General features: G+C 40.3%; 2 protein-coding genes across 2 annotated transcripts; both read left to right on the top strand.

Annotated features, from left to right (window-relative positions):
• The first annotated feature begins 49,862 nt into the window (after nt 1-49,862).
• On the top strand, nt 49,863-50,579 carry LOC145036330 (uncharacterized). The gene has a single exon (XM_078984776.1). The coding sequence runs from the start codon at nt 49,863-49,865 to the stop codon at nt 50,577-50,579; it is 717 nt and encodes a 238-aa protein (XP_078840902.1).
• A 2,040-nt stretch (nt 50,580-52,619) lies between these two features.
• LOC145036328 (uncharacterized) lies at nt 52,620-54,010 on the top strand. The gene is made up of 3 exons (XM_078984775.1): nt 52,620-53,006; nt 53,109-53,297; nt 53,945-54,010. The coding sequence occupies exons 1-3, from the start codon at nt 52,620-52,622 to the stop codon at nt 54,008-54,010; spliced, it is 642 nt and encodes a 213-aa protein (XP_078840901.1).
• The last annotated feature ends 18,079 nt before the right edge of the window (nt 54,011-72,089 follow it).

Raw genomic sequence — 72,089 nt, 5'->3', positions numbered from 1 at the left:
TAATATAAGTATTAACCGTAGGCATCTGTAGATGTTCATCAACCTCTGTAGCGGACAGTAGGCCCAAGGAATGGTTACTCCCATCAAGGTACTCCTAGTATAAGTAATAACCGTAGGCATCCATAGATGTTCATCAACCACTGGTGCTAATCAGCTGGGATTCGGAATCGTTAGTCCTGTCTACATATCCCGTTGAACTGGGATAAGCACGACAATTTACACAGAAGGTACTAATAAATCATCCTCGTGAATCGAGATACAAGTATTCATGTAAGGTATTCATGTATCATGTAAGCATATGTAAACGTACTCATGTATCATGTAAGCATATGTAAACGTACTCATGTATCATGTAAGCATATGTAAATGTACTCATGTATCATGTAATGTACTGGTATAGACTCATGAATGAACTAACTCTTGTGTGATTCCTTGTAATAGGAATAATGTTTTGTATCTTCTAACTATCCCTATGATAATTAATTCGATCGTAATTGGTTTTTCAAGTTGGTTAATACACCCTTGCTACACAAGAGTGTGGGAAACTAAATGAAGGATGAAAACTATAACCTCAATACATATATAAGAACATATGTGTATAAGTATAGTTTTATTCAAGAAGGTAAAAATGGTTTTGTAAGACATCTAAGAGTTTTGAACAATAATAAGGAGTGACTTGATGTCATTTTAAATAAACATTTCAAAATTAATACATTTGATAACAAAGTAGTTTTAAGAAAAAAAAACCATTTCATGCATCACATTTTGTAGTATGTGAAATCTATTGGATGGAAACACAGTTATAAAATACATATGAGTGATTTAATAACATGTTGTTTTCTACTTTATTCCCCCCTATTAAAGCATTTAAAATCATTTAAAACATTGATTAAGGGGTATGAACTTACCTGTAGATGGTGGATTGGATGTACTGAACGGTATCGGATTGTTAGGTGTCAAGTGAGGACTTGTACACACACTATGATCCTAATGAACATATAATCACACATATATGCACCCAATTAGTCTTAAACTACTAATTGTAAATGTTAAGACATATTAGAACATAATAAACACTTTATATAAGTGTTATAAGTCTTAAGGATTGCATCTAAGTTGTTGTGGGACAAGGCAATTGGATTTAGGGTTCCAAAGGACCCTATACATGAGTTTACTCGTCATTAAACATCACACAAGGAGTTTACGATTGTAAACCCTTGAGTTTATGGCCATGAACTACCAAGCTTGGTGTTATTTTGTGTTTTGAGGTTCTAAATGATCCCTAGAAGTATTCCAACTTGGTGGATTAATTCATGGAATGATTTAGGGCACTAATAACCTCCTTTGAGGACTTTATGACCCCAAGGCCAATTCCTTTGGAGTTTACTTCCGTAAACTCACATCGAAGGGGTGTTTTTATGCTTTCAAGTCCCAAGCTCATGTAGGATAGGTTCTAGACAATTACATAAGGCTAATGAAGGCCTTAGGCACACTTTGGTGCCCTTGTTTGATGTTCACGGCCCAAGAACCATATTAGGGATGTAATCTCACTTTGGGAGGGGTTTTTAATGTTTTAAAGAGCTTAAATTAACTAGGAGTAAATATAGGTAATTGTCCAAGGCTTTAGGAGTGTTAAAAGTACTCTTTGGTCCTTGTTTTTGGAGTTCACGGTCCAAGAACTTCTTGGGCCGTGAAATCTTAAACTTTAGTGTTCTTGGGGTGATTTCAATTCATATACACACTAGCATACAAGCCTAAGGTAGTTACAAATCACGGGGGAAGGACTAGTCATATTTTTAGGAGTTTACTCCCCAAGGTGTTCTTGGGCGGTAAACTCCCAAATCTAGTTGTTTTGTTATGAAATTGATGTTATTAAGCACATTATAATCCATATAATACAACTAGAGAAAGGTACTCACGATTTAGGATGAAACCCCGAAGATCCGTGAGAGAGAAATGGATTTTCTCTAGTTGGAAATGCAACAAATGAATGATTATCGCTCAAAATTCTATATATAGTCCTGAGATTTGTGGAAGAAAATATTTCATTCCCGTAATGAACTCTAATGTAATAGAGTTTTAGAATAACAGAGTTGCACAAAACCGTAGTGCATCCACTCTGCTGATATCTCATTAGGTGTAAACCCTGAAATACTGAAACTTATACGGAAAAGTCTGAAAATTTACCGTGACTGTTATAAGTTCTATTGACTTGATAATGTTCGTACATAATGGAAATTCCAGGTTGTCACATCATCCCCCCGTTAGAAGGAATTTCATCCTGAAATTAGAATTTAAGAAAATAAGAAGTTACGAAATAATTATGCGAAAAGATGAGGGTATTTTAGTTTCATCTGATCCTCTCGTTCCTAAGTGAATTCAAGTCCTCGCTTGGCGTTCCAGCGAACCTTCACTATCGGGATACGGCTCTGCTTTGTTTACTTGACCTCTTGGTCCATGATCTCTACTGGTTCATCCATGAAGTTGAGGCTCTCATGGATCTCGATCTCGTCGAGTGGAATAACAAGAGTCTCTTCGGACAGACACTTTTTCAAGTTCGAGACGTGGAAGGTAGGATGTACGTTATTGAGTTCGCGCGGTAGATTGAGTTTGTAAGCTACAGGGCCGATTCTCGCGAGAATGTCAAAAGGCCCTATGTATCTTGGATTTAGCTTCCCATGCTTTTCGAAGCGTATCAAGCCCTTCCAGGGTGAGAAATTCTATAGAACTCAGTCGCCCACCTGGAATTCCAACGGTTTCCTTCGCTTGTCAGCATAGCTTTTCTGTCGGTCTCTAGAGGCTTTCAATCGTTCACGAATTTGAACGATCTTCTCTGTCGTTTCCCAAATGATCTTCGGACCCATGAGAGTGCTTTCGGGAACTCGTCCCTTAGCTAACTGGGTATCACCCACCTCAGCCCAACACAGAGGGGATCTACACTTTCGGCCATAGAGGGCCTCGAATGTAGCTGCCTTTATGCTCATGTGATAGTTGTTGTTGTAGGAAAATTCGACAATGGGTAAATGGGTATCGCAGGCTTTCCGAAAGTCAATCACACAGGCTCGTAACATATCTTCTTATGTCTGGATAGGTCTCTCACTTTGTCCGCCGGTCTGCGGTTGGTAGGTTGTACTCATGTCCAGCCTAGTTCCTTGGGAACTTTGTAATGACTGCCAGAACCTCAAAGTGAACCTACTATATCTGTATGAGATAATAGATAAGGGAAAACTGTGCAGTCTTACAATGTCCCTAATGTAATTTCTTGTAAGTTTCTCCATCTTTTCTGTTTCTTTGATTGGCAAGAAGTGTGCAGACTTGGTCAGTCTATCAACGATGACCCATATGGAATCAAGTCCACCCATCATCTTGGGAAACTTGGTTATGAAGTCCATAGTAATCCGCTCCCACTTCCATTCTGGTATCTCTGGTTGCTGTAGAAGGTCGGAGGGTTTCTGGTATTCGATCTTGACCTTTGCGCAAGTAAGGCATTTACTCACGAAGGTAGCAATATCTGCTTTCATGTTAGGCCACCAGTATAACTTTTTAAGATCCAGATACATCTTATCTGAACCTGGGTGGATGGAATAATGAGTGGTGTGAGCTTCGGTCATGACCAAGTCTCTAAAGCCACCGTGTTTCGGTGTCCAAATCTGATCCATAAGATATAAGGCTCCGCCACCCTTGACTTCCAAGTTCTTATCCATCCCTCTAAGGGATACACCTACCACGTTTTCAGGTTTCAAAGCGTCAAGCTGAGCCTCCTTAATTTGCGTGTACAAGTGTGAATAGATAGTTAGAGTCAAAGATTTGACTCTACGACCAGCATATTCTTTCCGACTTAGGGCGTTGGCTACTACATTGGCTTTACCCGTATAATAACAAATTTCACACTCGTAATCACTGAGTAGCTTAACCCACCGTCGTTCTCTCATGTTGAGCTCTTTCTGGTCGAAAATGTGTTGTAGACTCTTGTGGTCTGTAAATATCGTGTTTTTTGTACCATATAGGTAGTGTCTCCAGATCTTCAGAGCAAACACAACTGCTTCTAGCTCAAGATCATAGGTGGTGTAGTTAACCTCATGTGTTTTCAGCTGTCTCGAGGCATAGGCGATGACTTTACCTCGTTGCATCAGAACAAATCCGAGTCCTTGATTTGATGCATCGCAATAGACTACGACGTCTTCTATTCCTTCGGGAAAGGATAGTATTGGTGCAGTGCACAAGTCTCGTTTGAGCGTTTGGAACACTCTTTCTTGTTTTTCCTCCCAGTCAAAGGCCACGCCTTTCTGGGTCAGGGTGGTAAGAGGTTTCGCTATGCTGGAGAACTTGTGAATGAACCTGCGATAGTAGCCAGCAAGACCTAGAAATTGACGAATTTATGTAGGTGTCTTCGGTGCTAACCAGTTCTCAATGGCCTTGATTTTCGAAGGGTCCACGTGTATTCCTTCTTCGCTAACAACATGGCCCAAAAATTCGACTCGTCGGATCCAAAATTCGCACTTGGAGAACTTCGCATAGAGCTTCTCCGCTCGCAATGTTTCTAAGACTCTACGGAGATGTTGAGTATGTTCCTCCTTACTTCGAGAGTAGATGAGTATGTCATCTATGAAGACGATGACGAATTGATCCAAGTAAGGAGGACACACCCTATTCATCAGATCCATGAATACTGTGGGCGCGTTAGTTAATCCAAACGGCATCACTACAAACTCGTAGTGTCCATAACGAGTTCGGAAGGCTATCTTGGGAACATCCTCCTCTAACACTCGTAGCTGGTGATATCCGGATGTTAGATCTATCTTCGAGAAGTAGTTGGCTCCTCGAAGTTGATCAAATAAATCGTCAATGCGGGGAAAATGATAATGATTTTTAATGGTAAGCTTGTTGAGTTCTCTATAGTCGATGCACATTCGAAAAGATCCATCTTTCTTCTTGAAGAACAAGACCGGTGCTCCCTATGGTGAGAAGCTCGTCCTAATGAATCCCTTCTTGAGAAGTTCGTTAAGCTGACTGGAAATTTCCTGCATTTCAGTCAGTTCCAGACAATAAGGAGATTTGGCTACTGGAGTAGCTCCTGGCACTAAGTAAATTCTGAATTCGACTTGGCGTTGTGGTGGTAAACTGGGAAGTTCTTCTGGGAAGATGTCAGGAAAGTCGTGTACTTTAGGGATTTTCTGAATGTCTTTCATTTCTTGACTCTTATCGACTATGTGTGCGAGGAATGCATGATATTCCTTTCGCAAGCACTTCTAGGCTTGAATGCATGAAATGATGCAAAGACTCATACTAGGTTTGTCTCCGTAGATAACTAACGTTTCATTGTTAGGAAGGTTTAGACGAACTGCTTTTTCAAAGCACATGATGTCGGCGCGAAGAAGACTTAACAATTCCATGTCGGTGATAACGTTGAAACATTTAGTTGGGACCGACATGAGGTCTATCTTGAAAGTATGGTCATCTAAAGTTAAGGTACAACCTACGTATATGAAGTCAGTACTCTCTGTTTTCCCGTTAGCCATTTCCACCGTGAATGTGTTATCTAATGTGCATGGTTTTTGTTTAAGTAGGTATGCAAATTTGTGACTTATGAAACTTTTCTCTGCTCCACTGTCTAAAAGTATGCAAGCATATGAGTTATCGAGGAGAAACGTACCAGTAACTATCGTAGGATCAGCTACCGCTTCCTCGTGGCCTAGGGCCATAACTCTTCCTACTCCTCCAGCCATCCCCGCTTTAGGGCAGTTTCTCTTGTAGTGTCCCACTTTGCCACAACCATAGTAAGCTTCGCCCATACCGGCGTTAGGAACCTGAGCGGCCGAAGTTGTTGGCGTCCTGCAGAAATGGATTGTGTGCCCCTTCCTGTTGCAGTTAGAGCACTACATCTCCTTGCATGGTCCATGGTGGTGGAAGCTACACTTGGTGCACTTCAGGAGAGTTCCAGCATAAGTTTTTGATGGTAAGGGGTTCGCAGGGACAACGGGAGTTACCGTGGCGGCATTAATTGCCACGAGTTGTTGTCTCTTGGAGGATTCCTGCAAAGCCCCTCTTTTCCTCTTGTTCCACCCCTTCTTATCATTGTCGGGGTTGGACTTTTGTGGTACGGGTGTAGGGAATGTTGGGTTCTGAGGTTTCCTATGATCTATAAGAGATTGTGCCAGCTCCTTGGCACTATCAAAAGTGACAGGCTTGGAAGCTAACACACTTGACTGGATCTAGGGAGACAGTCCCCAGATATATCTCTCTATCTTCTTGCTTTCAAGAGCAACCATATCAGGGCATGGGATTTCCAGATCACAGAACCTATTCGTGTAGGTTCCTATGTCGGATCCAACCATTTGCAGGCTCCAGAGTTCCTGCTCGAGTTTTTGTATTTCTCCTCGAGGACAGTACTCTCTCATCAGCATGTCCTTCAAGTGTTCCCAGCTGATGGAATATGCTACGACCAAAGTCAGATATTTAACATGGTCATTCCACCATGATAGTCCTCTTTCAGAGAAGGTACAAGATGCAAACTTGACCTTGTTTCCCTCCTCGCAAGCGCAGATTTCGAAGACGGATTCCATCTTTTCAATCCATTTTCTCAACACCATAACACCCCCAGTTCCATTGAAGTTGCGGGGTTTGGCGTTCGTGAAGTCCTTGTAGGTACATTCCCGAGGGTGTCCATGGCTTTCGTTGTGGTTTGAGGGAAGTGCACCTGTTCCCGATCCACTAGGGACAGGAGTATTGATTGCTGACACAGCAGCTGCTACTGCTGCTGTGAAGGCTGCCTGGAACATAGTGGCATTGAAAGGAAAAGGTGGTTGAGGTGGTGGTCGAGGTGGTAGTATCGGTGTTTTGTTGTTTGGGTTACGCCTGGGATTCCTGCGTGGCGCCATCTTTAACTATACGTTTAAAATATGATGACAGGGTTAAGAATAAATGAAAAATGAGTGTGTCTCATGGACTAACTCTCCATAGTCCAACAACAAAATGAATAGTATGACTAAATGAAGATGACAGCATTTGGATATTAATTTCCATATGATTAGATATCTGTTAATAATACTGGGATTACAGATGTAACAAGTTCAGGAAAATGGCCTACAAGTAGGCCTTACATCTACCAATATAGGAAAATTTTGATAGAACTATGACTAAATCAAGACCTAACAGGTCTAAGATTTACAAAGATAGGAAATTAGACCAAAGTTTTTAGATAAACTAGGTTATATTCAAAAGATGAGTCGACGAGATTCTATCGGCGACAAGAATTGCTAGCATGAGTCCTTGATCCTAATAGTAGACATTCCATGTCCTTCATACGCCTGTCAGCTCCTGCTTGTTGAGCTCGAAGCTCCCTAACTTCAGCTTGAGTTTCAACAATTTCCCTCTGTAGAGCTACATTGCGGACCAGAGTCCTTTCGTGGGCAGACTCTAGTTGGCGAATGCAAACTGTGTTAACGCCAAAGTTGGCATCAATCTCCAAGACACTATTGATTGTTCACTGACCCAGTATTGTATTCCTAGAAATTCTACGAACCATGATGGGTGGGACCCTGTCCGCAGAACCTCCTTCAGTGAGGTTGTAGAAACTTCTGTCTCCATTGTAGGGGATAGGTTGACCCTGTTCTTGACTCCATGTATTCAAGTTTGTGGCCCACAGAGGTGTGGGTCCTTGAAATGCGGGACGGGGGTTCATGTTTGGGTTTTGAGCCGCTAGGGGTAGATTGTTGACATCAGGCTCCGAGTAAGAACTATCGGAAAAACCCTCAGCACGGTGATCATCCAAAGCGATTGGGTGATCATCTTCTGGTTCTTCCTCTAGCCATCCAGCGTTGCCTTTGTTTGAGAAGTACGGGTTGATATGGTGAAATCCATCTATTTTAATCTATGCGAGAAAAGGGATATAAGAAATAGCTAAATAGGCAAACTAATTAAGATAATTATAGTAAGACCAAATATCCCTATGGTATTTCTTTCTGGTTGTGTTGGTATGTTTTTAAACTTGTTGCCACATCACAACCATTCTTGGGCATATGCTAATCACTCCTTGGACCAGCATAGTTGATCAGGCTATGATATTCCCAAGCTTGACCATCTATCCCCAGGCTTACTTGTGATATTCAACAATCGTAATACTTTTGTTCTTGTCGTTGTGACACTAATTTTAGTATGAATGCAGGCACGTATACTTACTTAAATATTTTATTATTTACAAGTATAACTTGTAGACAGAGTATTTCAATCCCAATGTATTTATAGTTAGTATATCTTTTATGGGTTGATATACTATATTCACTATAAACAATGCTCTAATACAAATCTGTCACACCCCAAAACCAAGAACGGCGGAAACGTTCCAGGGTGGAGGACATCATGTACAATATCAAAACATTGTAAAAGAAGTAAACAAGCAACAACATCATCCATTGCATTAAAAGTGAAGTTTTAATACATACATGTTCTTTGATTGTAATAAGACACCAAAATATACAATCAAAATAAAAGACGAGTCTTGTCTGTGCTCCGTCTTCTCAAAACCTGGCCATCGTACCTGTCTATTGGTGACCTGAGAATACAAGTTATTTTCAAAGCGACTATCAGCCTAAAGTTGGTGAATTCATAAGTATCTAAATGCCATTGTCTTCTTTTGGAAATCTATTATGTATGCTATGTAAATATTTGAATGAAACAGTTGATATAAGTATGAAAACCCTAGAAAATCCATTATTTCCTACTAGTATGAAATGTAGTCTTCTATCAAGACCTGAATGGTTTGTAAGTAAAATGATAGTTTTTCCTTTCTATTGACTAGTACTAAAAGTACTTAGTCTAACTCTTCGTTTATGTGACTGAATCACAAAATAAAGTAAATAGGAACATATACTAATGTAAGTGTTATCCTTTAGTACTGGGACTAACACAATATCGCGGTAAGAGAAATGTATAACCTAATGAACATACGAACATTGTCCAATTGACCTCTATAGCAGCAGTAGGGAGTAGGAAGGGTTAGTCCCGTAATCGATTTGCTAATATAAGTATTAACCATAGGCATCCGTAGATCTTCATCAACCTCTATAGCGAACAGTAGGCCCAAGGAATGGTTAGTCCCGTCAAGGTACTGGTATAGACTCATGAATGAACTGACTCTTGTGTGATTCCCTGTAATAGGAATAATGTTTTGTATCTTCTAACTATCCCTATGATAATTAATTGGAAGGTAATTGGTTGTTCAAGTTGGTTAATACACCTTTGCTACACAAGAGTGTGGGAAACTAAATGAAGGATGAAAACTATAACCTCAATACATATATAAGAACATATGTGTATAAGTGTAGTTTTATTGAAGAAAGTAAAAATGGTTTTGTAAGACATCTAAGAGTTTTGAACAATAATAAGGAGTGACTTGATGTCATTTTAAATAAACATTTCAAAAGTAATACATTTGATAACAAAGTATTTTTAAGATAGAAAACCATTTCATGCATCACATTTTGTAGTATGTGAAATCTGCTGGATGGAAACACGGTTATAAAATACATATGAGTGATTTAATAACATGTTGTTTTCTACTTGTATCCCCCCCCCCCATTAAAGCATTTAAAATCATTTAAAACATTGATTAAGGGGTATGAACTCACCTGTATATGGTGGTTTGGATGTACTGAACGGTGTCGGATTGTTAGGTGTCAAGTGAGGACTTGTACACACACTATGATCCTAATGAACATACAATCACACATATATACACCCAATTAGTCTTAAACTACTAATTGTAAATGTTAAGACATCTTAGAACATAATAAACACTTTATATAAGTGTTATAATGTTGGAATAGTGTCTAAGGCTGCAACTATATTAGGCAAGTACCTGACCCGGTTGTGCATGGTCCTTTTGGGTTGACATCACCAAAGCAACTTGACTGGAGAAATAAATAGAGAAAGAGGTTATTATGATTTATTAATATGTTATAAGAATAATATATTAAAGGAGAAATCATATTTGTTTAATTAATATTGGTCAATAATTAATTAGGAATTAATTTTGTGATCAAGTGTAATTAATTAAACTAGAGGGCTTAATTGTAATTATGTGATAGTTGCGAAATAGGGCAACGGTTATCCTTGTTTAAGGATGGGCGAATTCAAGGATAAGGATATCCTTAAAATTGTCCAAGGTCCAAGAGATAAGGGTTTTTCGAGGCTTATCTTGTGGTTGCTTGGTGGGCAAGTAACTGGATAAGGATAAGGACTGAAACCCTAATCTAAACCCTGTATAAAGACCCCTAGGCCTTGGGAATTCGTGTACATGCTTCTAATAAGTCCCATGGACGATTTCCACCTCCTCCCTTCTCTCTTTATAGCCTCTCCAATTTCTCGTGGTGTTTGTGAGCCATTAGAGGCACTACACTTGTGGTGCTTTCCTTCAAGACTTAGGGTTTGAAGATTTAAGTTGTTATTGCAATATAACAACAGGTATGTAATCTAACCTTGTATATTAATTTCAAAAATAGCATTGTTCTTTAGGGTTTTATTCTTGTGTTCATAATGTTGTGTATCTAATAGCAAAACATAGATCCAAAATTAGGGTTGCATGCACACATAGGATTGTTTGTATAAAACCCATCAGTGGTATCATAGACATTGGTTAACTTGTTTTCAATTAGTATTATTCAATTGTATGAACTTAACAAATTAGGGTTAATATCCAATAAACCCTAGGAGGCCATAGATTTCGAGATTAGGGTTTCCTAACCCTAATTTGCGAAAATCTTGAAAGGGTTTTTGAATCCTTTCCTTTTAATCCAAGATTCCGAAATCTAGGGTTTGCAAACCCTTAGATTTCGAGATTTAACTCCTTCCCAAGATAAGATTCTAAATTTTAGGGATTTTGATAATCTCATATCTTGTAATTATCTTTTAATGGTTAAATATGGTAATTAAAGATTTTGAATTATCCCATCCCATTAGTTTCGAAATTTAGACGGATAAAAGGGATTAGGATAAGTTAATTGTTTAAATGGTAATTATCCTTATGATTTAGATAATCCCTTATGATTTAATAATTTAAATTGATAGTTTAACTTGTGATAATTATTAAATCAAGAGTTTTAATATTTAAAGTTTTAATTTAAATGGTAATAAATTTCTAAAATTTTAAATTGGAAATTAAAAACCTAGTAGTTTTGAAATGTTTAAAATACACCCTATACTATTATATTATTACAAGTTTAATATATATATATATATATATATATATATATATATATATATATATATATATATATAATTAATATGTTAGTCTTACCGTTATTAGGCCTCATTCATGAAGTCGGTCTATAAGGTGGGTATAAGGTTGTTGCCTATAAAATGGCGCTTAATGGGTGTACACTCACACCCACTGCTTGCTTGATCGGTGGAGGGTCATTAGCCGAACGGGTAGGATAGGGAAACCCCATCCTCTCATTAAAAGTATAATAGGAAATACAAAGTAACTACATGGATTTCAAAATTTCCCAATCCTAGTTACTTTAGGAAAAGTGAATTGATGCAATCCCATGCAATTACACTTTGCACCTTGCTAAGAAGTTAGTGGAGCGTGTGTGGTTTACCAGCACACTAATTGGTTCAAAGCGAAGGTGGCAAAGGGTGATTCATTGTTTATCATAGTTCGATGGAGCGTATGTGGTTTACCGGCACATCGAATAGGTGATCGTTACATTGATGGCACCATGTGAATTTGCATGGTAATTGACACCCGCTTTGTGATCCTCGGTATCCCAGTCACAAACAAGTGGGGCATATCGAGATTTAAACATGCCATTGAAAAGTTTCAATGAATCTCATCCAAACCTAGGAATTCTCAATACATTTAGAACTTAGAGTTATGTTTTTCATGGTGGAGAATTAGTGAATCGTCATTCACTTACCTTCAAATTGTTTGCATATTAAATTACGGCATCCCTTTTCTAATGTGTAAATATTTTTGTTGGATCCTAGCCCTAATTTTCTTATGGGGTGATAATTAGGGATCCAAATTCTAATCTATTTTTGTCCTTTCTATTTGTAGATGTCGAACGCAAACAACGTTGCTGCAAGCTCGTTCACATTGATGAGCCTTTTTCAAAAGGTGACATTCGATGGAACGAACTTTAGCGAATGGATCAGATACATTCGCACGATTGCTCGCTACGAGGACAAGGAGTATGTCCTCGATGAGAAGCTCGAGAAAATCAATCCTGAAATCGCTACTCCGACTGAAATCACCGCTTTTGAAATTCATGAGCGTGATGCAACGAAGGTTAATTGCATCATGATAGCCACTATGAACTCCGAATTCCAAAAGTCCTACGAGGACATGTATGCGTACGAAATTCACCAAGACTTGTTAGAGAGATACCATCAAAATGCAAGACAAGAGCGTTACGAGATTTTCACTAACATGATTTCCGCCAAAATGGGTCATGGAGAATCTCTAACCGTGCACCTGCAAAAGATGCAAAGGTATGTCGATCGTCTTTGTAGGTTAAATGTTGACTTTGGGGAAGACTTGGTAATCGACATGGTGCTTCACTCTTTGCCTCCAAGTTACAATAAATTTAGGATGACCTACCACATGAACAAAGAAGAGGTCACCCTAAGCAAACTCCAAGGTCTCTTGAGGGTCGCTGAAAGCAACTTCAAGGACAAGTCTGTTGCACCAACTCCCAATCTACCTGTTGCTCCTGTTTTGGCTATTGGGCAAGGAAGAGGCAAGAAGAAGAAGGCTCCGTCTAAGAGCCACCGCAAGGGAAAGTCCCGAGATGGTTCCTCTTCTAGTGGGACAAAAGTTGATCCCACTAAGCCTACTTCTAACCCAACGGAGGCAGAGTGCCACCATTGCCACAAAATAGGGCATTGGAAGAGAAGCTGCCCAGAGTACCTACAAGCTATCAAGGAAGGAAAGATCAAGTCATCTATTGCAGGTATATATATACAATTAAATCTAGTGATTCATCTCATGCTATTTCTTGGGTCCTCGATACGAGGTGTGGTTACCACATTTGTTCTGAATTGCAGGGACTAAGAAGAAATAGGGATGTGGAGCATGGAAGAATAAATCTAATCATGGGGAATAGAAGATCATTGCCTGTGACAAAGATTGGAGTGTATTCTCTAGTGCTTAGGAATGGTTTATCTTTAGATTTGAACAATTGTTGCTATTCGCTAGAAATTGCAAGAAACATCATTTCATTTCATGGTTTGTTTAGACAAGGTTTTAGATTTTCTTTTAATAATGAGAATGGTTCTATTTTGGCTTATCTAAATGGTGTCTTTTATTTTGAAGCAATACCGTGTAATGGAATTAATGAAACTGTTATGATTGTAGATAACTTTGGAAATGATCTTTTATGCATGGATTCTTCCAATAGTATGGATAAGGCATCCTTGTGGCATTTTCGTCTTGGACATGTCAACAAGAAACACATAGCCCAACTCCAAAAGGATGGAGTGTTGGAGTCATTCGACCTTAGGGAAGATCACACATGCGAGTCTTATTTACTTGGAAAGATGACTAAGTCACCCTTCGCTGGTACGTGCGAAAGGGGTGAGGGTCTATTGGACCTCATACATACCGATGTGTGTGGACCGTTTAGATCTACCACGAAGGATGGAAACTGCTTCTACGTGACTTCTACCAATGACTATAGTAGATATGGGTATATCTACTTTATCAAGCAAAAGTCAGAAACTTTTGAAAAGTTCAAAGAATTCAATAATGAAGTGGAGAATCAATTGTGCAGGAAAATCAAGAAGCTTCGATCCGATTGAGGAGGAGAGTACCTAAGCTTTGAATTTCACGATTATCTCAAGGAGTGTGGAATAGTTTCACAATTGACGCCACCTAGGACACCGCATCTGAATGGTGTGGCAGAAAGGCGTAATCGAACCTTGTTGGACATGGTTCGCTCTATGATGAGTCGTGCTTCATTATCTATCTCTTTTTGGGGGTATGTCTTAGAGACTGCCGCCCATATCCTTAACCGAGTCCCTACTAAGAAGGTTGCCAAAACACCTCATGAGATGTGGATAGGGAAAGCTCCCTCGTTAGCACATATCAAGGTTTGGGTTTGCGAGGCTTTCGTAAGACAAGATACTCACGACAAGCTCGAACCTCGTAGTGAGTGATGTATTTTCATCGGCTACCCGCAGAAATGCTTTGGATATCTCTTCTATATACTGAAGGATAATGTTGTCTTTGTTGCGAGGAGAGGAGTTTTCCAAGAATGAGAACTCATAGGCCAAGGAGACAGTGGGAGGCAAATCGAGCTTGAAGAGATTCAAGAGCTGATAGATGAAGGAACCTCTACCGCTGGCGCTCAACCCGAGGAGGAAACTCCGGTTGAACAGATTGACGTATGATTACCTCTTAGACATTCCGAAAGAGTTAGAGTTCAACCCTAGTTGTATGGATTTCATATTACTACCGAAGGGGACACGTATATTAGTGATAGTACACTAATAAACCTTGATGAACCTAATAGCTATAAGGAAGCCATGGCAGGCCCGGAGTCTGAAAAATGGAAAGAGGCAATGGATAGCAAGATCGAATCCATGTATGATAACCAAGTTTGGAATTTGGTTGATAATGTTCCCGGACGTAAGACCGTTGGGTGCAAATGGATCTTCAAGAAGAAGACCGACGTGGATGGAAAAGTACACACGTATAAATCGCGATTGGTTGCGAAGGGCTTTACTCAAACTCCAGGAGTTGACTATGATGAGACCTTCTCACCAGTTGCGATGATAAAGTCTATTAGAGTGATGCTAGCTATTGCTGCATTTCATGATTATGAGATTTGGCAAATGGATGTCAAGACCGCTTTCCTTAATGGGAAGTTGGCTAAGGATGTTTACATGGCTCATCCGGAGGGGTTTGTGGATCCGAAGCATCCGAATAGAGTGTGTAAGCCTGAGAAGTCCATTTATGGACTTAAGCAAGCGTCTCGCAGATGGAATATTTGCTTCGATGAGAAAGTCAAAGAGTTTGGATTTGTACGAAGCGAAGATGAATCGTGTGTATATGTCAAATCCAGTGGGAGTATAATAAGCTTCCTCGTTCTATATGTCGATGACATATTACTCATAGGAAACGATGTCCCGACTCTGCAGGAGGTTAAGTCCTGGATCGGGAAGTGCTTCGCTATGAAGGACCTCGGAGAGGCTTCCTATATTTTGGGAATAACGATAGTAAGAGAAAGAAGTAAGAGACTAATAGGACTTAGTCAGAACACTTACATAGAGAAGGTACTAAAACGTTTTAGTATGTAAAACTCAAAGAAGGGATAATTACTGATACAAAGTAATGCCAAGTTGAGTAAGAATCAAAGTCCGAGGACCGAAGCTGAGATAGTTGAAATGAGCCAAGTTCCATACACTTCCGCAGTTGGCTCAATCATGTACGCTATGACTTGTATTCGCCTTGATGTAGCCTTTGCTTTGAGCATAGTTAGTAGATATCAAGGGAACCCTAGCAGAGCTCATTGGATTGCGGTGAAGAATATCCTTAAGTACCTTCGGAGGACGAAGGAATGGTTTTTAGTCCTCGAAGGGAGTGATGACTTGAAGGTGCGAGGGTATAGTGATGCCATCTTTCAAACCGACAGGGACAACTACCGTTCGCAGTCGGGCTGGGTCTTTACCCTGAATGGAGGAGCAGTAACTTGGAAGAGTTCCAAGCAGGAAACCGTAGCTGATTCAACGTGCGAATCAAAGTACATTGCAGCGAGCGAAGCGTCGAAGGAGGCAATATGGTTGAAGAAATTCATCGGTGACCTTGGAGTTGTACCTTCCATAAAGGAGCCTATGGAGATTTTCTGTGATAATGAAGGAGCGGTTTCCTTGACCAAGGAACCAAGGGATCAAGGTAGATCTCGACATGTCGACAGAAAATATCACTTCATCAAACATCGTGTAAAAGAAGGACAACTCGTAGTGAAGAGGATATCATCAGAAGATAACCCACCAGATCCGCTTACGAAGGGACTGAGAAGGGTGAAGCACTTGCATCATGCTAGGAGTATTGGGCTGAAGGATGATATTAGCATAAATTAGATAGTAGTAGAAACGTGTAATAGATAAATGTAATTAACATTTGATGATTAAATAAAGGAGTTTTATTTATGAGTAATGTTACTGTCTTATGTTAATTGTTTAACTATTGTTTCACTTTGCATGTTTTGACTTCTAGAATAATTGAGTTTAATCGAATTATTCAAATTGTCCTCAATCGTTCATATGTCGGAAGTAGATATGAATGAAGATTTTCATGAATTGGTGTGTAGATTGTCTAAATGGTATTAGACATAGCAAAAGATTTCTGCAACATTCATGAGTGCTTATGAACTCTTTTTGAGCATTGGAACAAACCAGCGCCTGCTGGAATCACCTTATGGAATATGAGATAAAAGGTGATCGCAAGATGATAATATCATATAGTCTTAAAACCTAGATATATGGTTTGTTATTTGTTAATTGATTGTACATTGATAATGCAAAAACGCATCAGTAACTCGATGATATAAAACACATTGTTGTGTATATTTGATTAATGAATAAGTAAATGCATATAAGTCAAAGTTTATCTGTTACTTTTATCCTAAGAAGGAAAAAGCGATATCTCGTCCGCTCGATGATTTGATTTGACTTATGTGACGGGCCCGGTCAGAACTGAATTGATATGTTCAATTAAGTTCTATATCAAATAAATCGGAGATCGAGAAACCAAATGCTAGACTAATTATTCCATAAAATTGTCAGCATGATATCTAACAGAGGACTGTACGATCCCTTATCTAAAGGACAAGATTGATTAGATCAGAGTTTAACAGCGGCTTTGAGAGCTATGATTAAAAACCGGATTTTACTTGTGCATATAGTTACTAGACTTATCCAAGTGGGAGACTGTTGGAATAGTGTCTAAGGCTGCAACTATATTAGGCAAGTACTTGACCCGGTTGTGCATGGTCCTTTTGGGTTTCCTTCACCAAAGCAACTTGACTGGAGAAATAAATAGAGAAAGAGGTTATTATGATTTATTAATATGTTATAAGAATAATATATTAAAGGAGAAATCATATTTGTTTAATTAATATTGGTCAATAATTAATTAGGAATTAATTTTGTGATCAACTCTAATTAAATAAACTAGAGGGGCTGAATTGTAATTATGTGATAGTTACAAAATAGGGCAATGGTTATCCTTGTTTAAGGATGGACGAATTCAAGGATTAGGATATCCTTAAAATCATCCAATGTCCAAGAGATAAGGATTTTTCAAGGCTTATCTTGCAGTTGCTTGGTGGGCAAGTAACTGGATAAGGATAAGTACTGAAACCCTAATCGAAACCCCATATAAAGACCCCTAGGACTTGGGAATTTGTGTACATGCTTCTAAGAAGTCCCAAGGATGATTTCCACCTCCTCCCTTCTCTCTCTATAGCCTCTCCAATTGCTTGTGGTGTTTGTGAGCCATTAGAGGCACTACACTTGTGGTGCTTGCCTTCAAGACTTAGGGTTTGAAGATTTAATTTGTTATTGCAATATAACAAGAGGTATATAATCTAACCTTGTATATTAATTTTGAAAATAGCATTGTTCTTTAGGGTTTTATTCTTGTGTTCATAATGTTGTGTATCTAATAGCAAAACATAGATCCAAAATTAGGGTTGCATGCACACATAGGATTCTTTGTATAAAAACCATCATATAAGTCTTAAGGATTGCATATTAGTTGTTGTGGGACAAGGCAATTGGATTTAGGGTTTCAAAGGACCCTATACATGAGAATACTCTTCATTAAACATCACACAAGAAGTTTACGGTCGTAAACCCTTGAGTTTACGGCCGTGAACTCCCAAGCTTGGTGCTATTTTGTGTTTTGAGGTTCTATATGATCCCTAGAAGTATTCCAACTTGGTGGATTAATTCTTGGAAGGGTTTAGGGCACTAATAACCTCCTTTGAGGAGTTTACGGCCCCAATGCCAATTCCTTTGGATTTTACTACCGTAAACTCACATGGAAGGGGTGTTTTTATGCTTTCAAGTCCCAAGCTCATGTAGGATAGGTTCTAGATAATTACATAAGGCTAATGAATGCCTTAGGCACACTTTGGTGCCCTTGCTTGATGTTCACGGCCCAAGAACCATATTAGGGCCGTAATCTCACTTTGGGAGGGGTTTTTGATGTTTTAAAGAGCTTAAATTAACTAGGAGTAAATATAGGTAATTGTCCAAGGCTTTAGGAGTGTTAAAAGCACTCTTTGGTCCTTGTTTTTGGAGTTCACGGTCCAAGAACTTCTTGGGTCGTGAACTCTTAAAATTTGGTGTTCTTGGGGTGATTTCAAGTCATATACACACTAGCATACAAGCCTAAGGTATTCAAAAATCATGGGGGAAGGACTAGCCATCTTTTTAGGAGTTTACTCCCCAAGGTGTTCTTGGGCGGTAAACTCCCGAATCTAGTTGTTTTGTTATGAAATTGATGTTATTATGCACATTATAAGCCATATAATAAAACTAGAGAAAGGTACTCACGATTTAGGATGAAAACCTGAAGATCCGTGAAAGAGAAATGGATTTTCTCTAGTTGGAAATGCAACAAATGAATGATTATGGCTCAAAATTCTATGTATAGTCCTAAGATTTTTGGAAGAAAATATTTCATTCTCGTAATGAACTCTAATGTAATAGAGTTTTAGAATAACAAAGTTGCACAAAACTCTAGTGCATCCACTCTCTTGATATCTCCTTAAGTGTAAACCCTGAAATAGTCAAACTTATACGGAAAAGTCTGAAAATTTACTGTGATTGTTATAAGTTCTATTGACTTGATAATGTTCGTATAGAATGGAAGTTCCGAGTTGTCACACAGAAGGCTTCTTGGATGGATCTGAATCTGAGCCCCAATTCAACAACCTACCTCAAGTAGGTCAAGCTCTAATTAAGAAACCCCGACCAGCGTTTCAGGGACCCACACCCTTGTGGGCAACAAACTTGAACCGTTGGAGCGATGAGCAAGGTGAAACCTTGCCCTACAACGGGGACTGAAGCTTCTACAACACAAGCAAGGGTGGCTCGGTTGACCGAGCCCTACCTATCATGGTCTGTAGGATTGCTCGGAATGTGGAGCAAGGTCGAGCAACCATCGGCCGAGTAGTGGAGATTGATGCCAACACTGGTGTCAACATGGTCCGCATTGGCCATCTCGAACAGGCGATGGAAAGGACCAAAGGGACTAATGAGACTCTACAGGAACAGCTACCTACCTCGCAAGTTGAAGTCACAGAACTTCGAGTTTGCCACATAGCTCATGAATGACACCTCCGAGAAGTGGTCCGTCAAATGGAAGACCTTAGGGTTCGCCCGAAGAATTCCGATCGATGCTAAAAGTTGTCTAGTACATCTTTTATTTTGTTAAGGAATAACCTTCGTATATGTGCTCTATGCATCACTTGTCTATACAATATTCCTATCTTTCAGTACACTATATAGTATTCTAAGCTGTCAAACATTTTCCCTCATATGGTTAGATGTAAGACCTACTGTTAGGTCGTTTTTCCCGAACTTATTTACATCTGTAATTCCAGTATTATTGACAGATTTCTAAATCTCATGGAAATTATATCCAAATACTTCCATATGCAAGTAATTGTGTTATTCATTAGTACTGTTGTGCTATGGTGAGTAAGTCCATGAGTCATTCTCATTAATTCTTCTATTAAATTCTTATCAATGTTTTCATCTTCGTAAGCTTATAGATCAAAGATGCCTCCGCGTAAATCAACAAGACGCAATCCTCCTGCACCAACACCACCTACTCCTCAATTCGATACGGCAGCTCTAAATGTTGTTGTAGCTACAGTTGTAGCTACAGCCATGGCTCAATATCATTCATCCGGTTCCACTGGAGGACGAACCCCTGTCCTATCTACTTATGTTGAAATCCCTGTTCGCTTGAAAGAGTGCTCCTACAAGGACTTCACCAACTGCGACCCATTTTCCTTCAAAGGGACTGGCGGAGTCATTTCCCTCTCGCAATGGTTCGAGAAAACCGAATTGGTTTTTGAAATTTGCTCCTGTCCATAGGAGAGCAAGGTCAAGTTTGTTTCTTGCACCTTTGAAACAAAAGCCCTAACATAGTGTAATAACCATGTTAAGTCACTATCTCTCATAGCGGCTAATGCTATGGGCTGGGAAACTTTGAAAGACCTCGTAGTTGAGGAGTACTGCCCGAGGGGCAAGATCCAGAAGCTAGAGCAATAACTCTGGAGCCTAACCATGAAGGGCTTCAACGTAGCTGCCTACACCGCCAGATTCTGTGAACAAGTGGCCCTCTGTCCCAACATGGTTCATACGGAGGGAAAGAAAATTGAGAGATCCATATGGTGGTTGGTGCCACCATACCAGGGAAATGTCTTGGCATCACACCCCACTACATTTGATAGTGCCAAACGAATGGCACATCGGCTCAAAAACCATGGGGTTTGTACCCCAGCCACAACAACAACCCTGGTCATCTCAGAACCTGCAAGAGACGCTGATTCCAAGCGGAAGTTTTGGGATGACAAAAAGAAGACAAAGGCTGCCAAAAAGTAGCAGGTCATGGCAGTACATGCTGCAATAGCACCTACCACTGCTGCTCCGGTAAAGCAGTACGCTGGAAGTTTGCCAAGGTGCAACAAATGCAACTTCCATCACGTCGGTGCCTTCCGGGAAATGCAGTGTTTGAACTGCAATAGGAAGGGGCACACTACCGTTTCTGTAAAGCTTTGGCGAAACCAATCAACCAAATCCCCAGCGCAGGAGTGGGACAAGCTTGCTACGGATGTGGTGAGGTACGCCACTTCCAAAGGAACTTCCCAAAGGATGATTTTCCGGTGGAGTGGCAAGAGTTCTGGCCATAGGCCATGAGGAAGCGATTGTCGACCCCACAATGGTCACTGGTACGTTCCTCCTCGAAAACGCTTATGCATGCATTCTATTTGATAGTGGAGCGGAGAGAAGTTTCGTGAACCAAAAATTTTCTCATTTACTTAAGCAAAAATCACGAGCACTTAAAGAACCGTTCACTGTAGAAATGGCTAATGTCAAGACATAGAGAACGAGCAGTATATTCGTAGGGTGTACCCTAACTTTAGATAGCCATTCATTTCGATCGATCTCATGCCAGTCTCAATTAAACGTTTCGATGTCATTATCGGCATGGATAGGTTGAGTTCTCATCGTACCGACATCATGTGTCACGAAAAGGCTGTTTGCCTACATCTACCATCTGGCAAAACCCTAATAGTTTATGGCGAAAAACCCACTACGAACCTTCATATCATCTCGAGCATTCAAGCTCATAAATTCTTGCGAAAGGAATGTCGAGCATTCTTTGCTCATGTGGTCGATGTGAGCCAAAAAATCAAAAGACAATCAGAACATTCCAGTAGTACGCGACTTTCCCGACATCTTTCCAGAAGAACTCCCAAGATTACCTCCGCAACGTCATGTCGAGTTTCGAATCGACTTAGTTTCAGGGGCTACCCCCGTAGCCAAATCGCCTTATCATCTAGCACGTGCAGAGATGCAAGATTTGTCCTGTCAACTTAACGAACTGCTCAGCAAGGACTTTATAATACAAAGCTTCTCACCTTGGGGAGCTCCAGTCTTGTTCGTCAAGAAGAAAGATGGATCGTTTCGTATGTGCATCGACAACAAGGAACTCAACAAACTTACCATCAAAAATCGTTATTCGTTGCCTCGTATCGACGATTTATTTGACCAACTTCAAGGGGCGAACTTGTTTTCAAAAATCGACTTAAGATCCGGATATCACCAACTACGAGTACTAGGGGAGGATGTTATGAAGACAGCCTTCCGAACTCGTTATCAGCACTACAAATTTGTAGTGATGTCGTTCGGATTAACCAATGCGCCTACTGTATTCATGGACTTAATTAACAGGGTGTGTCGTCCTTACTTGGATCAGTTCGTCATCGTCTTCATCGATGACATACTTATATACTCTCATAGTAAGGAGGAGCATAGTCAACATCTGCGACAAGTCCTAGAAACATTATGCTCGGAGAAACTCTACGCGAAGTTCTCGAAATGCAAATTTTGGATCCGACGATTCGAATTCTTAGGGCACGTGGTTAGCGAAGAGGGAATACACATGGACCCTTCCACAATCAAAGCCATTGAGAACTGGTCAGCACCGAAGACGCCTAAAGAAATTCGTCAATTTCTAGGCCTCGCTGGCTATTATCGCAGGTTCATTCAAAACTTCTCCCGCATTGCAAAACCTCTTACAACACTGACCCAGAAGGGCATGGCCTTTGACTGGGAAAAGAAGCAGGAGAGAGCGTTCCAAACGCTAAAATGAGCCTTGTGCACCGCACCAATACAATCCCTGCCCGAAGGGATAGAAGAATTCATAGTCTAATGCGATGCATCAAATCAAGGGCTCGGATGTGTTCTGATGCAGCGAGGTAAGGTCATCACCTATGCCTCGAGACAGCTGAAGACACATGAGGTCAACTACATGACCCACGATCTTGAACTGGGAACAGTTATGTTTGCTCTAAAGATCTGTAGACACTACTTGTACGATACGAAAAGCACTATCTTTACAGACCACAAAAGCTTACAACACATATTCGACCAGAAGGAGCTCAACATGAGACAACGACGGTGGGTCGAGCTACTCAGTGATTACGAATGCGAAATTCTTTATCATCCGGGTAAAGCCAACGTAGTAGCTAACGCCCTAAGTCAAAAAGAATATTCTGGTCGTAGAGTCAAATCATTGACTATGATGATCCATTCACACTTGTCCACACAAATTAAGGCAGCTCAGCTTGACGCTTTGAAACCTGAAAATGTGACGAGTGAATCCCTAAGAGGGATGGATAAGAACATGGAGGTTAAGGTTGGCGGAGCATATTATTTCATGGATCAGATTCGGACCCTGAAACATGGTGGTTTTAGACACTTGGTCATGAATGAGGCACACAACACTCGTTATTTCGTGCACCTGGGTTCACATAAGATGTATTTGGATCTTAAAAAGTTATATTGGTGGCCTAACATGAAAGCAGAAATTGCTACCTTCGTGAGTAAATGCCTTACTTGTGCCAAGGTCAAGGTCGAATATCAGAAACCCTCCGGTCTACTACAACAGCCTGAGATACCAGAATGGCAGTGGGAGCGGATCACTATGGATTTAATAACCAAGTTGCCCAAGACAACGAGTGGAATTGATACCATATGGGTCATCGTCGACAGGTTGACCAAGTCTGCACACTTCATGCCTATCAAGGAAACAGACAAGATGTAGAAACTTACAAGAACTTTAGAGAGATTGTACCACTGCACGGTGTTCCCTTATCCATTATCTCAGACAGAGATAGTAGATTTACTTCGAGGTTCTGGCATTCGCTACAAAGTTCCTTAGGAACTAGGCTGGACATGAGTACAGCCTACCATCCTCAGATCGACGGACAAAGTGCGAGAACTATCCAAACCTTGGAAGATATGTTGTGAGCCTATGTGATCAACTTTCGGAAAGCATGGGATACTCATTTATCCGTGGTCGAATTTTCCTACAGCAACAGTTATCACACGAGCATAAAGGCTGCTCCATTCGAGGCCCTCTATGGCCGAAAGTGCAGATCCCCTCTGTGCTGGGCTGAGGTGGGTGATACCCGGTTATCTAAAGGAAGAATTCCTGACAACACTCTCACAGGTCCGGAGATCATACGAGAAACGACAGAGAAGATCGTTCAGATTCGTGAATGATTGAAAGCCTCTAGACACCGATAGAAAAGTTATGCTGATAAATGAAGGAAACCAGTGGAATTCTAGGTGGGCGACCGTGTTCTATTGAAGGTCTCACCGTGGAAGGGTTTGATACGCTTCAGAAAGCATGGAAAGCTAAATCTAAGGTATATAGGGCCTTTTGAGATTCTCGTAAGAATAGGCCCTATAGATTACAAACTTAACTTACCACGCGAACTCAGTAACGTACATTCTACCTTCCACGTCTCGAACATGAAAAAGTGTCTGTCCGACGAGACTCTTTATATCCCACTCGACGAGATCGAGATCAACGAGAGCCTCAACTTCGTGGAAGAGCCAGTAGAGATCATGGACTGAGTGGTCAAGCAAACGAAGCAGAGCCATATCCCGATAGTGAAGGTTCGCTGGAACACCAAGCGTGGACCTGAATTCACTTGGCAGCGAGAAAATCAGATTAAACTGAAATATCCTCTTCTTTTTATTTAGTTATTTGTAACTACTTATTTGCTTAAACTCTAGTTTCGGGAGGAAATTCCTTCTGATGGGAGGATCAACGAACAACCCGAAATTTCTGTTATGTACAACATTTCAATTCAATAGAAGCCAGAACTGTTGCTGCTAATTTTCAAGCTTTTTGGAATAAGTTTGTGTATTTTAAGATTAGCACTTTAGGAGATATCAGGAAAGAGGATGCCCTAGGGTTTATTGTGCAATAGTAAAGTCCCGAAACATCAAAAGTTTAGATTTTACGGTCTAAACATGGAGTTTACGGCCCTAAACCCTAAAGGAAAGAGGTATAAAGGTGACACTTAGTTATTTTTACCATTTTTCCAACTTTCGAGAACAAAAACTCAAACTCTCTCAAGTATCATCCAAAGAATTCTTCAAGATCTTCATCTAGTAAGTGTTTCTAGCCCTTTTAAGTTAGTATATCACTTATCCTAGTGATTTAACACACTTTTATCCATGAAATCTTTCTAAAAGTTTGATTCTTCAAGTTTCACCAAGAACACACACTAGTGTTCTTGGACTTTTAGACCTTTTTCGAGCTTCTATATTGTAAGTACTTCTATCCTAGAGTATGTTAAGGCTTGAAACACTTCTTTACATCAATAAAACACCATTGAAACCCAAGATCACAGGTGTTTACGGTCCAAGAACACCTTGGACCGTAAACCCTAATTTAGGGCCAAAGTGACCCTACTCCCTTTACAAGCTTTAGAAACTAGTCTAGACTCATTCATTTATATGTTTAGGACTTGAAAATATCAAAATACCATAATCCATAAGGGTTTACAGTAGTAAACCCAAAAGGAAATGATCTTACGGCCATAAACTCCTCAAAGGAGGGAAATGGCGCCCTAATTTCTTCCAAAGGCTTAACCAGAAAGAAGAAATGCTTCTAAGGACTTGTAGAACCTCAAAACAACTCATGGTCAAAGAATAATGAGTTTACGACCGTAAACTCATTGGGTGATGGTCACAAAACCGTAAACTCATATAAGGGGGTTTCCTTGAACCCTAAACTCAATATCAATGTCCTACAACACTTATATGCAATCCTTGGGACTTATAACACTTATATAAGGTGTTTAGCATGTCCTAGGATGTCTTAACCTTGTTGATTAGTTTTTTAAAGACTAATTGGATACTTATGTGTGATATTATATGTCAAGTAGGATCCTTGTGTGTGTTCAAGCTTTCACTTGACACCTAGCAATCCTGTTTCATCAGTTCATCCACACCATTCAGTACAGGTGAGTTAATACCCATTAATTAACCTTTTAAATGTTTTTAAATGCTTTTATGGGGGGGAATACAAGTAAAGCTACTATACTTATTATATCAATCACATGTGATTAATAACTATCAACAAGTGAATCTCTTACTTTCAAACTGTGTTACCAAACTATTTTACTTCAAACTGTCTTACAAACTCTTTTACATACCAAATGCTTTTTACGAAACTTCTTTTATACTTTAATATTGTCAAATGCATGCCTATTTATGTATACTTATATAAGTAATATTTAAAGGACTTAGGAAGACTAGCTCACTTTATCTCCTTTTCCTCATTGGGATATGACTTTAGGGCATCGGTTAATCGTCCGAAGGTCGTTTCAATATCAGTTATATATCATGTATACATATATATACATGAAAGTTCCATCAGTTCGTTCAATATCTTTGGGTAGAAAAGGTATACTCACATCCTCATATACACAAGTAACATTACTAGTAGACTCTAATAGGTATAGTTTAGGGAGATACTAATACTATTACTAGAACAATGAAACATACAATGAGTCAGCTCATACATGAGTCAATAACAAACAATAGATACTATGACGAGAAATTAACAATAGATACTATGACGAGAAACTAACAATATATACTATGATGAGAAACAAAACATACAGGCTAGACAGAGAAAGAACACACAATACAGCTAGCACTTACATTACATATACATTAATACAGTTATGTGAGACACTAAACGGGGCATGGCACTACCTGCCATGACCGTTTTTGTATCCAAAATATCCTTAATTTGGGAGCGTATGAGTTTGTGTATAGATCCATATTGGATTGACTATCCTACACCTTGCTGCTTGTTACAGTGGGACTTGCAAGTCTAAGGGTGCCAAAACTCATTTCTTACAGCGTCTTACATCGTCGTTTTACTATTGAGTCGGTAGTAGGGTACAGGCCGATCACAGGGTACTTTAAATAACAATTGGTTTAAGGTAGTTAGTACAGCAGTAGTTACTTAATACAACACTACAGTACTATAATATTTTTTCCCATTACATTCACTTCGTGAACATTCACACGATGCACGGCAATGTAAAAACTATATTTTTGGTTAATGATAGTCGGATTTGGGAAAATACACACTTTTACAAGAGACACACATAGTTACTAGATGCCGTGGTAGGAGGCTACTTTTAGTCGGAAACATAGGGTTTTCGAGGAGTGTTCAAACAAATACAAGCTTTACAAAACTTATACATTACATCTTACAAACATCTCACAAATGCTTTTGTACAAACTCAGACACTAATATACTTATGATCTCACCAGCTTTAAAGCTGATAGTCGCTTTCAAAATAACTTGTATTCTCAAGTCACTAGTAGACAGGTACCGGTGCCAGGTTTTTGAGAAGATGTATCTTGTTCAAGACTCCTCTTTTATTTTGATGTACTTTTTTTGGTGTCTATATAACTTGACAGAACACACTTGTATGAAATTATATTATTAATGCAATGGATGACGTTGTTGCTTGTTTTCTACTTTGCATTGTTGTGATACTATACATGACGTCCTCCACCCCCGAACGATTCCACCGTTCTGGTTTTGGGGTGTGACACATATCAATATGTACAACCATCTCTCGATAAGTTCTATCTAAAGATTTTTAGATCATCCAATTATATAATTTTTCTTTGATTAATTTTGTTGGATTATTTATTTGAAAAAAATGGAATTGTTGCAACCTGTTAGAATTTTAAATGATAATTAGAGTTTATTTTATGGTCGTAGATCATTTGTTCGATGAAAAGGATAAACCAATTCTTATGGTCAATAAATTGGTTTACTATTGAAATGGACCCACCTTGGAATCCACATGATTTGAACAAAAACGATCTTGCTATTTGTCATTCTTGATGCTTTATGTATAATTTTTTCTATGTGTGTGTCCGTGTTTGGTTGATGCATCATTTAGATGAACTTTATCGTCCCTTTTATAGTGAAGAATATTAGTTAAAAGCAAGAAGGGGGAGAGTTACAACTATTATAGTGTGGAGGATGGAATTGTATTTATGTCACTAAGTATGTTTCACATTATGATACCGATTGTTTAATGTGTACATATATGTGGAGCTTGTGTATGTTGGTGAACCTTACTTTCTGATCGGAGTGCCAACTGAAACATGAAATTTCAGTGTGCAAGCAGTGAGGATGTAGATTATACTGGTAGAAAACATAGAAGAAGAGGATGAAACATTCAAGGTATTAAAAGTTCGTTTTTTCTTTAGGTTAGACACAAAATAGCAATGTGTTTATAACAATTCCTTTTTTGTTACATTGAATTTCCACCGGTTTGAAAACTTTCATCGTTCATAGTTTCTAGATTCGTACCCATACAAACATGTAATTTACTAAATTAAGGTACATAATCGTAAGCTGACATTTCAATTTGATGTCAATTGTTAGAAGGTTTGACTTATCATGTTTTTGTTGCAATTATTTATTACTACTATGTTTCATTGCTTTTAAGGAAATAGTGGAAATCTTGAATTTAGTAGCATCTACCCAAGAAAATATAATTTATTGCATTTTGTTGTTAATCTAATGTGATATTAATCCCATGTGATTAGTTATATTGGGTATTTTAGGCACCATAAGTCGAGAACCTAAGGACCTACGACTTGAGCAATATAGAAAAGGACTTGGATATGGCATAATTGATTCTTACTATGAATTTACGATGGTATGTCATCCTTTTTTAAGTATGTTTATTTTGTAATTCCCTGCATTCCTAAAAAAGAATTGCACTTTATTAAGAGAATAATGTTTGATTGCTTGTTCCCCTCTCTCCATAAAGGTGTTGAAATCCCCAAGTTAGAAAAACGGCCTTTTACGATGCGCAATGCGTGTCGTAAAACTCTCAGACGACGCGCAAATGCGCGTCAAGGAAGGCTCTATCATAACGAGAGATGACACGCTTTCTCGTGTCGTCTATAGAGGACGCGCATTTACGACACACAGTTATGACCCATAATACGTATCAATAAAACCACTGTCAAGAAAGGCCATGTCATAAATGAAGATGACACACATTTTTGCGTATCATAAATTTAAATGTTTAAAAAAATTATTTATATATTTATTAATTTTTATATTTAATTTGCCTTTAATGTCTCATAATAGAAATAAAATACTATATATAAAAATTACGATCCATTGCATAGAATTTAATGTCATACAATTCTATTTCTTACAATATATAAATTTGCATTCATCTAATCTACTTTGTATTTCATACAAAAAATGTATTTCATGCGGCTTCCTCCATTTCCTTTATTAGCAGCTTCCATCATTAGTCGTACAACTAACAATTTAAATGAAGAATGCAACACTCGCATTTGCAGCATCTTATCTCTTTCATCTTGAGCTTTCTTTTCCTCTTCTAACTCCAGAGTTATTCGCTCCCTCTCCACATTTATAACCACCCCCACCCCCAATCTATCCCAGCTTCTCGAACCTTAGACTGAAACAAAAAAACGTATATAACCTTATCCATATATAATCTTTTATTCCATTTCCTAAGTACAACGGAATGGAATCAGTCAAAGGAATCAAAATTGGAACTGAAATTCGAATTGGAATCATAAAATGTTAAAAACAAAAAGGTGTTTCTAAAGAGTATAAGTGTGTCATCACTTGGATGAGGAAATCCTTTTGAGACCATCTCTTTTGATATGTAACCTTTACCTCCAACCCAATGCTTTGATGGACTATCAACCGTATAAAATACTACAATTTCATAAACATTTTATTTTATGTCTCAAAAAATTAAATCATAAACTATTTCTTTTTTTAAATAATATATATAGAAATATATATATATATATATATATATATATATATATATATATATATATATATATACACACACACCTTCAAATTAGGGTGACCGGAAGCAAGCATGTCGAGTTTCTTTTTTAGTAGAATGTCATCTGGTGATACATTTGCATAAATCAATGAAACCTGAAGATATTTCAAAATATGAAAATTTAATGTTGTAAAAAGAAAGGAAGATATAAAAATAATCAATGGAAGTATGTTGTTATTTGTTGAATATTTTATTAAATATATAAGGCAAAAACACTTACTTTAGTGTTATCATCAGGATTCTTAAGAATGTAGAAATAATCATATTACTCTTTTGCAAAAAATATTCATAACAACTCTATTTAAAATACATAACTTCAAAATAAACAATTCTATTAATAAAATTATTTAAAATGATAGCGATCCATATCTACAAAGTTTATAAAAAAAAGTAAAAAACAACATATACTTAACTATTATGAAAAGAATGTAGGGTTGGTAGAGTCAGTTAACATGTATTAAAAACCCAGTGGCAGCTACAAAGGAATTCATCATGTCTAAATATAAACATTCTTGTCTTCCAATGAGTTAAAGTTCCCAATTTATTCAGGGATTACAAATTATACCATTGTACTCTAGCTCTATGTGATTTAGTTAGTGATTTATGTTCATTACCTCATGAATGATTGATGCTATTCTATCTAAGGTGACACAAAGTTGATTTACTTCTGCCTTGAAATTGAATGTGGCTTCAGCTACATATATTACCATTGCATATAGTTTGGAGATGCATTCAGAAAGAAGCATTGCCATTTCTTGTGGCGTAACCTGAAGATGGGGAGGAGCATTAGATGGATGAATTTAATAATATCAAGATGATGGAGACAAAGCAGAGCTTCACAAATGGAAATCTAATGTGAGCTGATTGCGAGCCATTAACAAGAACAGACTGCAGAAAAGATGCTTTATTACCAACTACGGAAATAAAACTAAAAAATACAACGACTTGGTAACTTTGCAATAACCATAAACCAAAACCATAATCCTAATACATGGTAGGCGTTTCAGACCCAACAATTAATGGGGTACGATATACTCCAAAAGAATCCCACTATATTGCACTAAAAGGTAGTAAGCAAGGTCGATCCACAGAGACACAAGGTACTATGGTCACCAATAGTAAAGAGAGGGGGGGTTAGAATAAAATAATTAAAACAAACACTTAAAAACACAAGTAATCAACTAAAAGAGTGAATCAAATCTAGATATTTGCTTAATTCTATCTAAGTTGGTACTTGAAAGTGTTAACAAGCTCTAACACTTCCCATTCACCACATTAATTAACCAAAACAAGCTCTTTAATTAATCCTAACCTTGTTAACCTAATTTAAACAAGCTCTTAGAGTAGATTAAAAGATTGCATTAAACTTTATGTGAATGTTCCCAACAACACCCAATACTCCTCACAAGCTCAGGAGCATAACAGTGTGTGAATAAGATTTACACTTAATTCATTCAATGGAAATCAGTTTAGTGCTTGTTACTTGTTCAATTTCACAAAACATTTATGTATTTTATAAAAGAGATAACTTGAATGACCTAACCCTAATTCAAATGGCCAATAAGAATTACAATTAGAATCAAACATTCGATTAAAGCAAAATCAAATTCACTAGGTAGAAATTAAAAGCAAACATCAAGTCATATGATTGAAATTACAACTAAGAAGTGAATACATGAAGTTAGAGAAATTAGGGTTCTAGCCACACATGTCTAGAACAAGATCACAAGTCTAAAAGATTAGATGAAGTGTAACTACAACTTACAAAACCGAGAATTAGTGTTTCCAAATGATTAACGGACAAACCCTTGCAAAAACCTTTGAATTCTCCTCTCCAATGGTGCTTTGATATGTTGTGTGTTTATAAAAATGGCCCTCAACCCGTAATATGAAAGATAGGAAAAACTGCCAAAAGTTGGTTTTTGGGTCGAACACGGTCCGTGTTAAAATAGGCTAAACTGACACGAGTCGTGTTCAGCAGCCAACACGCCCCGTGTTGATTTGCACTAAACTGACACGCCTCATGTTCAGCATTGTCAACAGCTCCCATTTTGGTCAAACACGCCTCGTTCCCACTTTTCAGTGTAAATTCAACATGCCCCATGTACCTCTCTGACTCTAATTCCAAGCTTGATTTTTTCAACTTTTTCGTTCTTCTCCCGATCATCCTGAAATCTTCACTAATGCTTCCCGACACTTCCCAAAGCGCGTTCCAACCTCCGGTTTACCTGAAAAAGACATAAAAGTGTGAAAATAAGGTTGTATTAGATACTAACATGAATATGATGAAATTCAAGAAAAAGGAAGAACAATTGTGCTAAATAGATGCATGAAATGGGACTAAAAGATGTGCAAAAAGGTGCACAAATAGAACCTAACAAATTTCCCCAAGCTTAGACCTTTCTTGTCCTCAAGAAAGAACAAGAACTGGACAAACAAGACAATTTATAGATGGCAAAAAGAAACATAGAAAAAAATGTGGACAGAAATATCCTAAAGGCTAAGAATGAATGCATGCAATGAAAACCATGAAAATGAAACATATGTACAAAAGATACTTAAGGAACAAAAATTGAACCAACGAAAGATTTAAGAACACAAGTAATCTTTTTATTTATTTTTATAAATATGGACATATACGAGCAAATCTTACATTAATGGGGCTCCAATCATTAATACCTAGGCGACCATCCAACTTCCTTCCATGTATCACAGACTCCCAAAGTGAGGAAGACCTGAAACGGTGTAACCCAATCATCCAACCATAGTTTTATTAAAACTTTTAACCTTACTAAGATTTATGGGCAAAAATAACATAGTTCAGATCTCATGTCCTTAAGACTAGATGGCCAACAATCACAATCGACGCATCCTTAAGAACCCATCACGGCGAATCAGCTTTCGCTGAAACACCGAGCCCACCCAAAGGGGACCAGCTCATATGCTTTCACATTTTCGAGAGCCACAAGTATCATATCACACAGTTCTTCATTCGCCATGTCACGACCCAATTTTCAAGGCCAAAAATTTCATTATTGAATTAACGCATTTAGCAAACATTTTACCAAAACATTGTTGTAACACCGTAAATTTTCAAATCAAATTTTTCAATTTTTATAAAACATAATTCCATTGATATTCATAAAACAACCATTTTAATTATCCAAACAAGACAATACAAAATCCCAAGATCATGATATCAAGCTCCGAATGTGTGTGTGTACGGATCAAGCCGGCGCCTTCCCGCGGTCATCACTAGTACCTGAAACAATAACATCAACACTGTAAGCACAAGGCTTAGTGAGTTCCCCAAAATACTACATATAACACATATTAGCCACTCGAGGCTATAACTCTATGGGTCCGTGCACCCAAACTCTGTGAACCCTCAGGTTCTAACTCTGTGAACCTTCCGGTTCTAACTCTGCAAACATGCACAGCATCAAGCACATAGAAGTAATGCAGTACAACACATGACATACATAGCATACAAATACTCTATCACATAACTCTGGTTACCTACTCAAGGTAAAGTATAGTGAGAAGACTCACCTCGCGTGTCTCGGTAAATCGTAAATCTGAAATCACTAATCACTCGATCTGCCGAGCTGCAGTCCCCCCCTATAGCACAATACATCTCTAATTAACATTTTCCCAACTAAGGTTGACCACACTATAACAAGTCAACCTAGGTCAACGCTGGTCAACGGTCAACGGTCAACTTTGACCGGACTCGGCGAGTTCCCAGGCGACTCGGCGAGTCTGGGCGTGTACACCAATTTCCCTAGAATCCTCCCTTGACACGTCGAGCATTCCCTCAACTCGACGAGTTCCACCTGGCGCGAGTTGTGGGGCCACCACGACTCAACTCGCCGAGTCTCAAGAACAACTCGGCGAGTCCAGTTAGACTCAGTCCACCTGTCCATTCTGACTCCCCCTTGACTCACTGAGTCCACCTTTCCCAACTCGGCGAGGCCACTCACAGTGTGGTTGGGCAACATTCATGCTACTCGCCGAGTCTGTTCTTCAGACTCGGCGAGTCCATGCCATGCACTGACACAATCTTGCTCTAAAGGTCAGATCCAGTTCATTAATCCATAGATCCAGTCCCTCCAAGCTCATTTAGCACGTAAAGTTACAACCTTGATGCACATACAACCTCTATATGACCACATATGATGTTTTTGACTCAAATACTACAACACAAGGTCAAAGACTCCATTGTCACCCGAAAAGCTTGATGAGTGAGGCCCTCTGGACCTCTATGGATCCAGATCCAAGGCCTCAACTCAAAGAGGGAACCAATGGGCACCAAATCAACCCATAAATGACCACATTAAGCCCTAAATTGCAACAAGCTTCACTAAACAGAAAATGGTCCGAGATAATACCTCTAGAGTGATGATCTAAGCTCCAAATCCACGAAATAGCAACCTCCTTTGCTTCCTCTTGCCTAGGGTCTCCTTCTTCTTGCTAAATAGCACACACAAGATCAAGAATGGCTCCCTTCTCTTCACAAATCGCTCAAGAACACTAGGGACACTCACTGAGGGTTGGGTGAGCACAAATGACGGCCATAAGGCCCTTTAAATAGGCCTCAAACCCGGAGATTTAGGGTTTCATCACACAGCGCAGACTCGCCGAGTCCATATCCTGGACTCGCCGAGTCCAGGCGCGCACCAAGGTTCAATCCCGCGTCCCCACTCGGCGAGTCTGAGCTCCAACTCGCCGAGTCCCTCTCACAATATAAAAAATTTAGATTTACAAGATACCTGATAAAAATCCGGATGTTACAACTCTCCCCCACTAGAACTAGGCTTCGCCCTCGAAGTCTCGCTCTAAAATAGCTCCGGATGCTGCTCCCGCATCATACCCTCCGGCTCCCAGGTCATTTCTGATCCCTTCCGATGTTGCCACTGTACCAATACCAGAGGTACCTCCTTGTTCCTCAAAATCTTGATCTTCCGATCCTTAATAGCCATTGGTCTCTCAGCATAATTCAGGCTTGCATCTACCTGAATATCCTCTAATGGAACCACTGCCGACTCGTCGGCTATACATTTCCTCAACTGCGATACATGAAAAGTGTTGTGAATCTGTCCCAACTCTGCTGGTAGCTCCAGCCGATAGGCTACCCGGCCCACCCTTTCGATCACACGAAACGGACCTATAAACCGGGGCCCCAATTTGCCCCTCTTCCTGAACCGGATCACTCCTTTCCAAGGAGAAACCTTCAGGAGAACAAAGTCGCCGACCTGAAATTCCAGCTCGGACCGGCGTCTATCCGCGTAACTCTTTTGTCGGCTCTGAGCGGTCAATAACCTCTGTCTGACCAGCTGTATCTGCTCTGTCGTCTGATTCACGATCTCTGTACTGCCCATTACCCTTTGCCCAACCTCTCCCCAACATATGGGAGTTCGACACCTCCTACCATACAACAGCTCAAAGGGCGGCATACCGATGCTCGAATGATTGCTGTTATTGTAGGAAAACTCTGCCAAAGGCAAATACGTATCCCAACTACCCCCAAAGTCCAATACACATGCCCGAAGCATGTCTTCAAGTGTCTGAATCGTCCGCTCACTCTGGCCGTCGGTCTGGGGGTGGTATGCGGTACTAAAATGCAGCTTAGTACCCAACTCCTCATGAAATTTCTTCCAGAAGCGGGAAGTGAAACGCACATCACGGTCTGAAACGATCGAGATCGGCACCCCATGCCAAGATACAACCTCCCTCACATAAATCTCTGCCAACTTCTCCGCTGAAGAACTCTCACTGATGGCAAGAAAGTGAGCGCTCTTCGTCAACCTATCCACAATCACCCAAATTGCATCGACTCCCCTGGCAGTCCTTGGCAATTTGGTGATGAAATCCATAGTGATCTGTTCCCACTTCCATTCGGGAACCTCCAATGGCTGCAACTTGCCATGCGGTCTCTGGTGCTCGGCCTTTACCCTTCGACAGGTCAAACACCTCTCGACAAACCATGCGACATCCCTCTTCATACAAGGCCACCAATACTCCTTCCTTAGGTCCAAATACATCTTTGTAGCCCCGGGATGGATCGAAAATTTCGATCTATGAGCCTCCTCCATCAATGTAGTGCGTGTACCGCCTACAAACGGTACCCAGATCCGGCCCTGATAAGTCATAAGGCCTCGACTATCCGATACGAACTCCGAAACTAACCCAACGACCCGCTCTCTCTTCTGCATCTCCGGACGCACAGCCTCGGCCTGTGCCCCACGAATGGCGTCCAGAACTGGAGCTATCACAGTCAGTCGCAAACATACATTTCGCAGTGGAGCACTCTCCGCCCTGCGACTCAATGCATCGGCTACCACATTAGCCTTGCCCGGGTGGTACAAAATCTCGCAATCATAATCCTTGACCACATCTAACCACCTTCTTTGCCGCATGTTTAGGTTAGGCTGATCCATCAGGTACTTCAAGCTCTTATGGTCTGTGTAAATCGTACAACGAACCCCATACAAGTAGTGCCGCCAAATCTTGAGGGCGAACACCACTGCCCCCAACTCCAGATCATGTGTGGGGTACCTCATCTCGTGAGGCTTCAACTGCCTCGATGCATATGCTATCACATGTCCCTTTTGCATCAGCACCGCTCCCAGTCCTAAAATCGATGCATCACAGAATACCACAAAACCCTCCATCCCTTCCGGAAGGGCTAATACTGGAGCTTCACACAACCTCTGGCGAAGCGTCTCAAAGGAGGTCTGCTGCTCGGGACCCCATAGAAATGTAACACCCTTCCGGGTCAATCTGGTGAGTGGAACCGCAATCTTGGAGAAATCCTTAATAAACCTCCGATAATACCCTGCCAACCCAAGGAAACTCCGGATCTCAGAAGGTGACCTTGGCACCTCCCACCTCATCACTGCGTCAACCTTGGCCGGATCGACCAATATCCCCTTCTGGTTAACGAGATGTCCCAGAAACTGGACCTCCCGCAACCAAAAATCGCACTTGGAAAACTTTGCATAAAGTTTCTCCGATCTCAAAACTCCAAGAACCTCCCTCAAATGCTCCTTGTGCTGCTCTCTAGATCTCGAATATACCAGAATATCATCAATGAACACAATCACCGACCAATCCAACATCGGCCGACATACCCTGTTCATGAGGTCCATGAACACAGCCGGGGCATTGGTGAGCCCAAAAGGCATCACCACAAACTCGTAATGCCCATAACACGTCCTGAATGCTATCTTCTGGACGTCCTTGTCCCGCACTCTCACCTGATGATAGCCCGACCTCAAATCAATCTTGGAGAACCAAGATGCTCCCTGTAACTAATCGAATAAATCATCGATCCTCGGCAACGGGTAACGGTTCTTGACCGTCAACTTATTCAGTTCCCGATAATCAATACACATGCGATGCGAGCCATCCTTCTTCTTCACAAACAGGATGGGTGCTCCCCACGGCGAGCTACTCGGCCGAATAAACCCCTTCCCCAGCAACTCCTGGAGTTGCGAGGATAACTCTTGCATCTCTGGAGGCGCAAGGCGATACGGCACCTTAGCGATAGGCGCGGCTCCCGGAACCAAATCGATACCAAACTCCACTTGCCTCACGGGAGGCACACCTGGTAATTCTTCGGGAAAGACATCTGGAAACTCACGCACCACCGGAACTTCATCCACCGAACTCGGTCTCTCGGAGATCACCCGCGTATCCATCACATACGCCACAAAACCCTTACAGCCCTACTGTAAACACTGCCCCGCCCTAGCAGCCGAACAAAAGGCTGATCCAGAACGTGTACCCTCGCCGTAAACCGAAAGAACTCCCCCACTAGGATCTCGTATAGTCACCAGCTGACGCTCGCAATCGATAACTGCGCCGAATCGGCTCAACCAGTCCATGCCCACTATAACACAGACATCACCCATTGCAATAGGAATCAGGTCGATCGGGAACTCAACCCCAAAAATCTCCAATACACATCCCCGGAGGACCTCCGTGGCACAAATCACTCTGTCGGCGGCTATGGAAACCCGCAGGGGCCGACTCAGTGCCCCACGACTAACACTGATATGCTGACTAAATGTCAAAGATACAAAAGATCGACTCGCACCCGAGTCAAATAACACTAAAGCAGGTACAGAATTCACAAGGAAGGTACCTATGCATAGCATAATATAAGCATAATATCTCGACACCATAAATAAATAATAAAAAGGAAGCGTACCAGCCACAACGTCGGGTGCAGCGCGGACCTCTTCCGCAGTCAGCTGAAAGGCTCTCCCCCGAGCCCTCGGTGCCTCGGCCTTCACGGGCCGACTCTCTGTAGCAGTAGCTCTGATGGCGGCGGGAGCAGACCCCTGAGATGCTCCGCGCAGCAGCGGACACTCTGCCTTCCGGTGTCCGGTCTGGTTACAGTGGAAGCACACTGTAAGCCCCTTGGGGTAGTCCTTGGCCATATGCCCCTCCTTGCCACATTTGTAGCAAGACCCCGCTCGACAGACTCCATCGTGACCCTTGCCGCACTTTCCACAAGTGCGGCCCTTCTGGCTCCCGGGTCGGGGATCAGCGGGCTTGGCCCGCTTGGCTGCCGGCTGGGACTGTGCCGGCCGCCGATCCCTCCCCAGAGACTCCGCCTCCTCCCTGGCCTGAGTCTCAAGCTCAATCTCCCTCTTCCGAGCATTTGCCTGAAGCTCGGCAAATGTCCGATACGAGGAGTTCGCAGCGAACTCCCGAATATCCCGTCTCAGAATGCTCAGGTAACGGCTCATACGTGCCTGCTCGGTGGACACGTGCTCAGGGCAGAACATCGCCCTCTCATGAAACATCCTCGTAATAGCTGTGACTGACTCGGTACCCTGCTTGAGGGTCAGAAACTCCTGTGTCAGACGTTCCCTCTCCACCTGAGGAACGTACTCATCTCGGAACATGGTAGTGAACCTCTCCCAGGTCACTGCCGAAAGCTCAGTCGGTGTGAAGTGTGCCGTCACAAACTTCCACCAGTCCTTCGCTCCCAATCGAAGCTGGTTCAGCGCGAACCGAACCTTCAAATGCTCAGGGGACGAGCAAGTGAAGAAGCATCCCTCCATATCAGATATCCACCTCATAGCTGCCACCGGATCCTGCGTACCGTCAAACTCTGGTGGCTTGGTGTTGCTGAACTCCCTAAACAATGTCGCATCACCTCCCTGGGGTCTTGCCGCAGCAATCGCTGCGGTAGCCGCTGCAACCGCAGCCTCAGAAAGAGCGGCATAGCGCTCGTCAAATGTCTCAATCAACGCGGTCTTAATGGACCCAAACATCTCTGGTAACTCAGCTCTGATGACCGCAGCCACCTCCTCATGAATGATCTGTCGAATCTCCTCATCGCTAGTTCCGGCATCCTCCGGCATGTGACGTGTCCTCACCATGATCAACCTCTGAAATACAACATGCGATAATTAGAATTTACTCGAACACTCTTACATTCGACAATCCTCCCCTCCTTGATTCTTGGTATCCCAAGATACTTATTTGGACTGTGTACCGCACCGGTGCTTTCAGTAGTACGGGCCCAATACTACTGTCTGCACCGTCTCAGTACACACCCCAAATCTTCCTCTTCGGATCCCAATCCCCAAGTACCCTATTATACTTAAATCACCCTGTAACAGGTCTCACACAAAATCCTAGCTGCTACCTAATTACTCTCAGCATCTCATAGCAGCTCACCCCTCCCTAGGCTAAGGCATCACAAAACAGGCCACTCTAGTCCTATTAGCAATACCTAGCCTACTCTAGCAAGCAAATACATCACATTAATAATAATTATCACATAATATAAAGGTATTTTGGGAATTCACCGTTCGGGCGCTGGCTGATCGTACACACGTTTCTTCCTGGAAAATCTTTTACTCTTAGAAAACTTGGTTTTATTTTGAAATATCTCTTCAATTCCTCAGTTTGAGTTCAAATACCCCCGAAGGTGTACCCGAATCCCTCAAACCAAGGCTCTGATACCAATTTGTAACACCGTAAATTTTCAAAACAAATTTTTCAATTTTTATAAAACATAATTCCATTGATATTCATAAAACAACCATTTTAATTATCCAAACAAGACAATACAAAATCCCAAGATCATGATATCAAGCTCCGAATGTGTGTGTGTACGGATCAAGCCGGCGCCTTCCCGCGGTCGTCACTAGTACCTGTAACAATAACATCAACACTGTAAGCACAAGGCTTAGTGAGTTCCCCAAAATACTACATATAACACATATTAGCCACTCGAGGCTATAACTCTGTGGGTCCGTGCACCCAAACTCTGTGAACCCTCAGGTTCTAACTCTGTGAACCTTCCGGTTCTAACTCTGCAAACATGCACAGCATCAAGCACATAGAAGTAATGCAGTACAACACATGACATACATAGCATACAAATACTCTATCACATAACTCTGGTTACCTACTCAAGGTAAAGTATAGTAAGAAGACTCACCTCGCGTGTCTCGGTAAATCGTAAATCTGAAATCACTAATCACTCGATCTGCCGAGCTGCAGTCCCCCCCTATAGCACAATACATCTCTAATTAACATTTTCCCAACTAAGGTTGACCACACTATAACAAGTCAACCTAGGTCAACGCTGGTCAATGGTCAACGGTCAACTTTGACCGGACTCGGCGAGTTCCCAGGCGACTCGGCGAGTCTGGGCGTGTACACCAATTTCCCTGGAATCCTCCCTTGACACGTCGAGCATTCCCTCAACTCGACGAGTTCCACCTGGCGCGAGTTGTGGGGCCACCACGACTCAACTCGCCGAGTCTCAAGAACAACTCGGCGAGTCCAGTTAGACTCAGTCCACCTGTACATTCTGACTCCCCCTTGACTCACTGAGTCCACCTTTCCCAACTCGGCGAGGCCACTCACAGTGTGGTTGGGCAACATTCATGCTACTCGCCGAGTCTGTTCTTCAGACTCGGCGAGTCCATGCCATGCACTGACACAATCTTGCTCTAAAGGTCAGATCCAGTTCATTAATCCATAGATCCAGTCCCTCCAAGCTCATTTAGCACGTAAAGTTACAACCTTGATGCACATACAACCTCTATATGACCACATATGATGTTTTTGACTCAAATACTACAACACAAGGTCAAAGACTCCATTGTCACCCGAAAAGCTTGATGAGTGAGGCCCTCTGGACCTCTATGGATCCAGATCCAAGGCCTCAACTCAAAGAGGGAACCAATGGGCACCAAATCAACCCATAAATGACCACATTAAGCCCTAAATTGCAACAAGCTTCACTAAACAGAAAATGGTCCGAGATAATACCTCTAGAGTGATGATCTAAGCTCCAAATCCACGAAATAGCAACCTCCTTTGCTTCCTCTTGCCTAGGGTCTCCTTCTTCTTGCTAAATAGCACACACAAGATCAAGAATGGCTCCCTTCTCTTCACAAATCGCTCAAGAACACTAGGGACACTCACTGAGGGTTGGGTGAGCACAAATGACGGCCATAAGGCCCTTTAAATAGGCCTCAAACCCGGAGATTTAGGGTTTCATCACACAGCGCAGACTCGCCGAGTCCATATCCTGGACTCGCTGAGTCCAGGCGCGCACCAAGGTTCAATCCCGCGTCCCCACTCGGCGAGTCTGAGCTCCAACTCGCCGAGTCCCTCTCACAATATAAAAAATTTAGATTTACAAGATACCTGATAAAAATCTGGATGTTACAATTGTCAATAAAACATTCATTACAAAATCATAATGTTGTATTTCAAGCCATAACATCATAAGTATTGAAAATTAGAGTACAGTCCCAAAAACTTCTTGCGGAAACATGTGTGTGTGATGCACTGCTACACTGCCTGCTCTTTCCCCTTCGACGAAGAGGTAGCTGAAACCAAAACCAAAACTGTAAGTACGGAGATTAGTGATTTCCTCCATCATACCACATCCATACAATATCTTCGGTATCTTTTAACCGGTAACCTTCATCGGTATCTTTCAACCGGTAACCTTCATCGATATCCTTCAACCGGTAAACATTATCGGTATCTTTCAACAGGTAATCAACATCGGTATCTTTCAACCGGTACCTGGGGACTATTTCACCCCCTACTACTAGCATACAATCAACAAATATAAGCATACAGTCAGGGATATCCGGATACTGACCTACCCTTCGGTCCTAAGGACCACTGTCAGGGAAACTAATCCCTACCATACACATAACATACTACTTAGATAAACTTTATAACTACTTGTAACCAGACCAACATAATTATCACAAAGACCATTGTCTTCTAAATACCCATTTTTGGTGGGCCAACATTGTGGCCTTAGACCCACCCCTACTAGAATGTAACTCTCCTCGATATCGTATAATGTCTGAACTATCTTCGGCGCAAAACTCGACTCCCTACGACTCCTCGATCCCTAAATGAAAACCTTGAAGTCAACACACATCACATACAACCATAAACAGGGTCAGTCCAAGTTCAGTAAAAGTCAACATTAGTCAAATTCAACATTCAGTTAACCTGACTCGCCGAGTTGGCCTACCAACTCATCGAGTCCATGCTTCTCTAATCCCACACAAAACCCCAACTCTACTCTTCAAGTCTAGAAAAAACTCGACGGGTTCTCCTTCAATCATAACATCGGGACCATCTTCATCCTACTCACCGAGTTCCTTCTTGAGCTCGTCGAGTTCATCTCCAACTTAAGAACTTGTCCAGTCTATAACTCGCCGAGTTGTATGAATAACCCGTTGAGTCCCTCTTCAAAGACTAGGAGATTGCTATGGACTTGCTGAGTCTGCTCATACCACTCGCCGAGTCCCATGACTTCCAGGTCCCTTTTTGCGTCTAAACCCACAAGGGACTTCCTTCCTAACACTTACCCATTCACAGAAAGGGTTTGGTGCACAATGGTCACCGACTCGTCGAGTGCCAAGAACAACTCACCGAGTCCAACCTTGACCAATTCCATACAGCTGATTTAAATGAGGTCTAAGCAACCAAAACTATAGATCTGGCCTCCTATTGCCCATTTTATACGTAAAGTTCCAAACTTGATGCACATGAATGGGGTTTTTAGCTGAAAAATCTATATAAAGTGTCCTATAATGTGCATGGGGCTCTCATGGCCCTAAAGTTGGCACCTTTATGCCATGAGACCCCTCTTAAGGCCTAGATCTGAATGCTAGAGTCCACATAACACTCCTTAAATCCGAAAATGGCTTGAAAACCCTAAATGCACCCAAGATCTACAATCTAAAGATGAACAACCTAATAGAAGACCAAAGCAGGAGCATTTTACCTTGATTAAGCTGAATATGGAATGAGATTTCTGGATCCACAAGCCCAAATTCAAATACTCAATCTCCTCTTCTTCCTTCCAAGCTTCACAAGTCAACAAAAGCACCAAAATGGCCTTAACACACACAATCGGCTAGGGTTTCGATATGCAGCTCTAGGAGAGTGCTAGGGATAAGGGAGGCTGAGTTACGGTGTTTATATAGGGTGTAAACCCTCATATTAAGGTTTTTGGGCCACCAACTCGCCGATTCCCAGGCCAAAATGCAAAATACTTAATTTAAAAATACGTTCTAGGAACCAGGTGCCACAAATCTTCCCCACTTATTTTAGACTTCGTCCTAGAAGTCTGCTTCTTGTTCCTGGAAAACTCTGGGTAAAGCTCAATCATCTCATCCACTGGCTCCCAAGTCCACTCCGAGCCCTTTTGGTGCTGCCACTGCACCTTTACCAGCTCCACTCTCTTGTTCCTCAAATCCTTTGACTTCCTGTCAAGGATTGCCACTGGCCACTCGATGTAGTTCAGGCTGTCATCAACCTGAATGTCCTCTAAAGGCACTACTGCTGCATTTCTGCAACTGGGAATGTGAGAGGTGCTATGAATCTGACTGAGTTCTGCTGGAAGATCCAGCCTATATGCCACCTTGCCTACTCAGGGTACAATCCTGAAAGGTCCAATATACCTAGGTCCCAACTTGCCCCGCTTCCTGAATAGAAAGACACACTTCCAAGGTGACACCTTCAGGAGGACCATATCCCCGACCTGGAATTCCAAGTCGAATCGGCGCTTGTTGGAATAACTTTTCTACCAACTCTGAGCAATTTAAAGCCCGCTTCGGACCTGCTGGATCCTCTCTGTAGTCTTGAGTACCACTTCGGTACTCTCTATAACCCTCTGACCAACCTCACCCCAACATATCGGGGTCCTGCACTTCCTCCCGTACAACATCTTGAATGGAGGACGGTCAATACTCATGTGATAGTTGTTGTTGTAAGAGAACTCAGCCAAAGGAAGGTATGTATCCCAATTACCTCCGAAGTCTAAGACACACGCCCGCAATATATCCTCCAAAGTCCGTATGGTCCTCTCACTCTGTCCATTTATTTGTGGGTGAAAAGTGGTGCTAAAATGCAGACGAGTATCTAGCTCGTCACGGAACTTCTTCCAGAACCTGGAAGTAAACCGAATGTCTCAGTCTGAAATCACAGATACCAGCACCCAGTGCCGCGCCACCACCTCCCTACCAACTTTTCAATCGAAATACTCTCCTGAATCGGGATAAAATGGGCGCTCTTGGTCAATCGATCAATGATGACCCAAATCGAATCCACTCCCCGCACGGTCCTGGGAAGCTTTATGATAAAATCCATCATGATGTCTTCCCATTTCCACAGCGGAATATCCAATGGCTGCATCTTTCCATGAGGTCTCTAATGCTCGGCCTTGACCTTCCTACAGGTCAAGCACCGCTCTATATACCATGCCACATCCCGGTTCATGTAGGGCCACCAATAGTCCATACGAAGATCCCTATACATCTTCGTCGCACCGGGGTGAATGGAGAATCAAGATTTATGCGCCTCTTCCATCAATACATGGTGCACACCCCCATGATACGGGACCCACACCCTACGGTGCCGAGTCAACAACCCCCGACTATCATAGTCAAAGGAGGAAACCTGACCCACAATCCACTCACTCTTCCGATGTTCATCCTTCATGGCCTCCTGCTGGGCCTCCCGAATCTGCTCCAACAGTGAAGTCACCACCGTCATCCTCAGGCAGATATCCCTAATCGGTGCTGCCTTGCGGCTAAACGTGTTGGCCACCACATTGGCCTTACCCGGGGGATAAAGGATCTCGCAATCGTAATCCTTTGCCACGTCCATCCACCGATGTTGCCTCATGTTTAGATTCTGCTGATCCATGAGGTACCTTAAACTCTTATGGTCCGTGTAGATAGTACATCGGACCCCATAGAGGTAACGATGCGAAATCTTGTGGGCGAAAACAATAGCCCCCAACTCCAAATCATGTGTTGGGTAGTTCGTCTCGTGAGGCTTCAGCTGCCTCGACGCGTAGGCGATGACATGCCCTCTCTGCATCAGAACTGCGCCCAAACCTGAGATGGACGCATCGCAATATAAAACAAAATCCTCCATGCCCTCTAGCAGGGCTAAAATTGGCGACTCGCACAATCTCTGTCTCAGAGTCTCGAATGCGGCCTGCTGCTCTGGCCCCCAACGAAAGACAACGGCTTTCCTTCTTAGCCTAGTCAGGGGTACGGCTATCTTGGAGAAATTCAGGGTTAATCTCCTGTTGGGATTATTGTAATAACTTGTGTAAAAAAAAGTATATGTAATATATATATAATCTGATTATATCAGTTTAAAAGAAAGAGGATTAGTTCGTAATTAATGGGTTAATTATATACAAATTATGACGCTTGATGATCAAAACTATCACCTTGATTAGGCTAGTTAAATACGAGCAAATGAATGAGTTTCATCGGTTTTAGACTTAGGCATTATAAATAGTACGAAAAATCGAGTGTAAACCCCACAAGAATTTTAGAAATCGACTAAGAATTGAATGAGAAGTACGAGCTAGAAGTTCTTGAGGATTTTCGGAGTTGTTTTTGGCAATTGAGGTATAATCTCTAATTTAAGCTCGATTAGGTTGTTTGAGTATGTTTATGTCATGCATTACATGTTTTGATTCAACAGTAAGCTTCTGATTCGGCCATAAATATATGAATTTGAAGAAAAACCAAATTTTTATATTGATATAATAAGTATGTTATTTTTGAGAATTTTGGGTTAATTTCTTACATAATAGTATGGATGTATGTTGGAAAAGGTGGAGATATGAAATAGTTATTTATTTATTTTATTTTTTTAGAATTAATTGGGGTAAATGGTCACAAAATTCGGAGCTTTTAGCACTTAGAAATGGCACAAAATTGTAGATAATTTCTGGTAAAGAAGAAGGTAAAAAGCAGGTCTGGATGGAAGACTGTATAACAATGTTTTTATAAAAATATATTTTTTCTAAATATATGGTTGTGAGACTGGAAAGGCTGACACATTCCTTTTAACTGGTACACGATTTGTTTTTTTCACAAGAATGCCTTAGTTTCTTTCCCTGAATTAAATTTCCATTATAAAATTCTCTGTTTACGAGTTCAAAATTTTAAATTACATACATGGTCCCTGAAGTATTGATAACCCAATAGTTTATTTTAAAACAATTACTTTTGGATTGGAAATAAATTTTAGAAGATGGTCCCTACATTTTTAATAAATTGACTAATCCCTCTCTTGCTATTATTGATTTTATTTAGTTTATGTATTTAAAAGATTTGATTGCTCTGAACTTTAAATATTAAAATTTTAAAGCTGAAACACAAAATTGTAGATAATTTCAGGTAAAGAAGAAGGTAAAAAGCGGGTCTGGATGGAAGACTGCATAACAATGTTTTTATAAAAATATATTTTTTCTAAATATATGGTTGTGAGACTCGAAAGGCTCACACATTCCTTTTAGCTGGTACACGATTTTTTTTTTTTCAAAAGAATGCCTTAGTTTTTTTCCCTGAATTAAATTTCCATTATAAAATTCTCTGTTCAAAATTTTAAGTTACATAAATCGTCCCTGAAGTATTGATAACCCAATAGTTTCTTTTAAAATGATTACTTTTGGATTGGAAATAAATTTTACAAGATGATCCCTACATTTTTAATAAATTGACTAATCCCTCTCTTACTATTATTGATTTTATTTAGTTTATGTATTTAAAAGATTTGATTGCTCTGAACTTTAAATATTAAAATTTTAAAGCGGAAAATTTTATAACGAACATCGTAATTAACGTAAGCGAATGACTGTTATTTGGCCGAATAAAACATCTGACTAGTTGAACCAAAATGAGCACACATAGGATGTTTTTCTAGGAATGTTGCCTTAGAAAAAAAATTATTGGTGGAATGTAGGGTGCGTGTAGCGTGACAACCTTTGGTTAAGACCTAACCGCCAACAACGTGACTTTCGTGTAAATTTTGTGGTTGCTTGCATGAAAAGTTGATTTCAAATTATTTGCAATTACGTGTTACTATTGTTATTGCTATGATTATTTGTGTGAATTTTATGATTTATTTCATATAAAATGGTGAAAATGGTGGGTGACACACACACACACACACACACACACACACACACACACACACACACACACATATATATATATATATATATATATATATATATATATATATATATATATATATATATTTATATATATATATATAGGGAACAAGTGTATTTACACGGCCTTATTATTAGTCATCGTACATGGTGTTAGTACGTGGCGGAGAGCTTACGCTTTGTTTATATAGCCGTAAGCATATTCGTTGTGCCCGGCAGAGGGACATGTTCCCTGAAAATGACAGTAGTTCCCTAGTGTGTTACCGAGATTGGAAAGAAATGGAAAGAAATATATTTGATAAATTGTTGCATTTTTTTTATTGACGTCAATATGCATGAAAACCACGAACTCACTAGGACCTAGGCTTACCCATTAAAATCATTAAATGCACGCAACCCATGAAATAACGTAGCAAGTGGTAGCGGAAATGAAAAGGATAAAGTTCATACTTGCGGAAGGCGACAAGTTTTGAGGAAAACGTAGTGCGACAAGTGTTTACTTAAATATCTATTTGCTTCGGCTGTTATTATTATTATTATTATTATTATTATTATTATTATTATTATTATTATTATTAATGATTACATTAGTATTTGAATCTTGAATTTTGGAAGTTTTGGGACTATGTTAAGTTATTTTGGTATTTGAAATTTGGGACGTTAAAAGTTGGTATCAGAGCGTTGTTTAAGCAGACTAGTCGTTGATTTAATGCCTAAGCTTAAACGGGAGGAGCGGTAAGTCGCCTAATCTGGAATGCATCTCGTTTGTAAGTACTATGGATTGTGGAAAGGCAGTTGTCGATGGTGGGGTGTCAGTTGAGGGTACTAGTGGGTTACTTCCTCACGAGAAGTTGAAGGCCAAGTTAGAGCTCTCTGATTCAGAAGACAGTCTGGAACCAACGACCCCACTCAACCTCTCTGAGCGGGATGAAGAAGACGAGGATGTGGAATCTGAGGTGGAGCCCGAAGAAGATCCTGAGGAGGAGCCCGAAAAAGACCCTGATGAGGAACCCGAAGAAGACCCCGAGGAGGAACCCGAGGGAAATCAAGTGGAGTACCATGTGGAACAAAGATACGAAACATTCCATATGCCATATGCGGAGTACACGCCAACTAGTCTTGGTACCTATTGGGAGTAACTTTATAAAGATGAAATGCCATAGGCACAACTCAAGATTCACAGTTTGAAAAGAAAGATTGAAGAGATAGATGAAAATAGGTCAAGGCTCGTACAGGAGAACCAAATAAGGGTTGATGCTGCTGAGAAAAGTAAACGCAAGATACGAAGGTTGGAACAGGAGGTGTTGGAGCTAAGGAAACCCACTATCACTAAGTTGTGGGAAGGGTTTGTGGCTCGGGCAAAACTAGCCAAGGTCGCGACTTACGGATTCCTAGATAAGGTGGTTGGAAGAGAAACACCTCAGGCCGAGTTGCTGGTCATTCAAAGTGGTCCCGGAGATTGAAAAGCTAAAAAGATAAGGAAGTACTTGAAGGAGGGAAAGAGAATATTGAAATGTGATAACATCGTTTTTAAAAATTAGAAAGTAGGAGTGGAATGATTTGTTTTTTTTTTATTATTTATCTTGGTTGTTGGCTTGAGTGACTTGATGTGACAAAGACATATGTCTATTTTTGAAATTTTAATAATTGGGAACAAAATCTACGTTGGTTATACTTATTGTGTTATAAACATAAATATGTAGTTGATATGTCTTCACGAAGATCTGGGAGGTTCACTAGGGTCACTCCGGAGGAAGAACGCATCCCAATTGGAGCTTATGTTAGAGCACCAGGAGATGTTCCAGAAACCCCACTGAACCCAAACGCTAGTCGTGGACGGGGCCAAGGAAGAGGTAGGGGTAGAGGAAGAGTCCGAGGAGTTGTTACAGCACCGATACCTGTACCATCAGCCCATGGTAGCTCCGGATCCCACCGCGGTCGAGGTCGAGGTCGTGGAAGGAGTCGTGCGGCAAACACGATCACTAGAGAAGAGTTGGAAAATGAGATTGCTCGAGCAATTCGAGACACCTTACCAGATGTAGTTGCTCAGGCACGAGAAGCAATAATGGGTGAGTATGAAGGTAACTTGGGTGGAGGTGAAGAGGACTACGAGTACAGTACACCAAATATGAGTCGTGAACCAAGTATTGCACAACCCACAAGGCATCATGGCAACCACGATCGGCGGGGTTGTAGTTACAACACATTCATGAACTGCAAGCCACCCATTTTTAATGGAGAAATTGATCCCATTTTGTCATCAACATGGATCATGGAGATTGAGGGAACGTTCGATACTAGCAAGTGTGCGGATGAGGACAAGGTGATTTACGTTGCGACAATGCTAAAAGGGGAGGCAATACATTGGTGGGGCATGGTGAAGGAGGTTAGGGGGCGTGAGGCGGCCAAGAATATGTCATGGGATGAGTTCCTAAGAATTTTTAAAGAAAATTTTTGCCCTCGTACAGCGGTTAAACAGTTGGAGGAAGAATTCTTGAGGTTGGAACAGGGGAATACGAATGTGCGAGATACACCACTAATTTCATGCAGAAAGCTAGGTTTGCCGAATTTTATGTTTCTACAGAAGAAAGAAGGGTGGCACGATATATATGGGGATTGAGAACAGCTTTCCGTGAATTTGTGCAAATTCAAAAACCGGGTACTTTCTAGTCTGCTGCTGATGCTGCCGAAGGTCGCGAACGTGAGAAGAATCGTCAAGGTGAAGATAGGGCTTTGGGGAAAAGAAAATGGGATGGTACGAATAATGATGCGAAGAACGGCAAGACTTCAGGGCAAGAACGTTAGGTTGATCAAAGCTCTGGAGTAAAGCAATGTCCGAAATGCAACAGTTATCATAGGGGGAGTGTAACATGAATCAGAAAGTTTGCTACAAGTATGGGAAGCCAGGGCACATAGCCACAAAATGTAAGACAGGAAGGGTATGTTACGGGTGTGGTTCCCCTAACCACATTAAGTCGGAATGTCCCCAGAGTAAAGGCAACAACAAACAAGGAAGGATAACAGACAATCGTTCGACGTATAAAAAGATTGACACTGGTAGACCAAAAGCTAGAGCTTTTTGTATGACGGCTCAGGAGGCTCAGGAAACCTCGGATGTGGTGACAGGTACTTTCCTAGTAAACTCAAATCGTGCTAGGGTATTATTTGACTCAGGTGCAAATAGATCTTTTGTGTCTACTACTTTTTGCAAAAACCTGGGTAGAAATGCAAAGACTCTAGAACATGCCTTAGAAATTGAAACTGCTGACGACAATTGGGTAGTAGTACGAGAGGTATATGATGATTGCTCTATCGAAATAGAAGGTAGTGTGCTATCGTTACAACTATTACCTATAGCCCTATGTGATTTTGATATTGTTATAAGGATGGATTGGTTGTCCAAAAACCAAGCGATTATAGATTGTGAAAATAGGATTGTTCAAGTTTGGGTGCCAGAAAAAGGAATGGTAAAGATTTATGGTGATCGGCGAGTTAAGGACTCTGTTTTGATATCAGTGACTAAGGCAACTCGTTATCTAAAGAAAGGGTGTCAAAGTTATTGGGCATATGTTCTCGATGCCAAGTAGGACAAGCCTGAAATAACACATATGCCAGTTGTACGCGAGTTCCAAGATGTGTTCCCTGATGAACTAACTAGCTTACCACCGGATAGGAAAGTGGAGTTTCGAATCGATCTTACCCTAGGAGTAGCACCGATAGCTCGTGCGCCCTATCGGTTAGCACTAACCGAAATGCAGGAGTTGATGGCTCAGTTGCAAGATTTGCTCGACAAGGGTTTTATTCGGCCCAGTACCTCACCGTGGGGTGCACCAGTACTATTCGTCATGAAGAAGGATGGCACAATGCGAATGTGCATTGACTACAGGGAGTTAAACAAGGTGACTATAAAGAACCGGTATCCATTACCGAGAATTGATGACCTATTCGATCAACTCCAGGGGGCAAGTTACTTCTCAAAGATCGATTTGCGGTCGGGGTATCACCACCTGAAAGTCAGAGAAGAAGATGTGTCGAAGACAGCCTTTCGAACTAGGTATGGTCATTATGAGTTTTTAGTAATGCCCTTTGGTTTGACCAATGCACCAGCTGCATTCATGGATCTGATGAACCAGGTTTGTAAGCCATACCTAGACAAGTTTGTAATTGTATTTATCGATGATATATTGATATACTCTAAAAGTAAGGTAGACCATGAGCAACATCTGCGGCTAACACTTAGTTTATTGAGGAAAGAAAAATTATTTGCCAAATTTTCGAAGTGCGAGTTTTGGCTTCGGGAAATCCAGTTTTTGGGACATGTTGTAAACGAAAGTGGTATCATGGTGGACCCAGCAAAGATTGAGGCGATTGAAAAATGGGAAGCAGCAAGAACCCCATCAAAAGTTCGAAGTTTTCTTGGGTTGGAAGGATATTATCGAAGGTTTATACAAGACTTCTCGCGCATGGCTGCACTGCTAACTACCCTGACGAGGAAAAATGTGAAGTTCGAATGGAAGCCAGAGCAAGATAATGCCTTTAACGTCTTAAAGGAACAGCTTAGCAGTGCACCAGTATTATCTTTACCAGAAGCCAATGATGTCTTTGTTGTTTATAGTGATGCATCCAAGTTAGGCTTGGGGTTTGTTTTGATGCAAAACGGTATGGTGATTGCTTATGCCTCACGACAGTTAAAGGTTCACGAGCGTAAATACCCAACGCATGATATGGAGTTGGCTGCAGTAGTGTTCGCTTTAAAGATTTGGAAACACTATTTGTATGGGACAAGGTGTCAGATCTTCACTGATCACAAGAGTTTGAAATACTTGTTCGATCAAAAAGATCTGAACATGAGACAACAACGGTGGATGGAACTATTAAAAGATTATGACTGTGAGATATTGTACCATCAAGGGAAGGCAAATGTTGTAGCTGATGCACTAAGTCGTAAGGAAAGAAGAGAATCACCTAAGACTCGGATGATGAAGATTAGCATAACCACTAGCTTACTAGATGATTTGAGAAAGAATCAAGAGGAGGCCTCGAAGGAAGAGAAATGGAAAAGTGAAAGGTTGGCGGGAGTAATACAATCATTGGAAAAGGATAGTTGTGGCTTGAAGTGTTTCCAAGGAAGGGTTTGGGTACCACGATTGGGTGAAGTGCGTAACTTACTTCTCAAGGAAGCGCACATGTCAAAGTACTCAATCCATCCGGGAACAAACAAGATGTATCAAGACTTAGGAAAATCTTATTGGTGGCCTGGTATGAAAAAGGATATAGCCTATTTTATTGAAAGGTCTTTGATGTGCTTGAAGGTGAAGCCTGAACACCAAAGGCCATACGGTCAACTACAGTCAATGAAGATTCCAGTGTGGAAATGGGATCACATCACAATGGACTTTGTGACTAAGTTACCAAGGACACCAAAAGGTTATGACGCGATTTGGGTAGCTATGGATAGATTAACCAAATAGGCGCACTTCCTGCCGATTAAGGAGACATACCCGCTAGAAAGTCTATCTAAATTATACATTGATGAGATAGTGAAACTGCATGGGGTTCCATTATCTATTATTTCGGATCGGGATAGTCGTTTTACGTCGACATTTTGGGGTAGCTTCCAACGAGAAATGGGTACTCGAGTAAAATTGAGCACGTCATACCACCCGCAAACAGATGGTCAAAGTGAAAGGACAATACAGACCTTGGAAGACATGTTAAGGTCTTGTGTTATTGATTTTGGAGAGTCATGGGAAACTCATTTGCCGTTAATTGAGTTTGCCTACAACAATAGCTATCATGCAAGTATAAAAGTCGCACCATATGAGGCTCTATATGGCAGGAAGTGTAGAACTCCATTATGTTGGAATGAGGTGCGGGAGAAACAGTTGGCTGGAGCTGAACTTGTTCAGCAAACTACAGACAAAATCCAGGTGATTAGGGATAACATTAAGGTTGCTCAGGATCGGCAGAAAGTTATGCGAATAAGCAGAGAAAGCCAATACTGTTTCAGGTTGGTGATAAAGTTATTTTAAAAGTGTCCTCATAGAAGGGCGTTGTTCATTTTGGTAAGCGGGGGAAGTTAATTCCTCGCTACATTGGACCCTTTTATAATTAAGGAACGAGTTGGAGAGGTGGCCTATCGATTGGAGCTACTAAGGGAAATGCAGAGCATTCAAAGAATGTCCCATGTCTCTAATCTAAAGAAGTGTCTAGCGGAGGCCACCATGGAAGTGCCACTTCAAGAAATTAAGGCAGATGAGAAGCTACGATATACAGAAGAACCTGTTGCAATTATAGATCGAAAGGTCAGAAAGTTAAGGAACGTGGAGATACCTCTAGTGAAAGTTCAGTGGAAGTATCATAAAGGTTCAGATGCAACATGGGGAGACTCGGCGAGATATGATAACTAAATACCCTCATTTATTTGATTAGTTCAAAATTCCGAGGACGAAATTTTTCTAAAGGGGGAAGTTTGTAATAACTTGTGTAAAAAAAAGTATATGTAATATATATAATCTGATTATATCAGTTTAAAAGAAAGAGGATTAGTTCATAATTAATGGGTTAATTATATACAAATTATGAGGCTTAATGATCAAAACCGTCACCTTGATTAGGCTAGTTAAATACGAGCAAATGAATGAGTTTCATCGGTTTTAGACTTAGGCTTTATAAATAGTACGAAAAATCGAGTGTAAACCCGACAAGAATTTTAGAAATCGACTGAGAATTGAAGGAGAAGTACGATCTAGAAGTTCTTGAGGATTTTCGGAGTTGTTTTTGGCAATTGAGGTATAATCTCTAATTTAAGCTCGATTAGGTTGTTTGAGTATGTTCACGTCGTGCATTACATGTTTTGGTTCAACAGTAAGCTTCTGATTCGGCCATAAAGTATATGAATTTGAAGAAAACCCAAATTTTTATATTGATATAATAAGTATGTTATTTTCAGAATTTTGGGTTAATTTCTTACATAATAGTATGGATGTTTGCTGGAAAAGGTGGAGATATGAAATAGTTATTATTTTTTTATTTTTATTTTTTTGAATTAATTGGGGTAATTGGTCACAAAATTCGGAGCTTTTAGCATTTAGAAATGGCACGAAATTGTAGATAATTTCGGGTGAAGAAGAAGGTAAAAAGCGGGTCTGGATGGAAGACTGTATAACAATGTTTTTATAAAAATATATTTTTTCTAAATATATGGTTGTGAGACTGGAAAGGTCGACACATTCCTTTTAGCTGGTACACGATTTGTTTTTTTCAAAAGAATGCCTTAGTTTCTTTCCCTGAATTAAATTTTCATTATAAAATTCTCTATTTACGAATTCAAAATTTTAAGTTACATAAATGGTCCCTGAAGTATTGATAACCCAATAGTTTATTTTAAAACGATTACTTTTGGATTGGAAACAAATGTTACAAGATGGTCCCTATATTTTCAATAAATTGACTGATCCCTCTCTTACTATTATTGATTTTATTTAGTTTATGTATTTAAAAGATTTGATAGCTCTGAACTTTAAATATTAAAATTTTAAAGCTGAAAATTTTATAACGAACATCGTAATTAACGTAAGTGAATGACTGTTATTTGGGAATAAGACATCTGACTAGTTGAACCAAAATGAGCACACATAGGATGTTTTTCTAGGAATGTTGCCTTAGAAAAAAAATATTGATGGAATGTAGGGTGCGTGTAGTGTGACAAGCTTTGGTTAAAACCTAACCGCCAACAACGTGAGTTTCGTGTGAATTTTGTGGTTGCTTGCATGAAAAGTTGATTTCAAATTATTTGCAATTATGTATTACTATTGTTATTGCTATGATTATTTGTGTGAATTTTTTGATTTATTTCATATAAAATGGTGTGTGACATATATATAGGGAACAGGTGTATTTACACGGTCTTATTATTAGTCATCGTACAGGGTGTTAGTACGCGGTGGAGAGTTTACGCTCTGTTTATATAGCCGTAAGCATATTCGTTGTGCCCGGCGGAGGGACATGTTCCCTGAAAATGACAGTATTTCCCTAGCGTGTTATCGAGATTGGAAAGAAATGGAAAGAAATATATTTGATAAATTGTTGCATTATTTTTTATTTTATTGATGTCAACATGCATGAAAACTACGAACTCACTAGGCCCTAGGCTAACCCATTAAAATCTTTAAATGCACGCAACCCAGGAAATAACGTAGCAAGTGGCAGCGAAAATGGAAAGGATAAAGTTCATACTTGAGGAAGCCGACAAGTTTTGAGGAAGACGTAGCGCGTCAAGTGTTTACTTAAATATCTATTTTCTTCCGCTATTATTATTATTATTATTATTATTATTATTATTATTATTATTATTATTATTATTATTATTATTATTATTATTATTATTATTACATTACTATTTGAATCTTGAATTTGGGAAGTGTTGGGACTATGTTAAGTTATTTTGGTATTTGAAATTTGGGACGTTACAAGTTGGTATCAGAGCATTGTTTAAGCAGACTAGTCGTTGATTTAACGCCTAAGCTTAAACGGGAGGAGCGGTATGTCGCCTAATCTGGAATACCTCTCGTTTGTAGGTACTATGGATTGTGGAAAGGCAGTTGTCGATGGTGGGGTGTCAGTTGAGGGTACTAGTGGGTTACTTCCTCACGAAAAGTTGAAGGCCGAGTTAGAGCTCTCTGATTCGGAAGACATTCAGGAACCAACGACCCCACTCAACCTATCTGAGCGGGATGAAGAAGACGAGGATGCGGAATCTGAGGTGGAGCCCGAAGAAGATCCTGAGGAGGAGCCCGAAGAAGACCCTGATGAGGAACCCGAAGAAGACCCCAAGGAGGAACCCGAGGGAAATCAAGTGGAGTACCATGTGGAACAAAGATACGAAACGTTCCGTATGCCCTATGTGGAGTACACGCCAACTAGTCCTGGTACCTATTCGGAGTGACTTTATAAAGATGAAATGCCACAGGCACAACTCGAGATTCACAGTTTGAAAAGAAAGATTGAAGATATAGATGAAAATAGGTCAAGGCTCGTACAGGAGAACCAAATAAGGGTTGATGCTACTGAGAAAAGTAAACGCAAGATACGAAGGTTGGAACAGGAGGTGTTGGAGCTAAGGAAACCCACTATCACTAAGTTGTGGGAAGGGTTTGTGGCTCGGGCAAAACTAGCCAAGGCCGCGACTTACGGATTCCTAGATAAGGTGGTTGGAAGATAACCACCTCAGGCCGAGTTACTGGTCATTCAAAGTGGTCCCGGAGATCGAAAAGCTAAAAAGATAAGGAAGTACTTGAAGGAGGGAAAGAGAATATTGAAATATGATGACATCGTTTTTAAAAATTAGAAAGTAGGAGTGCAATGAGTTGTTTTTTTATTATTTCTCTTGGTTGTTGGCTTGAGTGACTTGATGTGAACAAGACATATGTCTATTTTTGAAGTTTTAATGATTTGGAATAAAATCTATGTTGGTTATACTTATTGTGTTATAAACATAAATATGTAGTTGATATGACTTCACGAAGATCTGAGAGGTTCACTAGGGTGACTTCGGAGGAAGAACGCATCCCAATTGGAGCTTATGTTAGAGCACCAGGAGATGTTCCAGAAACCCCACTAAACCCAAATGCTAGTCGAGGACGGGGCCAAGGAAGAGGTAGGGGTAGAGGAAGAGGCCGAGGAGTTGTTACAGCACCGATACCTGTACCATCAGCCCATGGTAGCTCCGGATCCCACCGCGGTCGAGGTCGAGGTCGTGGAAGGGGTCGTGCGGTAAACACGATCAATGGAGAAGAGTTAGCAGATGAGATTGCTCGAGCAATTCGAGACACCTTACCAGATGTAGTTTCTCAGGAATGAGAAGCAATAATGGGTGAGTATGAAGGTAACTTGGGTGGAGGTGAAGAGGACTACGAGTACAGTACACCAAATATGAGTCGTGAACCAAGTATTGCACAACCCACAAGGCATCATGGCAACCACGATCTACGGGGTTGTTGTTACAAGACGTTCATGAACTGCAAGCCACCTATTTTTAACAGAGAAATTGATCCCATTTTGTCATCAATATGGATCATGGAGATTGAGAGAACGTTCGATACTAGCAAGTGTGCGGATGAGGACAAGGTGATTTATGCTGCGACAATGCTAAAAGGGGAGGCAATATATTGGTGGGGCATGGTGAAGGAGCTTAGGGGCGTGAGGCGGCTAAGAATATGTCATGGGATTAGTTCTTAAGAATTTTTAAAGAAAAGTTTTTCCCTCGTACAGAGGTTAAACAGTTGGAGGAAGAATTCTTGAGGTTGGAACATGGGAATATGACTGTGCGAGAGTACACCACTAAGTTCACGGAGAAAGCTAGATTTGCCAAATTTTATGTTTCTACAGAAGAAAGAAGGGTGGAACACTATATATGGCGATTGAGAACAGCTATCCGTGAATTTGTGCAAATTCAAAAACCGGGTACTTTCCAGTCTACTGCTGATGCTGCCGAAGGTCGCGAACGTGAGAAGAATCGTCAAGGTGAAGATAGGGCTTTGGGGAAAAGAAAATGGGATGGTACGAATAATGATGCGAAGAACGGCAAGACTTCAGGGCAAGAACGTTAGGTTGATCAAAGCTCTGGAGTAAAGCAATGTCCGAAATGCAACAGTTATCATAGGGGGAGTGTAACACGAATCAGAAAGTTTGCTACAAGTGTGGGAAGCCAGGGCACATAGCCACAGAATGTAAGACAGGAAGGGTATGTTACGGGTGTGGTTCCCCTAACCACATTAAGTCGGAATGTCCCCAGAGTAAAGGTAACAACAATCAAGGCAGGATAACAGACAATCGGTTGACGGATAAAAAGGCTGACACTGGTAGACCAAAACCTAGAGCTTTTCGTATGACGGCTCAGGAGGCTCAGGAAACCCCGGATGTGGTGACAGGTACTTTCCTATTAAACTTAATTCGTGCTAGGGTATTATTTGACTCTAGTGCAAATAGATCTTTTGTGTCTACTACTTTTTGCAAAAACGTGGGTAGAAGTGCAAAGACTCTAGAACATGCCTTAGAAATTGAATCTGCTGACGATCATTGGGTAATAGTAAGAGAGGAATATGATGATTGCTCTATCGAAATAGATGGTAGTGTGCTACCGTTAAAACTATTACCTATAGCCCTAGGTGATTTTGATATTGTTATAGGGATGGATTGGTTGTCGAAAAACCAAGCGATTATAGATTGTGAAAATAGGATTGTTCAAGTTTGGGTGCCAGAAAAAGGAATGGTAAAGATTTACGGTGATCGGAGAATTAAGGACTCTATTTTCATATCAGTGACTAAGGCAACTCGTTATCTAAAGAAAGGGTGTCAAAGTTATTGGGCATATGTTCTCGATGCCAAGCAGGACAAGCCTGAAATAACACATATACCAGTTGTACTCGAGTTCCAAGATGTGTTCCCTGATGACCTAAGTAGCTTGCCACCGGATAGGCAAGTGGAGTTTCAAATCGATCTTACCCTAGGAGTAGCACCGATAGCTCGTGCGCCCTATCGGTTAGCACCAACCAAAATGAAGGAGTTGATGGCTCAGTTGCAAGATTTGCTCGACAAGGGTTTTATTCGCCCCAGTACCTCACCGTGGGGTGCACCAGTACTATTCGTCAAGAAGAAGGATGGTACAATGCGAATGTGCGTTGACTACAGGGAGTTAAACAAGGTGACTATAAAGAACCGGTATCCATTACCGAGAATTGATGACCTATTCGATCAACTCCAGGGGGCAAGTTACTTCTCAAAGATCGATTTGCGGTCGGGGTATCACCAGCTGAAAGTCAGAGAAGAAGATGTGTCGAAGACATCCTTTCGAACTAGGTATGGTCATTATGAGTTTTTAGTAATGCCCTTTGGTTTGACCAATGCACCAGTTGCATTCATGGATCTGATGAACCAGGTGTGTAAGCCATACCTAGACAAGTTTGTAATTGTATTTATCGATGATATATTGATATACTCTAAAAGTAAGGTAGACCATGAGCAACATCTGCGGCTAACACTTAGTTTATTGAGGAAAGAAAAATTATTTGCCAAATTTTCGAAGTGCGAGTTTTGGCTTCGGGAAATCCAATTTTTGGGACATGTTGTAAACGAAAGTGGTATCATGGTGGACCCAGCAAAGATTGAGGCGATTGAAAAATGGGAAGCAGCAAGAACCCCATCAAAAGTTCGAAGTTTTCTTGGGTTGGAAGGATATTATCGAAGGTTTATACAAGACTTCTCGCGCATGGCTGCACTGCTAACTACCCTGACGAGGAAAAATGTGAAGTTCGAATCGAAGCCTGAGCAAGATAATGCCTTTGACGTCTTAAAGGAAAAGCTTAGCAGTGCACCAGTATTATCTTTACCAGAAGGAAATGATGGCTTTGATGTTTATAGTGATGCATCCAAGTTAGGCTTGGGGTGTGTTTTGATGCAAAATGGTAAGGTGATTGCTTATGCCTCACGACAGTTAAAGGTTCACGAGGGTAAATACCCAACGCATGATATGGAGTTGGCTGTAGTAGTGTTCGCTTTAAAGATTTGGAGACACTATTTGTATAGGACAAGGTGTCAGATCTTCACTGATCACAAGAGTTTGAAATACTTGTTCGATCAAAAAGATCTGAACATGAGACAACAACGGTGGATGGAACTATTAAAAGATTATGACTGTGAGATATTGTACCAACCGGTGGCTGGTATGAAAAAGGATATAGCCTATTTTGTTTAAATGTCTTTGACGTGCTTGAAGGTGAAGGCTGAACACCAAAGGACATACGGTCAGTTACAGTTAATGGAGATTTCAGTGTGGAAATGGGATCACATCACAATGGACTTTGTGACTAAGTTACCAAGGACACCAAAAGGTTATGATGCGATTTGGGTAGTTGTGGATAGATTAACCAAATCGGCGCACTTCCTTCCGATTAAGGAGGCGTACGCGTTAGAAAGGCTATCTAAATTATATGTTGACGAGATAGTGAAACTGCATGGGGTTCCATTATCTATTATTTCGGATCGGGATAGTCATTTTACGTCGACATTTTGGGGTAGCTTCCAACGACAAATGGGTACTCGAGTAAAATAGAGCACGGCATACCACCCGCAAACAGATGGGCAAACTGAACGATATTTTGGAAGACATGTTAAGGTCTTGTGTTATTGATTTTGGAGGGTCATGGGAAACTCATTTGCTGTTAATTGAGTTTGCCTACAACAATAGCTATCATGCAAGTATAAAAGTCGCACCATATGAGGCTCTATATGGTAGGAAGTGTAGAACTCCATTATGTTGGAATGAGGTGCTGGAGAAACAGTTGGTTGGAGCTGAACTTGTTCAGCAAACTACCGACAAAATCCAGGTGATTAGGGATAACATTAAGGTTGCCCAGGATCAGCAGAAAAGTTATGTGGATAAGCGGAGAAAGCCAATACTGTTTCAGGTTGGTGATAAAGTTATGTTAAAAGTGTCCCCATGGAAGGGCGTTGTTCGTTTTGGTAAGCGGGGGAAGTTAAGTCCTCGCTACATTGGACCCTTTATAATTAAGGAACGAGCTGGAGAGGTCGCCTATCGATTGGAGCTACCAAGGGAAATGCAGGGAATTCATAGCACGTTCCATGTCTCTAATCTAAAGAAGTGTCTAGCGGACGCCGCCATGGAAGTGACACTTTAAGAAATTAAGGTTGATGAGAAGCTACAATATACAGAAGAACATGTTGCAATTATAAATCGAAAGGTTAGAAAGTTAAGGAACGTGGAGATACCTCCACTGTAAGTTCAGTGGAAGTATCATAAAGGTTCAGATGCAACATGGGAGACTCAGCGAGATATGATAACTAAATACCCTCATTTATTTGATTAGTTCAAAATTCCGAGGACGAAATTTTTCTAAGGGGGGAAGTTTGTAATAACTTGTGTAAAAAAAGTATATGTAATATATATCATCTGATTATATCAGTTTAAAAGAAAGAGGATTAGTTCGCAATTAATGGGTTGATTATATACAAATTATGAGGCTTAATGATCAAAACCGTCACCTTGATTAGGCTAGTTAAATACGAGCAAATGAATGAGTTTCATCGGTTTTAGACTTAGGCATTATAAATAGTACGAAAAATCGAGTGTGGACCCCACAAGAATTTTAGAAATCGACTAAGAATTGAAGGAGAAGTACGAGCTAGAAGTTCTTGAGGATTTTCGGAGTTGTTTTTGGCAATTGAGGTATAATCTCTAATTTAAGCTCGATTAGGTTGTTTGAGTATGTTTATGTCGTGCATTACATTTTTGGTTCAATAGTAAGCTTCTGATTCGGCCATAAAGTATATGAATTTGAGGAAAACCCAAATTTTTATATTGATATAATAAGTATGTTATTTTCAGAATTTTTGGTTAATTTCTTACATAATAGTATGGATGTATGTTGGAAAAGGTGGAGATATGAAATAGTTATTATTATTATTAATTTTTTTGAATTAATTGGGGTTAATGGTCACAAAATTCGGAGCTTTTAGCACTTAGAAATGGCACAAAATTGGAGATAATTTCGCGTAAAGAATAAGGTAAAAAGCAGATCTGGATGGAAGACTGTATAACAATGTTTTTATAAAAAATATATTTTTTCTAAATATATGGTTGTGAGACTGGAAAGGCTAACACATTCCTTTTAGCTAGTACACGATTTGTTTTTTTCAAAAGAATGCCTTAGTTTCTTTCCGTGAATTAAATTTCCATTATAAAATTCTCTGTTTACGAGTTCAAAAAAGTTACATAAATGGTCCCTGAAGTATTGATAACCCAATAGTTTATTTTAAAACGATTACTTTTGGATTGGAAATAAAGTTTACTAGATGGTCCCTATATTTTTAATAAATTGACTGATCCCTCTCTTACTATTATTGATTTTATTTAGTTTATGTATTTAAAAGATTTGATTGCTCTGAACTTTAAATATTAAAATTTTAAAGCTAAAAATTTTATAACGAACATCGTAATTAACGTTAGTGAATGAATGTTATTTGGCCGAATAAGATATCTGACTAGTTGAACCAAAATGAGCACACATAGGATGTTTTTCTAGGAATGTTGCCTTAGAAAAAAAAAATTTATTGGTGGCATGTAGGGTGCGTGTAGCGTGACAAGCTTTGGTTAAGACCTAACCGCCAACAAGTTGAGTTTCGTGTGAATTTTGTGGTTGCTTGCATGAAAAGTTGATTTCAAATTATTTGCAATTACGTGTTACTATTGTTATTGCTATGATTATTTGTGTGAATTTTATGATTTATTTCATATAAAATGGTATTGTTATTGCTATGATTATTTGTGTGAATTTTATGATTTATTTCATATAAAATGGTGAAAATGGTAGGTGACATATATATAGGGAATAGGTGTATTTACACAGTCTTATTATTAGTCGTCGTACAGGGTGTTAGTACGCGGCGGAGAGTTTACGCTCTGTTTATATAGCCGTAAGCATATTCGTTGTGCCCGGTGGAGGGACATGTTCCTAGAAAATGACAGTAGTTCCCTAGTGTGTTACTGAGATTGGAAATAAATGGAAAGAAATATATTTGATAAATTGTTGCATTATTTTTTATTTTATTGATGTCAATATGCATGAAAACCACGAACTCACTTGGTCCTAGGCTTACCCATTAAAATCTTTAAATGATCGCAACCCAGGAAATAACTTAGCAAGTGGCAGCGGAAATGGAAATGATAAAGTTCATACTTGAGGAAGGCAACAAGTTTTGAGGAAGACGTAGCGCGCCAAGTGTTTACTTAAATATCTATTTGCTTCCGCTATTATTATTATTATTATTATTATTATTATTATTATTATTATTAATGATTACATTAGTATTTGAATCTTGAATTTTGGAAGTTTTGGGACTATGTTAAGTTATTTTGGTATTTGAAATTTGGGACGTTACAATTATTATATTGCGTCATGGGCTCGGTCCTTAGCCCAGTTTTGATTGTCGGTATTGGGCCTGTCCAACCGTGCATGTTTTGTACTAGGGTTTAGTATATAAGCTACATGCATGCAGTCTTAGATGTTATCGCTTTCATTTTTTATTTTCTCTGAGTTTTGTAAACCCTAGATCGCCTCTACAGTGGAAGTTCTTCATCGAGCTCTACTTAGGCGTGACTTTATTTTGAATCATAAGCATACATTTTATTCCATCTTGTGTTCACTTTCATACTGTTTTTGAGTTGTTTGATTTCCATAATCAAACTTATGAGAGATCTAATCGATCTAGAGTTTCATTCTCATCAATTGGTATCAGAGCAGCAGACTGCGTAATTCATACACATCTCTTATGTCGAAGAAGTTATTAGGGTTTTTAATTCCCAATTGATTGATATTAATTGAGCCGTCATTCCATATTGGCGTATCTCATTAATTTTTGATCTAATCCTAACGATATATTACAAGTCAGATATTTTACAGGTAATCTGTAACAACCCGAAATTGTTCGTCGCCAAAACCCGTTCTACCCGAAAGGTCGTCGTTATCAAATTTGTTCCGTTTTATCTTTGGGATAATTATTTGAACTTATATGTTTATTTTAATTCAATGAGTGTCTAAATCACTCAGGAACTCACGTAATTAGCCCGAATATAATTATTTCATAAGTTTTAAAAATGTCCCCGCCGGGTGACAGTAACTTAATCGGGTGCGACCAAAAGCCGCGTTTAACGTCGGTATCGGGTAGAATTCCACCGTGTCCAAGTTTTAGGAACTATATAAACGTGTTTAACCTATCATTTGAAGCTTTTTCCTTCTCTCTCTACTCTCTCTCTCTCTAACCTCTCTCCTAAATCCAAAGATTAAAGGTCCAAAACTCAATTTTAAGGCCTCAAATCCTTAAGGTACCTTCCTAGCCTTAATCTATAGCATATTTGGCTTCCAAATTCGACATTTAATCATGAAATAGGACAACATATGTGAGTTTACGGCCCAGGATGCTGCCTAGGCCGTAAACACCATTTTGAAGGGTTTTAAGCCCTTAAACTCCTTCCTAAACTCATTTGGACTTTAGATATGGCTAAGGGACTTCAAGATATGGACTTAGAACATTAAAAACTTTGATTTTGAGGACTTTGAAGGAGTTTACGGCCAAGGCATAAGCTTGGGCCGTAAACTCATGTAAATGGGGTTTTTCATGCCCTTAAACCCTTCCAAACCACTAGTATGGCTTAGATATGAATTATAGAACATTGGTTTTAGCATTTGGACACTTGAAACATGATTTTCGGGGGACTTATGTGAGTTTACGGCCAAGGCATGTGCTTGGGCCGTAAACTCCATGATTCATGGTGTTAGAATGCAAACTAAACACCCCCTAAAGCCTTTAGATGAATTTTAGAAGCCCTTCTATGCAAGTTTTAGACCTTGAAACACCTTGTAGCACCCTATAGAAGAGTTTACGGCCATGAGAGGGGTCTCATGGGCCGTAAACTCCATAAAACCCTCAAATATCCCATACAAACTCATGTTAGGCCTTGGAATAATCCTATTAATCACATGTGATTTGTTTTGGAACCATTTAACACCATTTTCATGAGAAAATAGGAGTTTACGGCCAGGAAGCCATGCTAGGCCGTAAACTCCCATAAGTGGGTCTATTTGATGTTTTAAAATCATTTCAAGTCCTTAAACCAAGTCTAGAAATCATCCCCTAAGTGTTTGAAATCACTTTTGCCCATATTTGACCCCACCATGAGTTTACGGCCGTAAACTCAAGGGGAATGGGTCTTGTGGCCGTAAACTCCCTAAAGGGGGTGTTCCTTTGAAGTCCCAACTCATTTCCTAAGTCCCTCGCATCATTCATGTCCCTAAACGCCACCCAGGTCCCTCCAAACACTTGTATCGGAGTGTTTTTGCGACTTGAAGCAATTTTCCCTATCCGACAATCAATCTAAGTCCTAATTAGATACAAATGTGTATCTTTACAGCATAATTAGGAACCTCGTGTGTTTACAAGTTCTGGATCAACTCTTAGCATCCAAACCGTCTCATATCTCGTCTGGTGAGTTCATACCCCTACGGCTTTTTCACTGTTTTCAATGTTTTCAGGGGGGGGGGGGGGGGAATACAAGCAAACTATAACTTTTTTCAAATCATATCATTGATATGTTTCAAATTATATCTGACAAACTTATAAACTCTTTTACTCCTTATGTATTTTGCTGAGCATAAGGAATGATTTATCAATTACAACTAAAATGGATTTTAGTTAAGGAAATAACAAAACTAATCAAATTATTATGGGAATAATTTGGGGTCTTTACTGTTCTTTCTATCATATGTCGATATCTATATCAAGTTATTAGATAAACTATGTCTGATTTAGTTTATCTACGTATCATTTGAATGTATTGTCAGATAATTTCATTGTATGTATCTATATTTACTGCACTATGTTTCATAATCTTCTGTATGTCGATATCTTATGAGAACCTTGTGAATAGTTTAGTACTGGTTTGTGAGATAGTCACTACCCTTTATGGATGATCAGTAAATCCTCCCCGGAAGTGTAACCAGAGTCTCCTGGAGGGAGAGCGCGGAATTTGTGAATAGATCTATTCGGGACTGTCAATCCCACACCTTAACTGCTAGCTACAGTTTGGCGGGCACGCCTGCGGTGACAAATTTCTGGATATCGTTTCGACGTCTGACAAACGTCAAGGAGGTCACGTTGTCGTATTAGTATGGTTACCCGACTCACAACATGTATTAATATTAGCTTATTCACAGTTTGGGTTTAGAAACTATGTCTCGTTCGGGATAGTGATCCCATGGTTTTTCCAAATCTGTATCTTATTCGGGATAGTGATCCCATGGTTTCAATCTATATTTCCATATATACATCAACTTGTCTCGTGTTTAGTCCGGGATGATAGTCCCATGATCTTAAATCTGTACTTTCACATGTGTCAAACTATCTTATATCTCTTTCGGGATAGTGATCCCAAGATTTTCATTATATAGTTTTGTGTGTTAAACTATACTTTGTGATATACAACTGATCTTACAATTAGGAAAATATGGGATTTTCCTGGGGTAAACACAACACGTAATCGAATTGGTAATGAATGATAACTAAACCAACTTCACATAAGAAAATATGGGATTTTCTTGGATAACAAGTCTTTTCGGAAACTAAAGGAAATCGATACATTTTCATAAAACAAAACCGCTTATGAAGTCACCAGCTTTATGCTGATTTTCAAACCGCTTGTATTCTCCGGTCCAAGTTAGACAGGTACCCGGTGATCTCTTTTGATGAAGATGGAGTGCGTGGAAGACTCGTCTCAATTTTTGTTAATATGATGCATATGTATATCTTGTATAACTTTACTTTTGAAACAAATGTAAACTTTCATATATGTAATGTAATGGTTGTTTACTGTGATTACTATGTACATTGGATTTGATACACAACGTGGTAGTCCACCCCGGAAATGTTTCCGCCTTTGATTTTCGGGGTGTGACAGATTGGTATCAGAGCCCTTGTTTATAGTGAACAGAGTATACCAAACCTTACATGGTATAAAACTATAAACACTAAAGGGCCTCAATGCTCTGAATTAAAAGTATCTTCAAAACTATAAGTATTTTCGAAAGTATACAAGTATACCGAATCGCCGAAATCCGTAACTTCAAGTAGAACAAAACATAAGTAATTGGGTGTTGTACACTACGGTTAAACCTGGGCAGTTATGTAGTCGTGTCTAGGATCAATATAGCCTGGCTAACTATATTCATTCGAGACATGGCCAACATGTGCTTGGGAGTGACTGTGGTACGCAGCATGCCTAAAACTTACCTAATATCCCAAACAACAAATCGTCGCTGCAGCGAACCATGAAATACTATGGGAGTATTTCTCGAGCCAATCCTTCGTAGAAAATCCTCGTACACGCGATGTTACTTGATCATTCCGCTAGCGATAAAATGTTCTGTCTTGATAACTCTTTCCTGCTTTATCGCTTAGTATGATGTTATATCTGTCTTGATGAGATATCCCCTGTTCCATATCTCTTGATTTAATTCAGAGGACTTATAATCCTCTCTTTCCTCATCTTTTTAGATCAAGATGCCTCCGAGAAAGAGACCCAACTCGAAGAACAACGATAATCCTCCTCCGCCACCACCTTCTCCTCAATTTGATCTCGCATCACTTCAGACAGTTCTAACTGCTGCAATGGTGGCAGCTATGTCACAAATGAATCCCGGTGGCTTCGGAGGTGGTCCCCAGCCCCAAAATCCAGAAGACAGCCAGGAACACCGAAGAGGGGGTTCCTACAAAAACTTCATGAACGCGAAGCCCACAACCTTTGATGGCATTGGAGGTGTCATTTCCCTGACTCGATGGTTCGAGAAAATCGAGTCAATCTTCGAAATATGTGCCTGTTCGGAGTCTGACAAAGTCAAGTTTGCCGCTTGCACCTTCCTTGATAAAGCCCCGACTTGGTGGAACGGCCGAGTCAAATCCTTAACTCTACCTGTAGCAAATGCCATGGGTTGGGAAGCTATGAAAGAGCTTCTGCTTGCAGAGTATTGCCCTAGGGGCGAAATTCAGAAACTAGAACATGAACTCTGGAACCTTAAGATGAAGGGTTCCAACATAGCAGCTTATACTTCAAGATTCGATGACCTAGCATTACTCTGTCCGGGAATGGTTACCCCGGAGAGTAAAAAGATAGAAAGATTCATCTGGGGATTGACCCAGCCAACCAAAGGGAATGTCTTGGCTGCTAAGCCAGACACCTACGACAGCGCTAAATGCCTCGCGAAAATCTTGATCGATCATGAAGACAACTCTGATGAGGAAGCTACCACTCCTGACTCGGACACAAGTGGTGGTGAAAGTAAAAAAGAAATCTCGGAACAAGCGAAAGGCCCCGAGTACGAAAGGGTCTTCTAAGAAACAACAAACGGTAGCAGTCCATGCTGCTACTGCCCCTGTTGCTGTCTCAGCTGTCGGTTCTATAGCCCAAACTCCTACCAGTGGATACACTGGTACTCTTCCGTGGTGTGGTAAGTGCAACTACCATCACCGCATTCCTGGTCCATGTCGTGAAAGGATCTGCGACAACTGTGGCAAGAAGGACCATCTGTCTCGAACCTGCAGAAAACCAGCCAAATCAACGAACCAATCATCGGGAGCAGGAATCAGTCCAGCCTGCTACAATTGTGGTGAAGCAAGGCACTTCAAAAGGAATTGCCCCAAAGCAACTACCACCACTGATCCCTCTGTCACCGCAGGTAATCATCTCTTTGATAACTCTTATACCTGCAACTCTTTTCGATTCCCGTGTTTGGAGGGAAACCTGTTATCTATCTATTTGAATGTTCACTAAACTCAATCCTTCGTATGTGATCAAAATGTGCATCATCGAGACGACTAACCAATGAGATTGAGAACACTAACTTCGTACCTATAAATTGAATCCTCGGTCCAGATGACTATTCTGTTCCATTTGGTTAAATGAGAAACCTTTCACGAAAATACTTTGATGCTACGTTTAACATGGAATGACTGAGTCTCATTCGTGTTGTTATCTTGGTTTCGAGAGGGTCGCCTGTCTATATCTTTTTCCTCGACCTAACTCTCATGATCTTCGGCATCAAACCTTCATATTGTTTCATGCTTTAAAACTCAAGAATTTTCCTGATATGAATTACCACATTCCTGGTTTCTGTGATCATTGAGGAACGGGAAGTTAGTAGCCCTTTCTACTAAATGTTTGCCCCGAAGAATTTCCGGAAATTTCATTCGAACGTCTAAAGTTTAGTTCCACATCATACTTTTCGAGATCTTCGTAGAGATTGATTCTACAATCTTCAAGGTTCAGATGCTCGTAGAGCTTGTTAACATCTATCCAGAACATCATGTCTCGAATCCTTAGAAACTTCTACCCAACGAAACCCTATTGATTCCTTGAGGAAACTGAAGTCATCAAGGGTTGAAACTTCCATGAGAAAACCAATTGATAACATAGATTGAGAGAGAGTCAAGGTACGAAACAAGAACACGTTCCGATAGTGAGAATTCACTAGAACGCCCAGTAGAGACCCGATTCCACTTGAGAAAGTGAAGATCCGAAGTAGCAAATCCATTCGAGTCTCATTTCAAACTCATGATCTATATCTTATTCTTTGAATTTCGGGACGAAATTCCCTCTAACGGGGGGATAATGTAACAACCCGAAATTGTTCGTCGCCAAAACCCGTTCTACCCGAAAGGTCGCCGTTATCAAATTCGTTCCGTTTTCTCTTTGGGATAATTATTTGAACTTATATGTTTATTATAATTCAATGAGTGTCTAAATCACTCAGGAACTCACGTAATTAGCCCGAATATAATTATTTCATAAGTTTTAAAAATGTCCCTGCCGGGTGACGGTAACTTAATCGGGTGCGACCAAAAGCCGCGTTTAACGTCGGTATCGGGTAGAATTCCACCGTTTCCAAGTTTTAGGAACTATATAAACGTGTTTAACCTATCATTTGAAGCTTTTTCCTTCTCTCTCTACTCTCTCTCTAACCTCTCTCCTAAATCCAAAGATTAAAGGTCCAAAACTCAATTTTAAGGCCTCAAATCCTTAAGGTACCTTCCTCGCCTTAATCTATAGCATATTTGGCTTCTAAATTCGACATTTAATCATGAAATAGGACAACATATGTGAGTTTACGGTCCAGGAGGCTGCCTAGGCCGTAAACACCATTTTGAAGGGTTTTAAGCCCTTAAACTCCTTCCTAAACTCATTTGGACTTTAGATATGGCTAAGGGACTTCAAGATATGGACTTAGAACATTAAAAACTTTGATTTTGAGGACTTTGAAGGAGTTTACGGCCAAGGCATAAGCTTGGGCCGTAAACTCATGTAAATGGGGTTTTTCATGCCCTTAAACCCTTCCAAATCACTAGTATGGCTTAGATATGAATTATAGAACATTGGTTTTAGCATTTGGACACTTGAAACATGATTTTTGGGGGACTTATGTGAGTTTACAGCCAAGGCATGTGCTTGGGCCGTAAACTCCATGATTCATGGTGTTAGAATGCAAACTAAACACCCCTAAAGCCTTTAGATGAATTTTAGAAGCCCTTCTATGCAAGTTTTAGACCTTGAAACACCTTGTAGCACCCTATAGAAGAGTTTACGGCCATGAGAGGGGTCTCATGGGCCGTAAAATGCATAAAACCCTCAAATATCCCATACAAACTCATGTTAGGCCTTGGAAAAATCCTATTAATCACATGTGATTTGTTTTGGAACCATTTAACACCATTTTCATGAGAAAATAGGAGTTTACGGCCAGGAAGCCATGCTAGGCCGTAAACTCCCATAAGTGGGTCTATTTGATGTTTTAAAATCATTTCAAGTCCTTAAACCAAGTCTAGAAATTATCCCCTAAGTGTTTGAAGTCACTTTTGCCCATATTTGACCCCACCATGAATTTACGGCTGTAAACTCATGGGGAATGGGTCTTGTGGCCGTAAACTCCCTAAAGGGGGTGTTCCTTTGAAGTCCCAACTCATTTCCTAAGTCCCTCGCATCATTCATGTCCCTAAACGCCACCCGGGTCCCTCCAAACACTTGTATCGGAGTGTTTTCGCGACTTGAAGCAATTGTCCCTATCCAACAATCAATCTAAGTCCTAATTAGATACAAATGTGTATCTTTACATCATAATTAGGAACCTCGTGTGTTTACAAGTTCCGGATCAACTCTTAGCATCCAAACCGTCTCATATCTCGTCTGGTGAGTTCATACCCCTACGACTTTTTCACTGTTTTCAATGTTTTCAGGGGGGAATACAAGCAAACTATAACTGTTTTCAAATCATATCATTGATATGTTTCAAATTATATCTGACAAACTTATAAACTCTTTTACTCCTTATGTATTTTTCTGAGCATAAGGAATGATTTATCAATTACAACTAAAATGGATTTTAGTTAAGGAAATAACAAAACTAATCAAATTATTATGGGAATAATTTGGGGTCTTTACTGTTCTTTCTATCGTATGTCGGTATCTATATCAAGTTATTAGATAAACTATGTCTGATTCAGTTTATCTCCGTATCATTTGAATGTATTGTCAGATAATTTCATTGTATGTATCTATATTTACTGTACTATGTTTCATAATCTTCTGTATGTCGATATCTTATGAGAACCTTGTGAATAGTTTAGTACTGGTTTGTGAGATAGTCACTACCCTTTATGGATGATCAGTAAATCCTCCCGGGAAGTGTAACCAGAGTCTCCTGGAGGGAGAGCGCGGAATTTGTGAATAGATCTATTCGGGACTGACAATCCCACACCTTAACTGCTAGCTACAGTTAGGCGGGCACGCCTGGGGTGACAAATTTCTGGATATCGTTTCGACGTCTGACAAATGTCAAGGAGGTCACGCTGTCGTATTAGTATGGTTACCCGACTCACAACATGTATTAATATTAGCTTATTCACAGTTTGGGTTTAGTAACTATGTCTCGTTCGGGATAGTGGTCCCATGGTTTTTCCAAATCTGTATCTTATTCGGGATAGTGATCCCATGGTTTCAATCTATATTTCCATATATACATCAACTTATCTCGTGTTTAGTCCGGGATGATAGTCCCATGATCTTAAATCTGTACTTTCACATGTGTCAAACTATCTTGTATAACTTTACTTTTGAAACAAATGTAAACTTTCATATATGTAATGTAATGGTTGTTTACTGTGATTACTATGTACATTGGATTTGATACACAATGTGGTAGTCCACCCCGGAAATGTTTCCACCTTTGATTTTTGGGTTGTGACATAATCGATCAAAAGTCATTACAATGTCCATGGACAATTCACAAGCCAATCCAATCAACATCTCAAACAGCATTGGTTGGACAACAAGTATACCAATCTTGTATACACAAGACTATGAAGTCTGGACGCATCACTTTGAAGATTATGTGATTTGATCGGAGGATAATGGATACTTGATCTGGGAACCAATCACCGTTGGCCCATTCGATCACTCAAGCACTTCTAAGATTGTCAAA

The sequence above is a fragment of the Lactuca saligna genome, chromosome 3 (assembly GCF_052625555.1).
Source record: "Lactuca saligna cultivar CGN05327 chromosome 3, ASM5262555v1, whole genome shotgun sequence".
Taxonomy (NCBI): Eukaryota; Viridiplantae; Streptophyta; class Magnoliopsida; order Asterales; family Asteraceae; genus Lactuca; species Lactuca saligna.
This window is presented reverse-complemented; position numbering and strand designations above follow the sequence as displayed.

Excerpts from the sequence above, each read along its gene's own strand:
- LOC145036330 (XM_078984776.1), top strand. The coding sequence starts at position 49,863 with ATGAATCAGAAAGTTTGCTACAAGTATGGGAAGCCAGGGCACATAGCC.
- LOC145036328 (XM_078984775.1), top strand. The coding sequence starts at position 52,620 with ATGGGTACTCGAGTAAAATTGAGCACGTCATACCACCCGCAAACAGAT. Across the intron at positions 53,007-53,108 it reads GCCAATACTGTTTCAGGTTG|GAACGAGTTGGAGAGGTGGC; the intron begins GTGATAAAGTTA and ends TTTATAATTAAG. Across the intron at positions 53,298-53,944 it reads TTGCAATTATAGATCGAAAG|AATTTTGGGTTAATTTCTTA; the intron begins GTCAGAAAGTTA and ends TGTTATTTTCAG.